We start from the raw sequence: 72,089 nt of genomic DNA, 5'->3' as shown, positions 1-72,089 counted from the left end.
TTACTTAGTTGCAGTGGAAATGCCTCTTTGTCTCTCCAGTTTTGGTTGGAAAGAAAGCAATGTGTCCCTGGGACTGTCAAAACCCTTTTTAACCAGTAAGAGGAAAACTATGTATGTGCTGGTAAATTTGCATTGAATATGGAAACTTGGCACATAGAGTGTCAAGCAGATGGAGTTTCAGACTGGGAAAAGAATGCCTTTCAGATTCCATCCAGCTCTGAGCTATCCTCTCTCTCCTGGGGGAATTAGGATGATCTAGAAGAGAAAGGAACTCATAGTTGGCCCCGGGAGGGCCCCTGGGAGCACGAATCAGGAGCAATTGGGAGTGGAGAAGGCGAGTGACTGAAGATGAGAGCTGAAGCATTGCCCCTTTCCAGGTATACAGTGGTGGCAGGTACCAGGTGCTAGGCACAGGTGCAAGGGCTGGCTTTTCATAGAAACAAAGACTGGTCTAGACACAAGCTTACAGGTATTTCCAGATGATGGCATCCAGTGATGTGAGAATAGGTAACCAAAGAAGGCCTGCTAAGAGTATTTTTGCCTTGAAATTCAAAGGAGCAGAGGACCTTATCTACTTGGGAAGGTGAATGAGAATGTGTTTTGGTGGCAGAGAGTGGATAAGGGAACTTGTGGAGATGTCTTCGGTCAGCTCAGATAAGAAAAGTGAGGGTGGGAATCACAGCACATTTTCCTGCTCCAGCCTTTGGTGTAGTCTCAGTTTCATTCATTTCTCTTCATCCTCTCTCCCTACCCACAACCCACACTCATATTTGCCATGTCCTTCTTCCAATGGAAAGGGACAGCTCAGACATCATCTCTTCCAGGAAGATTTCTACCCCAGTGCCTCATGCTGGGCCAGATGCCCTAGCTTTGTATCACAAACATTCACTAAGTCCAAGGGTATGTGATCCTTTAGTGTGTTGTCCATTGGCTCTCTCTCGACTGGGACCTCCTTGAGAGAAGAGAAGGTCCTATCCCTCTGTGTGTGCCCAGTACTTATCCCAATGCCTGGTACATAGTGGAAACTAATAAACAGAAGCTAGTGTTTACTGTAGTATTTTAGCTTAAACCATTATCACCAGTAGGGGCTGGGGAGCTGTGGAGAGTCTGAAGTTAGAGTAATCAGGCTTCACCCCAGGCTGGCCCTAGTGAAAGTCCCCTAATGCCTTCTCTTGCTAAATTTCATCATTCAAGCAACAAATATTTATTGAGCACCTATTATGTATCAGCACTTTTCTAGGTATTTGGACACATCAGGGATCAGAACCAACAAAAATTATGAAGTTGATATTCTAGTGGGAAAAGGGAGCAGAATGCAAACAATAAATTATATATCATGAGAAGCGAGTTAAACAGTATGTCAGGAAAATATGTATCTATTAAGGTATTATGTTGGAGAAAGAAAGGAGATGGGGAAAATAGGGCAGGAGCACTTAACATTTTAACTGATACCTTAAGGTGTCAGCCTAAAAAAAAAGACATCAGAGAAATATATCTCCTAATTTAATTAGTCTATTTGGGAGTAAGCAAAAGGATTATAATCCAGGATGCACAGCTATAGCAAGCAACAGATGCACCCGAAGAGGGGAGGGTGAGGGGAAGCTTTTATTGGCAAAAGGATAAGTTCACATAAGCTGCTTGGAAACAGAGTTCATTGGCTCTGGAGGCTTAAAGCCAGAGTTGGCGTCAGTTCATTGGTGGAGATGCTGTTACTAGGCAAGTGCTCTTTTGAGAGTATCTTTTCTGAATTGCTGTAGTCCTAACGAATGTCTAGTGACAAACCTGGTCCTAGAAATATGTGCCTATGTATAAAACATAGATCATGAAAAGTATGAGACGTGTGAAGGACGTGAAGGAATTTCTTAGGGGCTTATTTTAGAAAGTCCTTGAAACAGTCTTATCTCAAGCAAGCGTGGGTCCTTCTTCTTCCTGCTTTCCCACCTCCAATTTGGGTCTGACAAAAGTGATTTTGTCCTGGTATCTGCAACTTTCACAAAGGGTGAATAGAACTTAGGCAAGATAAAAGGGACAAGGGGAATCATGTAGAAGGGGTATTGATAAGGGATCTTTTGGTAATGGTGACAACTCAAAGGAGCTTAAGCAAGGAGGGAATTTACTATCTCACATAACTAAAAAGCCCAGTGACAGCCCAGGCATAGTGGGATCTGAGGGCCCCAGCAGTGATGTCAGGGCTCTCCTCAACTGCATCTCTTGGTCCTGCCTTCCTCTTGTGTGTACTCCATTCTCAGTGAAGAGCCTCTTGAGGATGGTAAATCATCACTGCAGCTCCAAATGCCCATCCTATCTTCTGAGCAGACTCAGTGAGAAAGTTCCTTTCTCCTTTACTCCAGCAAAACTCTGAGCTGACTTCTGATTGGCACTCTTCTGGTCACATGACCATCTCTGACCCAATCAGTGTAATGAGAGGGATGTGCAATGGTGTGACTGGCTGAGCCCTAATCCATGTGCACCCCTGGAAGCAGGGCTAGCTAGCATCCGGTCCACCTAAATCATGTGGTCTAAGCCCGGGGTGGGGTGGTTCCTCAAGAAAAATCGGGAGAGTGGGCAATGGGCAAGCAAATACCCATTGTCTTATCTACAAGGAAAGAAAAAGTCAAAGGCCCAGACCCAAAGAAGTAAGCTGATTGTCTGAGGTCACAGCCCTGGCAAGGCCAAAGCTGGCAGCCCCACTGTTAGTTCACACTGCTTCCGAGTGCCCTCAGAAAAAACCTGCTGGGGGCCATCTTTTCTAGCCCTCCACTTGTGATTTTCTCTTTTCAGTGACTTTGGTTACAGCAGCAAACAGCTCCACTATTTGGAATGTCCTCATTTCAAAAACAGCACTCCTACTTTAATTCCTGACCTGAATTTTGTATGATTTCACTAGTTTTAATGAATAAACAAACAAAAAGCACGTATTTCTTTGTTACTCTTTTAGTGATCCAGAGCCTCAGAGGTGTGGTTCAGCCAGAACTAGGGATCCCGAATGGATTGTGGTTTCGTGGAGAAGGGTGGCCACAGAGAACATCTAAGGGGAAGATAAGGCCAGGTCCATCTATCCCTAGTTGTCAGAGGTTGTTTACTGGTGCTCAGAGGGTTCACTCTGCCTCCTGATGGGGTAAATAGGGCAGACCGAATTTCTCCTGATGTACTTCCAACCTGCCCCTGGAGAGCAAGTGGCAGCTGGGTCTAGTGGAAAGAAAGATCGCACAGGAGTGAATTTGCTTTAATCAGCCCAGATCCCTTCATTTATAAATGACCGAGAGCAGATGGACAGAAGTCTGAACTTTGAACCTCTGAACATTGGAGTGATAACTCCTGTAATCCAAGGGTTAGGACTTGGAGATTCTTCCAGGCCAGCCAGACCCTTCCCTCAATTCTCAGTGGCTATTTCTGTGATACCTGCCATGGGGTGCATAGTTCAGGTTCCAAGGCCCTGACAGCACCAAGGGGAGTTTTTGTATGTGTCTGAGTTATTTTCACCTTGATAATGCCCTGCTAGAATAATAATAGATGTGGATGAGAAAATAGGACTCATTTTTCCCAATGTCATTTTGTACTATCTAGCACAATACTTGGCACATAGTAGGTACCTGACAAATATATATTGAATGAATGAATGAGTGAGGAGCTTTTCAGGAACATGCTGTCATTCAAGTAACCTCACGGAGGAGCTGCTTGACGTACAGGCAGATGCTGGGCTCCTAGCCCATCTGGGGGAGGACAGCAGATCTGGAAATTTGAATATCTCCAGTTTTGCAGAGAAAGCGTCGTGGCCTCCACACGCTCATGCCCACCCCACGCCTCCTCTAATGTGTTGTGCCTGATCAGATGGGAAGGTAATCCTTTGCAGTGGAGAGATTTAAGCTGTTATCTAACAGACTGCGGGTGGATTAATGAGGCTTTCTGATAAAACCTTAAAGGCGTTAGAGTTTCATTTTCCCCTTCGTGCTCAGGGTGCAGGTGAAAAGAACCAGCTGGTTGACTGTGTTGCAGTTTGGACCAGAAAATTAATGAAAGGAGAGACAGGGCCAGGTAGCGGGCAGTGAGGTTCAAGGTAAAGGCTGGATTTTGGCGTTGGCTCAGCCTTAGGAAATTCTGGACAAGATATTGGATCTCCGGGCCTGTCTTCCCTTAGCTTCAAATGGGAAATAATAATACCTACCTCACAGGGATGTTGTGCAGATGAAATGAAATCTGACATGAAAGGCCTTTGAAGAAGATAAAAGCACTTCCCCGTGTGAGGCTATTATTATCATGGACAAGAGACACACTGCAGGGCTGAGGCTTGGCCTAAAACACCAGGATTCTCTGAGACCTTTGAAGGATGGTCTTTGGGCCTACATTTGCCCATGTGGATAGGGAGAATTGTGGTGGCACCCACATACTTCCCTGAGGAATGGGAGAGCCAGTGGTGTCTGGCCATGAGTTTGGAGATAATGCCATGACAGAACGGGAAGCCACACTCACTACTGGTGACTCACCCACATACTCTTGAAGACAGAGCCAAGCCCAAATTCAAGGTCCTGTCCTCCAGAATGACACATGCTCAGAGTAGGGTGATCACACCCCTTCTGTCTATGCCTAATTCTTTTTTTCTTGTCCATAAGACTTCTCATAGGAGAAGAAATCTTCCAAATCCTTAATGAATTTAAATTCTAGTGGGAGAGAAAAAATAAAGACACCGAAAAGAATTTCATAACAATGAAGTCATTATGTTACGAATTTAAAAGGCAGCACAACACAAGCATTCAGGGAAAGGATGAATCGCATGGGTTGGGTACAGTTGCATGTGGAGTGGAGTGATTGAGTACCTGGTCTAGATCTTGGACCAGTTGCTTAACTGCTTTGCGCCTCAGTTTCCTCATCTGTAAAGGGAGAATAATGATAGTGCCCATTTCATTAGACAGATCTGGAACCAGTCAAGTATTTAACAGGCGATACCTATAATTTTTATTATGTTGGGGCTTTGTGGATGTGTAAGATTTAAAGAGAGGAAAGGAGAAGGTCTTTGAAACAGAGGAGAGAGGAGTGAGTGCAATGCCTGCAGACACCCATTGGGAAGCTGGCCTAAGAGGAGAGATGGTATGGTGGGAAGCTGCCCTTCAACAAACATTGCTCAGGCTTCCCTGAGATGCTGGAACACCACAGTGAGCAATGACATCCAGGGTTGATGCCCAACATTGGCTGGCCTAACTGGGAACAAGAACATGACCCTAAAAGCAAGCCTACTTTAAGGCTTGTTGAGATTACGTTGGATGGTTTATGTGCAAAGGCCGTGTAGAATTTTGTCACTATTATTTATAAAGAAAAATAATTTGAGGGATAATAAAAGATATGCTTACTTTAAATTATACCTACAACTTATGAATCATAGCTCTTACTCATATGCAGTGTACAGAATGCATCTATAGCCTACAAGAGTTAAAGTACAATAATGTGAGCGCTTTATCAGTAAAACTTCAGAGAATTTAAAAAGCTCTGTGGTCTTACTCCCCCTGCAGACACGCATGCACGTGTGCAGATACACCAAGCAAATGAGTTTGCCCTTTATCTTGTAGACAATTGTGAGAAGGTGCCTGGGAAGGGGTACAGCATAATGAAAGTGATGTTTCAGAGGATTCTCCCGGCTGCAGTGTGCACGATGGCTTAGAAGGCAGAGTGAGATGGGGAGATCAGCAAGGAGGCTATGGCAATAAGTCAAGTTAACCGAATCCAGCGTCTTTTTCTTATTTTCCCCTGATGTTGATACAGCACAGAATTCAGCAACGCCTAATACCACTGAACGTACATTTCAATCCTTCATGCTCTCCCTGTGCCTGCCGTGTGTTCCACCTAGATTCTCTCGGCCCTCCTTGCCAGCCCAGCCTGCCATTTGGAGGCCTACTGCTCTATCCCCCACCTTTAGGGTAGAGTCACATAGAAACCCTTCCAACCCTGATAAAAATCCTCACGTTTAAGAACTCCACAAAAGAGCATATAGGGATGGCTGGGCGGGGGCATCTGCGGAGGTATGCTCAACTAACACGACCACAACAGGAGTGCCCATCTCCTCAGGGCTTCCATGTGCCAAGCATGGTGATGAGAGCTTTATAGAAATCATCTCATTTAATCTCCACAACAAACCCAAGAAGTGGATATCATATCTCCCCTATTGCCTTTTACGGACAAGGCAATCTTAGTGAGGGGCTAAGCCACTCACTAAGGTTATGAAACTTAAAGCGAGGTTATGGAATTTAAAGTGAGGTGGAGGAGAGCTTTGAGCCTGCACTCCCACCACTGAGCTTCCTGCCTCCCTGGGTCTCACTGGAGTCCCTGCCTCACTCTGGACCGTTAGTTCAGAGGATTCTTGAACAAAGGTAAGGACACTGAAGATACTTCACCTGGCCTTTCTGAGTCTCAGATTCCTTATTTATAAAATAAGGGGACATGGACTAGCTATTTTGGAGCAATTAATTGTATTTGGACAATGAATCAGATGAACTCCAACAAAGTAGATACAGTCGGCCCTCTTTACCCTCAGGTTCCAAATTTGCAGATTCAACCAACTGCAGGGCGAAAATATTTGGGGAAAAAAACTAAAAATAACACTCCAACAATAAAACAAAAATACAAATTTTAAGAAATACAGTATATCCACTATTTACATAGCATTCACATTGTATTAGGTATTATAAGCAATCTAGAGATGATTTAAAGTGTATGAGAGGATGTACGTAGGTTATATGCAAATACGATGCATTTCATATAAGGGACCTGAGCATCCCAGGGTTTTGGTATCTGTGGTATCAATCCCTGGTGGATACAAAGGGATGACTGCAAAGGATTAGAGGATCCCTGAATAATTTTCAGCTTGGACATTCTAGGAGCCTTTTCTTCAGCCTCTTGTTCCAATAATTCTCACTATCTTGCTGTGCCTTTGATCTAGTCTAAATCACCTTGCACACTAACTCATCTATTTTAATGTGCAAATTCATCTCTCAGCAGCAGCGAGATGAACTCCTTGTGTGTGTGGGGCTGTGTATGTGTGTGCTTGTCGGCCGAGGGGAGTTGAGGGATCTAAATGAGCATCCAGAGCTACTGAAGAAGCCCAAATGTAAAGTTGGGGACAGCTGTGATAATGGAGTGATGCTCAGGCTGAGCTGAATTGGCACATCTGGCAGGCAGCCACCCTCATTTAAAGCAGCTCCTTCCAGCCTCCCTGGTGACAGGAGCCCTGCTCCAGAACTGGGGGGATCTGAGGCTGGGGTGGCTGGCAGAGGTGATTGGCAGCCCACTGTTCCCTGCTTTGCCAGCACCCTAAGGCTCCCTCCCACCTAAGCCAGGGCTGAGCCTCAGAGCAGCCAGGAAAGCCTGATCCAGCCCCTGGGCAAAATCAGATCACAGGGCGGAATGTCTCCAGGGAGAACTCATTCATCATTTTGCCTTTTTGAAATAGAGATCAAATTAGAAGTCTTGTTAAAAGGAAAGAAGTCATCCAGCAGCTTCAGGTCACATAAGCCCAGTGCTTGGCTGGCATGTGGCCACCCACAGGGCCGGGAGCTGCTGGAGGAGGTGGTGGGCAACTGGATGTCCCGCTGGGCTAGCACTCCTCTTTCTAGGGCATCAGGGAGGGTAGGGGCACGCAGCTCTGGGGCTTTAGGAGAAAAGAGCTAATGACATCCTGATGAATATAGGATTGGAGCTATAGTCGTTGCAATCAACAGGTTTTCCTGATTATAAACTGAGGACAAACTGCAAGTAACAGAGTAGTATCTGTTTGCAAAGAGGACTTCAGAGTATTGATCCTAGCACCTTCCACTTCACACTGGGTCCTGTTGATGCCCATGCAACCCCGGCCCCAGGCCCTGACAAGGAGCGCTGCTACCCTATCCCTGAGCCCTGAGTGTGCTCATAACCCCATCCCACCCAAGACCAGTGCTCTCAGGCCCTGCTGCCATGGGATCATGTAAGAAGGCAGGCTGCTGGCTGGCAGCTGACTCTTGGGGTAAACAGAGCCAAATACATGCTTGCCTTCAGTGAGACGGAGGACCAAGGAAGATGAGGAGATCCATGAGGGTGGGAGGGGGCAGATAATGGGTTCATGGTCATTTCCAGTCTCAAAAAGAGTCGCCATTAAGTAAACACTTTCTATCTGTCAGTCACCTATGCTAGGTACTTCATGTATATTATATCGAAACCACAGAAGAGGTAGGTGTTGATGTTCCATTTTATAGAGAGGAAACTGAGGCTCAGAGAAATGTGGTGACTTTTCTGCAGGTCACACTTAGTACGGAGAGGAACGCTTTACATGCAGGAAGAGTTAAGAACACAGCTTGGGGTCAAATTCTGACTCCCCTGCTTACTGGCTATGTGATCCTGGGTGGGAAAGTACTATTCTCTTTATATCTTAGTTTATTTACCTGTAGAGTGGAGATAATACCTGCCTCACAGTCGTTATGAGGCTTATGTTGGGGCAGGATCTTCAAGTTTTGATAGGGTGCCTAGTGCAGAGCAAAGGCACAATGCACGGGGGAGCTGGGCGTGGTGGCTCACTCCTATAAACCCAGCACTTTGGGAGGCTGAGGCAGGTGGATCGCTTGAGGTCAGGAGTTCGAGACCAGCCTGGCCAACATGGTGAAACCCCGTATCTACTAAAAATATGAAAATTTGGGATACAGGCACATGCCTGTAATCCCAGCTACAGGAAGCTGAGACAGAAGAATCGCTTGAACCTGGGAGGCAGAGGTTATAGTCAGCCGAGATCCCACCACTGCACTCCAGCCTGGCCCACAGAGTGAGACTGTTTCAAAACAAACAAACAAACAAACAAACAAACAAACAATGCACAGGCAGGATTTATTCTCTCTGCGTGTCTGCAGGATGCCAGTCTGTGAGGACCAAAAGCTCATTCCATGGGAAAAGGAGTCAGTTCTAAATGGGTTTTCTTCACCTCTGATTATTCTCTCCTTTAATGGAACCCTTGGAGAGCCTCTATTTTCAAGTTATTTAGAAAATGAGACCTCTTACTTAAAAAAAAAAAAAAGCCATGTGGGATTAAATGTCTTCTGTCCTCAGAATATTAGGTTAGCGCAAAAGAAACTGCGGTTTTTGTCATTGCTTTTAATGGCAAAAACTACAATTAGTTTTGCACCAACCTGATACTTCTTAGTTGTACTCTTTCCCTCAGTTCTCCAAGCCAAGAAACTCTTATTTGAACAAATCCTCAAGAAAGTGCTTACAATAGCAGCCCCTTCCTATTGTTTCCCCTCAACTCTGAACCTCAGTCCCACGTTGCGGTGCACTGGAACCGCCATCCTCACGTCATCTATGAAGACAGTGAGCAGCTCTGGACTGTCTGTTACCTGTCACCTCTGCTGTGGCTTCAGGATGGTGATGGAGTTCCATCCCAGCCACATCCTCTTTAGGATGGAAAATCCCAGCTCCTCTGCTTGTTGAACCAGAAGACTCTGATTATCCGGAACAAGCTGTGTCTCCAAGGGTGGTATCGGGGCTCCTGGCAAGTAGAGATGAGGCCTTCTTAAAGATGGCGCTGGTATTTTCCATGCTGCCTGGAAGGTGTGCATGGCAGCATGTGTTAGGGGTAACAAGGTTGGGGCAGTGGCGGGGGTGGATCCACACGGGGGAGGGAGAACACTAGCACGTGAAACATCTCTTCCCACCTGTGACGAGAGACAGCTTCAGGTGCAGTAGACTCTCCTCCAAATTGGAGACGGCTGCTCTTGGCAGGCACTCTGGAGCAATAATCATAATAACATAATTTGACATTCCCCACTCTTTGGGGAAGAGAACACACCTATAATAGCCATTTTCAAGAGCCAAGGAGTGCAGCCAGAGCAGGGGAAGGAGGGGCCTGAACTTCAAAGGAGACAGGCCTGGTGGTTATGAACACAAACAGCCTTTCAGTTTTCAAAGCTCCACGGAATTCTCTGTGAAAACAGCAACTTCTGCACCCTCTAATTTTCTTCTTTGTGCTCTGATTAGCATCAAGCTGTTCTCCCTTTGCAATTCAGTAGCCTCCTGAAGGGTGTTTGTTTGCATGATAGGACTGATGGGCAGGTCGTGGCTTCTCTACAGTGGCCTGTCACTTGCTTGCCACCCAGGGCGTCACCACAGAGTGCCCCAGTGAGCTCCCTCCAGCCATATGCAGTACATCAATCTGAGTGAGGGGCTCAGGTCATTGATTCTCTTCCACTGCCTGCCCCCCTGCCACCAAATGCCAATTATTTATATTGGTTTCAGAAACAAAGTTCTTAATTTAAGCCAACAGCTGTCTTACCTGTGAAGAACACTTTCTTTAGGTGTGTTGAATAAAATCTCCCTGGAGGAAGATTTCCTTTTCTACATGTTTCAGAGAATGGCCAACTTTGATTCCTTAAAGGACATGAGCTTCTCCCTTTCCCAGACCCTTCAAACTTAACCCAACTGACGTCATAGTTGATACCTTCAATCTCAAGATAGAGTTTGGTAATCTCTTATATTTGCGTAGCGCTTTATAATTCCCAAAGTGCCTTCACCTCCAAAACTTCATTTAACCTTTACAACAATGGAGGAGGTAGGTTGGGCAGGTATTAGTGTTTCCAGAAGCAGTAGCCACAGCTCAGAGAGGTTAAGCAACTTGCCCAAAGTCACACGGCTGGCAGGTAGCAGGGCAGGACCAAAAGTCTTTGGAACTTTGGTCTGGGACTCCTGACATTCACTGTACCTGCCTCCTATTCTAAAATGATTATGTGATTGTAAGGAAGAGCCAGAGAGTAGTGCCACTTATTGGACTTCTCACTTAGGGACTTGCAGTCCACAGGTGACCCTGGTTTACAGCGACCCGGAGGCAACCGGAAGGGAGCGTTGCCTCTGGGGTTGGGGTGAGAGTACAAGGTGGGTTAGGGAAATGGACACATTCGCATCAGTCAGGGCTCACTGCAGAAAGAGAAGCCTGTGCTTTGGCACCTTAAGCAGAGAACGATCTAACCCATGGAACAGGGTGCCTATAGCACCACCACATGGGCTGGAGGAGGGTGCCAGGAGGGACCCCCAGGAATGATTGCCAGAAGGATTCACGCAGAGCTTTCCTAACAGGGGAGACACCACCTACCACTCACCCCACTGAATTTAAGAGCACACGCAGTGGCTGCAGGCCAGGAGTCTGCTGCAGGCCACCAATGACGCCAATGCAACTCTCTCTCAGCACTCCACAGCTGGAAAATGGATGCTGAAATCCTGCTACCAACAAATCTGATGTTTCCAGCATATTGCCAGCAGAAAATAGCAAAAGGGGTAGCAAGTGGCATTAGATTGGCCACAAGTTCCCATCTAGAATTGTTGCTACACGGGAGTCTGGGCAATGCGGCTTTTTGTGAGATGGTTTCTATCTTCTACAGAACAGGAAGGAACATTCAAAGGAGGGTACAATGGAAGTTGAGTAAGCCAGTACACAGAGTCCACCATAGCAGCCAGCCTAAGGCCCACTCTCTTGTTATCCATGAAAACCCAACATGCAAACACTCTGACAATGAATATTTGATTCTGAAGTGGATATATCAAAGGTCTTTATTAGCATAGGAGCAACCCGTAGTGTGCATTCGTGTGTTCCCTAAATGCACACAGACACCGTATCTCTCAAGAATCACTGATGTATTTCATTGTAGAGTTGAGAATTTCTAGGCCATGAAGCTTTCTCAGTTGAGCAGCAAACCTGTCACAATCAAAACAAACAACCCAGGACATAAGTGCCACGGTTCAGGCTTCTGGAGCCCAGAGCCAACACCCTCTCAGATGGAAGCTGGCTGAGAACGTCAGTCCTATCGCTGGGTGGAAACAGGAAGTGGCTGTGGCACTGGGGTACCCTAAAGATCACAGGGGTAAGACAGACCCTCAGGGAGGCCCACAAAGCACTGAAAACACTTGCTGCAGGTCGCAGGTGTGTCAGGCTGATCAGACGGGACCTTGCTCTCGAGAACTCCCCCATAGGTTGCCACTTTGAAGTCATCCTAGCTAATGTGCTTGCTTTCTATAGAAGAAAGATTTTAACTATTCCTTCCATTTGAACAACCAGACAGAACTTGAAAGGACCTTAGATATTATCGAGGCCAACCCCCTCAATCTACAGAGGAGGAATTAAAGGCATGTGGATGTAAGGGAAGGAGCCTCTCTCACTCAGTTCCTGGGGTTACCCCTGCCCTGTGCCAGGGCTCCTTCGCTCAGCCACAGGTGGACACCCCCCAGAAGCACGTGCAACGAGGTGCATCTGCACATCAGAACAGGAGCAGAGCAGAGTGGAGGTCTGAGCTTAACAGAGAAGCCATGGGCACAGTTACAGCCCACATCTCTTGCCCTCGCTCACTGGGGGCCTCGACGTGCTGTTCTGCGTCTCTGCTTCTCCACTGTTTCCTCCTGCGTGAACATGTGACCCTCGCTGGCCATTCCTCCATTTGTTTAGGCTGAGACAAAGAACATGAAGTGGGGGTCTGTTTCTGGAAAAGTAGAGAAGAGAGAAAAGAGGGAAGAGAAGGGGAGGTGGAGTGGGGTGGGGGAGAAGGAGGATAAAGAGACAGGGAGAGGGATGCAGAACAGCAGAAAATGGAATGGAGAGAAGGCAACGGCAGCAAGTGTGAGCAGCAAGTCCCCATCAGACAAGCTGATTCCCTCTCTGGTCGGAGCCCAAGAGCTCCCGTTTCCTCTAGAAAGGCTTTCTTCAGAGAAGCAGCTATTGGGCTTAACCTAGGTCTGCACAGAAAGCATGAGGGCTTCCCACAGCATCCTGTGAGGCACACAGTCCCAGCCAAAAGTCAGCGCCTCAGCTCAGCTGCTTTCTGCAATGGGACCGACGCTGGGTCAGCCTGGCTCCGTGTCCACAGCATACCTGGGCTCAGCTGTGCACAGCTTCCCCAGAGCAATGCCTGCGTTCACCTGCACGGCCGTCTTCTGTGTGTCACTGCCTGCGAGCCTTAACAGGACCTGCAGGAGGTCTGTCTTTAGCAGGGAAGACGCAACGTTGGGCACCTCCATGCAGTTACCAAGGCAGAGGGCAGCGTTGCCCACCAGAACCTCATCCTCCGAGCTGAGCAGCTTCATCATCATGCTCAACTCTGCAGGGAAGGAAGAGAACAAGCAACAGCTCCTTTTAATCCCCAAATAGGAGGCTGGCAACAGGACATGAGGGGCACAGGGAGGTGTCCATGGACAACGAGCTTCCCCAATAACTCTGCAGCAGAACTTGTTCACTCACTCATCAGCAAACATTCACTGAATGCATATGAACCTCCTCAACTCCTTGCTGAATCTCTGAAGTATCTCGGCTTCCCAGGACAGTGTCCAGCACAACACAGTTGTTAGATGAATGAACGCTATGTGTCAAATAGGTCTGTCCTCCTGAAAGCCCCTGTTCTTAACCTCTCACTGCACCAGGGTGAGCGGTCCCATCTGACAGCCCCCAGGTGGGAGGCAACGTGCTGGCAACCAAACCTGCAGGGTATGAAACAGGATCCAGGAGAAAGGCTCCAGATTCCACGGTGGAGCCTCCTTTAGTTCACCTTCTGCGCACTCCAGGGAGTTGGTAAGAACAACATTAGCAGGCTGCCTCTCCTGGGAAGCCTGCTGTGAATAACTACAGCCGGTTTAAGTTACTGGACTAAAGCTGGGCTCAGACTCTGGTATTTCCCTTGTTCACTAAATGTTGAAGGTGTTTTCCCCCCTCCTTCTGTGAAGGCAGAGAACTGAACTTGCTGAGAGGAGGGAGTTTCCTAGCTTTGCCCCTGTTATCTTTGAGCTGTCTGTCAGCTGGGTCTCCAGTCTGGGTATCCTACCTGTGTGCAACCAAAAGGCTAATTAAATGCTTTCAGATCTGACGTGAAACATCTTCCATAAACATTGCTGAAGCCTGGGAGAGGTTAACAGCACTGCTGCTACGTTCCTCCTCGACCACAGTTCCCTTTGCAGCTTCAAGGGTGGATGAACCTCTGGGATGAGGGCTCCCTTAAGGAAATCATCACTTACTTTTATCCAGTCTTATTACTTCTTCCCGAGCTTCGTGGTAACTATTCGTGCAGATAGCTAGTATCTTTACAGCATAACGTGATGCAGTCTCGCCTCCTGTCTAGATTTCAGAATGAAATCAGAAAAATATAATCAGTGCTATGATTGCTCCTGGCCACAAACCACAGCGAGCAGTTATTATAGTGCCAGTGGCTTCCTAAACTCTGAAAAGAGAATTCTATGGAGAACGGCATATGCTTCCCGGTGAGCAGGCATGGTTCCTGCTGGAACAGAGTGTCACCCGCATCCTCTCTAACCCAGCCCACACCCCTGACAGGAATGTACGCCTGTCATGTACACCTGAGTAATTGCCTCCAGAAGGCTTTATGAGCAAGTGGCTGAGAAGAGAATGATGCTGATGAATGACAGACCTACCAAAAAGGGAGGAAAAGGCCCTCCCATATCATTTTCCCATTTGAGAATGAGGACTGACTTGCCAAGGCTGTTAGGCTGACAGTCCTGCATGAGGAACCTCAGGAACCTAGATCATTTTAAGAGGCGACAACTGTCAAACACCGCCCTTGCAATCTCCCACGTGGGGTCTTTAAAAGGCATGTGTGCATGTATGCATGCATGATGCATAGGTATGCATGCCATCAGGAGCTTTTGGTGGGTTTGCAAAAGTCATAATGAATGACGGTCATTGTTCAAGTGGCAGCCTAAACTTAAGACCCCCTGTGCTGCCCCCTCGGTGTTACCCCTGCCCCAGCAGTAGCCCACAGAGCATGCTTCCCTGCCCCACTCAGCCTGAGGCTTTATGAATAAAAGCCATGTGTCACCACACCAACATGGGGGTGTGGACCTCATGGGCACACACATCATAGGTGGGATTCTGAGATGGCAACCTAATATAATAATCTCCTTCACCCTTGCAGGTGAATCCAGATAGCTGCTCTACCGGCTTGCTTAGATTCACCGCACTCATTTCACAGGGAAATCCCAATATCCTTTGGTCACATGGTAATTCTGCAGGCTACATGTCTCATAGATGAGTAGCAAAACCTGAGCAAAACAATGTACCTGAAACCCACTCAGATCATGTTTATCAAGAACAGAGGCCATATATATATTTAAAGTCAGGCTTGAGGGGTAAGCAGTCTTTTTTTTTTTTTTTTTGAGATGGAGTCTTGCTCTGTCGCCCAGAGTGCAGTGGCACGATCCCAGCTCACTGCAAGCTCTGCCTCCCGGGTTCATGCCATTCTCCTGCCTCAGCCTCCCAAGTAGTTGGGACCACAGGTTCCTCCCACCACGCCTGGCTAATTTTTTTGTATTTTTAGTAGAGACGGGGTTTCACCATGTTAGCCAGGATGGTCTTGATCTCCTGACCTCATGATCCGCCTGCCTCAGCCTCCCAAAGTGTTACAGATGTATCTAATGAACAATTTTCTTATTTATTGAACGATCTGTTATTGATGTTCAGAGTATGGTCTGGATAGACAGGCAGAAGCAAACCCCTATCCAAGAAGTTTAAAATCTAGCAAGGAAGAAATGGCAGCACATTAACCAAACAAAACCCGCCTTAATTCTGTTCCCCGAATAAAATAGGAGACTTCTGTACATTTCAGGGTTGTAACCAATAAAGTGATCTTACCTTCAGGAATTTCATCATTTTCTTTACCACTCCTGCTTGCAAGGCCTCCTCAACAATTTTCAGAGAGGAAGAAAGGGTCCGGCTCAGAACACCAGCAGCTCTCTGAATACAGCAGAAAGAGGATAATTAAATGTCCTTTTCAGAAATGCTGACAACCTTTAAAAGTTAACAGGAAGTTTGGTGAGGCAAAATCAATCATTAACATTGGAAGCAAAATATAAAAAATAGGATGGCCAAATAATAGCAAGCACTGTTCTTTTTAATAAAACTGTCGCGGAGCTGCAGCCATAACCCCTTGCCACCCAGAGGCCCACATTATTTCAGCTTCACACAGGATCAACCAGTTCAACTCTGAGAAAGGAAGTTCTCCCTTGTGATTCCTCCCAGAGCTCTGATATCAACAGGCCCTTTATTAGGGGATGTTTGATTTCCTGGATTGGTCTTCTGTGTCATTTATCTTTATCTTTTCCTCTGTCTTTTGTTCTAGTTTCTGGGATAGTTCATTTACTTTATTTCCCAGCTCTTTCTCTCTTTTTTTTTTTTTAAATAAATGGCAAGCTGTTACTCTTTTATGGATATAACTATCTTTAATCTTTCTCAGGATACAAATGATAGTTACTATTTTTTTCCTCTGTTTCCTGTATGATCTCTATTTCTTTTGGATCAATTTTTATGTTTATCTTGGTTTTCCTATTTATGTGTGTGGCTTTCCTGCAATGTCTGGTTGACTCTTACCTGCCCAAGCACATGTACGAAAAAAGCAATAAAATATGTTTGGGTATGCTATGTTTATGGGAAGTATGGAAAGGTAGAGAGGTGGCACTCTCATATACCAGAAAGAAAAATGTTTTCTCCAGTTTCAGTTCTTTAAAGATGAAAGTGTTCTGATTTTATGCCTGGAGGATAGATGCCTGCCAGCAAACGCAGCTCCACTGCCTGTACCTCTGCTCTCTGTTGTATCAGGAGTTCTGAAATCTTGATCCTTTCATTATAAGGCAAATCTGCTACTGACCAGCTATGTGTTCCTCCGTCTGTACTCTATACGAAGGTGTCCTCAGCCCTGCCTCATTAATTACCACCCTAGCAGCTGCTCTCCATCTTCAGGAAACTTGTTAAAATTACTTACCTATTGATAACCATTGCCTGTTCACCGTCAATGTAGGTCTCTACTTTTTTTGTTCACCGCAATGGCTTTAATCTCATTTTAATGAGGACTCCAGAGGGAGAAAAGATAAACTTGTGTATTATCAATCTTGCTTCCCTAATCTGCTTCCTAAAGATCCTAGAATTTTGCTACAGTTGACACCACAGATCCCCTTTCAGGCCCAGGACAGTGGAGACTGTGCTAGACTAGGACCAGATGCCCATGGTGAAGCTGCTGCCCAGCAAGCTGGGAAGCACCCAATGTGGCACACACAGAATGCTGGAGAAATCTGGCCCAAGAGCTCCTAAATCCCTACACTCAGGGATTAGTGTAGGCCTATCTTTAGGTCTGGACTATCTGAGAACGGTGGTGCTTACCACTTTGGGGGTCAGGGACCTCTTTTGAGGATCTGATGAAAGCTATGATGCCCCATCCATGAAAATGCACACGCACAAAACCTTCACCCTATCCTGTCTGAATTGACTTTGGGGACGTTTAGAGAGTGCTACCCCCAAACAGGGTATGTTGGATCTACTCAGAACCTTTTTTAAACTGTGGAGCCAGTCCTCAGTCTGCAACCCTTGAAAGGCTGGTTTCCCAGATCCACCCTAGATGTGGCCCTGATTGCTTCTCTAGGCATTAGGGCCCTGCCCTGACAGGGAGAAAAACAGGGGTGATCACTTAACGTGAGTGAAGAACACTTTCTAGGGTGATGGCAAACAGCCTCTTGAATCATACTAAATTCTTTTCCTGATGCACTGTGCTGACATATAGGGCTTTCTCAGTTTTCTTATTCAAATGTCAGACACAGAATTGAGAAAGCCATTTCAGCATATATTTTAAAAAGAGGCTAAAACTATTATGCACAAACAACCTCTAGGATCACTGGCTTAAAATACGGGCCTGGCTTTTTATTTTTTCCTATGGAAAAAAGGGATTCTAAATAAGTTGGACACTTGATCTGTCCAATTTGCACAGGATATTTTGAAATAGGACAAATCAGATCGATTATATCCTCTAAGCTGGTCAAATTTCAGACCAAATGGAAGGGGGATTCTTAAGTTGGGTTCCTGGACTCTAGGGGATCCACAGATGACGGATATGGCAAGGAGGTCACCAAATTCCTGAAACTGCAGACAAAACTTGGTGTTTATGTGCTTGTGTGCATTATTCGAATAGTATATCCATACCGTATCTCAGAGACTCAGCAGATTCTCAAAGGTGGCAACTTGAAAAAGATTACACTGGTAACAAAACAAAACAAAACAAAACAAGAACAGTGAAAGTTGCTTCTGGATTTCCCTGGGAGAAACTTACTGTCAGGATTCCTCCATCCTGGCTGTTTAGTAAAGACAGGCACCTTCTGCTCACCTCCACAGCCCAAACCTACAACAATGGGGAGAGGCCAGCAGGAGATTTTAATTTTCTGACAATCTGAATTCTCAGCGGAGCTTCTTCTGAGCACCCTCTCCTTTTTAGCACCACGGCACTGTGCCCAGGTTCCCTCACAACACCATCTTTTACTGCTCTTATTCCTCCCCATGTCTGTCTCCCCTAACTCCAGGGTATTACCCTGATAGCAGGAACCACCTTTCACTTGACTTTGTAAACACAGCACCTCATACTCTGCTCAGCACACTTTGGATACCCAGTCTGTTTTCTGAGTGAATACATGACTGAGTGATGCATCCACCCCTCAGCAGAGCAAAGGGAGAGTGCATCCCTCCAGCCTTTTCCCATTCCACGGCCAGCGTGTGAGTGTACATGCTTCTGTCTCTTCGTGAACACGAGAATGGTTTTATGCCACAGAATGTGTACAGGTTGTCCCAGGCTTCCAGACAGGGAGACAAGAACGCCATACCTCAGAGACAAAGGGAGCCTGAAGACACAGGTTCATCATGAGTCCCAGGAGTGTGTAGATAACCTCTCTGAACAGGTCCACATTCTCTTCACATCTGGCCTTGGAAAACAAAACAAGGTAACCAATGACCTTTCTGCCTTACAGCTTTTTATGGTCATCTTTTCCCTTGGACTAGTGTCTCAGAGTTCCCATACTCCCTAATTGCCAACTCATAAATTGCCAATGTCATGAACCTAAACGGTTTTGGAGGATCAGAGACCAGTTCCATGAGTTAGTGTTGGTCCAGGAGACTTGGAAGGAGTCTCTGATGCCTCTGCCATGGGACTATGGATCAGGTTGGCCCTGGGTTGAAAGTGAAGAGTGAGCTGCTGAGACGGGTGATCATTCAACTCCATCAGAAAAATCCTTCAAATCAGGATCAGCCAAGATGGCCGACTAGATGCAGCCAGGTGGAACAGCTCCCACTGAGGAAGAGAGATGACTGACATGCTCCTAACAGATCTTCAAAGGGAAGACGCTGAGAGTAGATGGAGGAAAGATGCAGAAACGGGGCGGAGGGAAGTAACCGGGAACCCTGCATGGGGCTCCTATGTACCAAGGCTTGTTCTTGGCCCCCAAAGGCTCTTGAGGAATGGGTGAATTGAAGTGGCAAAGAGCAACCTAATCTCATCATAGTCCTCTGGAACCCCGGCAGGAGAAATCCCCTTGACCACCACAGACACTCAGTGAGTTGTCAGGGAGAGCTGCTTAGAGAAGTGGTAGGGGTGGCAAGCCAGTTGATGTGGAACCCAGAGGGTTGGGTGTGGAAGCATCTATAGTGGAGCATGGCCAGGGACAGCCATTTCCCTAGGCTCAAATAAGTCCCATAGGAGACTTTAGCCCTCGGGAAATCGTCAGACCTGAACTCTGCAGGGTGGTCTTGCCCATCAAACAGGGCCAGTCCAACTTGAGGACCCCTTGCTCTGCTGGACTCTCCTGGGGCCCCAGCCTGGTCACACCTGCTTGCTGAGCAGTCTCGGGGGCCCTGGGGGCCCACACCATAGCTTCTGCACTGGCAGACCATGCCTGACCAGTGGAGAGCACCAGCAGGGTACCCCTATCACCATGCACCAGCCCACATGCTCCCTCTCTACAGCACAGCTTCCCCTGGGCCCAAGGCAACTCCCCACATCACTTTGCTGGTGAGTGTCTGATCAGGCAGGTTTTGCTTTCCTTGCCCTGCCAGAGCATGGGAGTGCAGTCCTGCCCCTCCTCTTCCCACTGACCACCACTGTAGATGGAGTATTGATGGGCATAGAGCCAGCCAGCCCCACCCCTACCAGCAACTTGCCCTTGTGCTAGCATGGCATAGAGTACAGTGGATCTTTGTCCCTCTAGGAGCAACCTCCTCTGCTTGCGAGGCACAGAGAAGGCACAATCTTCAGCATGACCACACACACAGTCATCAGCAGGGACCCTCTCCCCCAGCTGTGTTGCCTCTGCCATTGTGGCAAACACCTGCAGGGAGGCAGGCACCCTGACACCTGCTAGCACCCTGCCACAGGTCTTCCGCTGCTGTTGGCATGCGTGAACAAGTTAAGGTCCCATTATCACCACATTATGAAATTCTTGGGCTAACACCATCCATTGGAGTGTAGTGACCAGAGGTTTGGGATCACCTTGGCTCCCCCATTGCAGTGTATTCTTAACCTAGAGGAGCCAGAAAACAAAGTTAAGGCCCAATACAAGTCCCTGAGACTTAGAGCATCCAGTCCAGAAATTGGGAGCTGAATACTGACCCCCTAAAATCTTCTAGAAATAAAGCCACTCAGCTGAATCCACCTTATACCACAATAAAACCCTCAAGGTCATCAAATAAGATAAAAGAAACAAATTTATCCAAAGGTCAGCAATCTCAACGATTGACAGTAGAGAAATCAACAAAGGTAAGAAAGAATCCACATGATAAACCTGATAATTCAAAAATCCAGATGCCTTCTTTCCTTCAAACAACCACAACACCCCTCCAGAAAGGGTCTAAACCAGGCTGACATGGCTGAAATGACACAAATAGAATTCAGAATATGAATAGGAATGAAGTTCACTGAGCTACAGGAGTGCATTGAAACCCACATCACGAAAGCCAAAAATCATAATAAAACAATGAAGGAGCTGACAGACAAAATGGTCAATACAGAAAAGAACATAACCAACCTGGTAGAGCTGAAAAACCATACTACTAGAATTCCATAATGCAATCACAAGTGTTAATAGCAGAATAGACCAATCAGAGGAAAGAATCTCAGAGCCTGAAGACAGGCTTTCTGAAATAAGACAGTCAGGCAAGAATAGATAAAAAAAATAATAAAAAGGAACACGCAAAACCTCTGAGAAATACAGAATTATGTAAAGAGCCCCAATCTACATTTAATTGGTGTCCCTGAAAGAGATGAGAAGAATGGAACCAATTTGGAAAACATATTTCAGGATATCATCCATGAGAACTTCCCCAACCTAGATAGAGAGGCCAACACTCAAATTTGGGAAATGCAGAGAACCCCAGTAAGATACGTCATTAAGAAGATCACCTCCAAGACACAGAATCATCAAATTATCCAAGGTCAAAATGAAAGAAAAAATATTAAAGGCAACTAGAGAGAAAGGTCAGGTCACTTACAAAGGAAAGCCCATCAGACTAACAGCAGACTTCTCAGCAGAAACTCTACAACCCAGAAGAGACTGGAGGCCAATATTCAACATTCTTATAGAAAATAAATTCCAACCCAGAATTTCATTTCTAGCCAAATTAAACTTCATAAGTAAAGGAAAAATAAGCAAATGGTGAGGAAATTCATTACCACCAGACCTGTAGTGCAAGACCTCCTGAAGAAAGCACTAAATATGGAAAGGAAAGACCATTACCAGCTTCTACAAACACACATTGAAGTACACAGACCAGTGTCACTATAAAGCAACCACATAAATAAGTCAGCAAAATAACCATCTAACATCATGATGACAGGATCAAATCTACACACAGAAATACTAACCTTGAATGTAAATAGGCCAAATGTCCCAAGACACAGTGTGGCAAGTTGGATAAAGAATCAAGATCCACTGGTATGCTGTCTTCAAGAGACCCATCTCACAAGCAATGACACACATAGGCAAAATAACAGGTTGGAGAAAAATCTACCAAGCAAATGGAAAACAAAAAAGCAGGGGTTGCAATCTTGTTAGTTTTAGATGAAACAGGCTTTAAACCAACAAAGACCAAAAAAGACAAAGAAGGGCATTACACATATTGGTAAAGGGTTCAATTGAACAAGAAGATCTAACTATCCTAAATATTTATGCACCAAACACAGAAACATCCAGATTCATAAAGCAAGTTCTCAGACACCTTCAAAGAGACTTAGTCTGACACTCAATAATAGCAGGAGACTTTACCACCCCACTGGCAATATTAGATCATTGACGTAGAAAATCAATGAAGATATTCAGGACCTGAACTTAGCACTGGATCAAATGGGCCTGATGTACATACACAGATTTCTCAAAATGAAAACAACAGAAAATACATTTTTCTCATTGCCACATAGTGCATACTCTAAAATCAATCATATTTGGAAGTAAAACAGTCCTTAGCAAATGCAAAATAACTGAAACCTTAACACTCAGATTGGAAATTAAGACTAAGAAATGAACTCAAAACTGTATAACAACATGGAAATTGAATAACTTGATCCAGAATGACTTTTGGGCAAATAAACCAATTAAGGCAGAAATCAACAAGTTCTTTGAAACTAATGTGAACAAAGATACAACATACCAGAATCTCTGGGACACAGGTAAGATAGTGTTAAGAGGGAAATTTATAACACTAAATGCCCTAACAGATATTCCTAATTAAAAGTTAGAAATATCTCATGTTAACAACCTACCATGACAACTAAAACAACTAGAGAACTAAGAGCAAACAAATCCCAAAGCTAGCAGAAGACAAGAAATAACCAAAATCAGAGTTGAACTGAAGGAGACTGAGACACAAAAACCCATTCCAAAGATCAATAAATTCTAAAGCTGGTTTCTTGAAAAAATTAATAAAATAGGTAGACCACTAGTTAGACTAAAAAAAATGGAAAGACAGAAAATGCAAATAGACACAATCAGAAACAACAAGGGGGATATCACCACTGACCCCACAGAAATACAAACAACCATCAGAGAATACTATGAACACCTCTCTGCCCATAAACCAGAAAATTGAGAAGAAATGAATAAATTTCTGGACACATACACCATCCAAAGGCTGAACCAGGAAAAAATTGAATCCCTGAACAAACCAATAATGAGCTCTGAAATTGAGTCAGTAATAAATAGCCTACCAACTAACAAAAGCCCAGGATCAGCTGGATTCACAGCTGAATTCTACCAGATGTGCAAAGAAGAAGTGGGACTATTCCTGCTAAAACTATTCTAAAATATCAAGGAAGAGGGACTCCTTCCTAACTCATTCTATGAGACCAGCATCGTCCTGATTCAAAAACCTGGCAGAGACACAACAAAAAAGAGAAAACTTCAGGCCAATATTCTTGATTAACACTGACGCAGAAATCCTCAACAAAATACTGGCAGACCAAATCCAGCAGCACATCAAAAAGCTTATCCCTCACAGTGAAGTAGGCTTTATCTCTGGGATGCAAGGTTGGTTCAACACATGCAAATAGGTAAATGTGATTCATCACATAAACAGAACTAAGAACAAAAACCATGTGATTATCTCAATAGATGCAGAAGAGGCTTTTGATAAAATTCAACACCTCTTCATGTTAAAAACTCTCAATAAACTAGGTACTAAAGGAACATACTTCAAAGTAATAAGAGCCATCTATGACAGACCCATGGCCAACATCATACGTACGGGCAAAAGCAGGAAGCACTCCCCATGAAAACCAGCACAAGACAAGGATGCCCTCTCCCACCACTCCTATTCAACATAGCATTAGAAGTCCTGGCCATGGCAATCAGGCAAGAGAGAAAATAAAGGGCATCTATATAGGAAGAAAAAAAGTCAAACTACCTCTGTTTATAGACGGCATGATCCTGTATCTAGAAAAAACCACAGTCTTGGCCCAAAAGCTCCTGAAGCTAATTAACAACTTCAGCAATGTCTCAGGATATAAAATCAACATACAAAAGTCACTAGCATTCTTATACACCAACAACAGTCAAACCAAGAGCCAAATCAGAAATACAATCCCATTTACAATTGCCACCAAAAGAAAATACCTAGGAATAAAGTTAACCAGGGAAGTGAAAGATCTCCACAAGAAGAACTACAAAACACAGCTCAAAGAAATCAGAGATGACACAAACAAATGGAAAAACGTTCTGTGCTCATGGACAGGAAGAATCAATATTGTTAAAATGGCCATACTGCCTAAAGTAATATATAGATTCAATGCAATTCCTATTAAACTACCATTGACATTCTTCACAGAACTAGAAAAAACTATTTTAAAATTCATATGGAACCAAAAAGAAGCCCGAATAGCCAAGGCAATCCTAAGCAAAAAGAACAAAGCTGGAGGCATCACGTTACCCGACTTCAAACTATACTTACAGGGCGACAGTAACCAAAACAGCATGGTACTGGTATAAAAAGAGATACATAGACCAATGGAACAGAATAAAGAACCCAGAAATAAGACCGCATACCTAAAACTATCTGATCTTCAATAAACCTGATAAAAACAAGCAATGGGGAAAGGATTCCCTATTTAATAAATGATGCTGGGATAACTGGCTAGTCATATGCAGAAGATTGAAACTGGACCCCTTCCTTATGCAATATACAAACATTAACTCAAGATGGAATAAAGACTTCAATATAAAATCCAAAACTATAAAAACCCTGGAAGATAACCTAGGTAATACCATTCTACACACAGGAACGAGCAAAGATTTCATGACAAAGACACCAAAAGCAATCTCAACCAAAGCAAAAACTGACAAATGGGATCTAATTAAAGAGCTTCTGCACCGCAAACGAAATTATCAACAGAGTGAACAGACAACCTATAGAATGGGAGAAAGTTTTTGCAAACCATGCATCTGACAAGGGTCTAATATCCAGCATCTATAAAGAATTTAAACAAATGTACAAGAGAAAAATAAACTACCCCACTAAAAAGTGGGCAAAGGACATGAAGAGATACTTTTCAAAAGAAGACATACAGATGGCCAACAAGCACATGAAAAAAAGTTCAGTGTCACTGATATCATTAGTGAAATGCAAATCAAAACCATAAGATACCATCTCACACCAGTCAGAATGGCAATTATTAAAAAGTCAAAAAATAACAGATGCTGGCAAGGCTGCAGAGAAAAAGGTACACTTATACACTGTTGGTGGGAGCATCAAGTAGTTCAACCATTGTGGAAGACAGTGTGGCTATTCCTCAAAGACCTAAAACAGAGATACCATTTGACCCAGCAATCCCATTAATGAGTATATACCCAAAGGAATAGAAGTATTTTTATTATAAAGACACATGCACATATATGTTCACTGCAGCACTATTTACAATAGCAAAGACATGGAATCAACCTCAATGCCCATCAATGATAGACTGGATAAAGAAAATGTGGTACATATACACCATGGAATACCATTAAGTCATAAAAAAGAATGAGATTATGTCCTTAGCAGGAACATGGGTGGAGCTAGAGGCTATTATCCCTTGCAAATTAATGCAGGAACAGAAAACTAAGTACTACATGTTCTTCCCTATAAGTGGGAGCTAAAAGATGAGAACACGTGGACACACATAGGGGAACAATACACACTGGGGCCTGCCAGAAGGTGGAGGGTGGGAGGAAGGGGGAGAGGATGAGGAAAAATAAATAACTGGTACTAGGCTTAATACCTGGGTAACGAAATAATCTGTACAACGAACTCCCATGACACAAGTTTACTTATATAAGAAACCTGCACGTGTACTCCTGAACTTAAAAGTTAAATAACAAATAAACAAATAAATAAATCATTTTTAAAAATTAACAAAGAAAATCCTTCAAATCTCCCCAGGGCGAATGAGACTTGATCTGGGGGGCTCTTTAAGGCCAGCAGCGCATAAAATCCGAGGTAACAGAAGGGAGAAGCCACTGGCGCCATCCAGCACTCACAGAAACAGAATTTCTGGAAAAGCCAGATAACTAAGCAGCAGCTAATGCCCCCGAAGAGGATAAAGACCAATTATGAATAGAAAAGCTAACATACCAGGAGGCTCAAGCAGCCATCCCCAAATTCCTCACAGGCCGCCATGTGTCTTCGGGTGGCAGGCTCAGCACTGAGGTTTCCCATGATGGCAATGCACTGGCACAGAGCTGAGGAGCTGCTTACCTTGGGATCTGTCTTCTAAATGAGAATCGAAAGAAGGCAGAGCCTCAGAGAGCAGGCAAAGGATGCCGCATGATCTCTTGGTGAATTCCCCACTCACCGAAAGGCCCACGAACCAACCAGATAGCTTCATGTCACACAGGGGCATCCCTGGGGTCACACTGGCAACAGGATGGAGGCACATAGAGGGGTAGACCCAAAAGGGTCTTGGCCTAGGGCTTAATCCCAGCTCCTCCATCAACCAGCTGGGAGGACCTGGGCAAATCCCTTCCCTTCTTAGAGGCTCATTTCCACAGCTGTGGCATGCTGGGGTGTGGTTATGCTCTCTAAGGGCCCCTGAAACTTCTAAGGTTCAATAGGGACAGGCTGCAGTTGCAACACACTCTCCAAGGAGAAGCCCTGCCCCCGACACTATTCACTGCCTTATCAGCTCAAATTGCTATACTAGTCTTCCTGACAGGATGACTTCCATTTGGGAACAGCGTTGCACATCGAACTTATTGTCAGCAGGGGACTGATGGAGACTGATGAACTCTATCCACCTTCACTTAAGATGCCACCCATATCCAGCTTTTCCTCCCCTGTAACCAGCGCCATCCATATGCCACCTCCACCTGTCCCTATTGTAGCTGTTTCAATAACTGACAATTGTGTAAATTCCAGCTGTGAATAAATGACTACTCAACCGAGAGACCATAGTTGTTCTGGATTGTAAACTGTGTTTAAACAGCCCCATTCACGCTGCTGAGAGTGTCTGTCACAGAGGGTGAAAATGAGGGTTTGCTCACCAGAACGCCTGTGAGTGCAGGGAGAACACCTGGAAGGTTGGCCTGGAACCAGACTTGGAATCTGTCGAGAAACCATCAGCCAGGATTTATTTTTACATTGCATAAACTGTAACATAAATACAGTGTCTCAGATAATTAATGTTGCAAACTCTAGGTCCATATGATTTAGACTGTGCATGGAGAATTCAGAAACAAAAACAGAAAACAACATGTCACTATGTATGTAATGTGGCTTTAATTTTTCTGAGTCTGGAGAATTGCCTTTGATGTTAAACAACAGATCTCAGATGGTGGCTCCCTTAAGCAGGGGTTGCTGCAATCTCTAGGCTTCTGCCAAGCTGACTCACCCCCAACCCCTGCTCTGAGTCTACAGCATGTGTGTGCTGTGCGGAAGGCAAATACCGTGCAAGCATGTTTACCCATCGGAGCCACTGGGAGGGCCTGGATGCATGTGCATCTCCACACGCTACAGCCACTGTTCCATACCCCAGCCCGTGCCAGCTGGCTGGCCTGCCTGTGAGCACAAGCAGCTCTCTCATCCCATTACCATCTTTAAGCAAGGTGTCCTAAAATTTGTAAGGAAATTTAAAACACAAGATGCACTTTAAAAAAAAGCTCTTGAAAAATTATGAAAACTAAGACCCTTACTATCATCCCCAGCAGCCAGGCAAAACAAGACAAAACAACACAAAGCCATGGGGCAGAAGGAGGTCGTTACTCATGATGTCACTGGCAACCCCAGAGGCGGCTGCATTTGACTGTTCATTCTTGCTTGCTGGCTCACGGGCTCACTCAGGTTCATTCAACGCGAATTTGCTGGGCAACTCCTACGTACCAGGCACTGATTAGAAGGAAGGAAGGTTCCCGATACACTGGAGGCTTGCCTACTGTGAGAGGCACTGCTTTAAGTATGCTGCTGCTTCCAAACCCATGGAGGCCCAGGTCAGCCTCTAGGCAGAGTGACTAGAATGGGAGTGGGTGGCCGCAGCCCCCTGGGAGGCATCAGCCCTCCTTCTCAGTGAATCTTGCAACACTCACTTGGAGACTTGGCCTAGCCTCTCTGAATACGGCACATTTTTAAAGATCAGACAGTTCAACAAAGACTGAAGAAGAAATGTCAATTTCTATAAATAAAAAAAATTACCTTTCTTCCAGAGCCAAGTCTGTGAACAGTCCCATAGCAGTGTTGGCCTCCTTATCCGAGAAATCAAGAAATGACACCAGGGCTTCCAATAATCTGCAAAAAACCATAGTAACCTCAGAGGTAGCTGTCCTCCAACTAACAACATCCCAACAGGGTAACCTTGCAAGGAAACCAAAAAGCAGTCAGCATCCGGGTGAAATAAGCAGAAAGGGTGCCTTGCCATGCCCTCCTAGGAAGCCTAGCTCCTTGCCCACCCGGAAACAGACACTCTTAAGTGGCTGGCTCCACCACTTAATGTGAATCCCCAGAATGCTGAATACTTTTAACCAAAGTTTATTGATTATCGGACGCCAGCTCAGAAGGAGTTTCTGGGACTCTGCCATGTGACTCTGGCTCAGTCAAGTTCATTAACTTAGATGACATCTAAATGGCATGCTTACTAATCTGCTGATGACTAAAGTGGGAGGGCCCCCTAATAAGGTGGGTGATGGAATAAAGATTTAACAAGATTGTGACAGGCTGCTGAATATATTAGATTAAATTTAATAGGGTTAAGCTCAAAGTCTTCCACTTAGAGCTGGAAATTCTGCATAAGTAACAGAATTGTGAGACCTGGTTTGTAACTGGTTCATATGAGAAATATTTAAGGATTTTTAGCCACTTACAAACACAAAATGAGCAAACAGTCTAACACAGATGCCAAAAACACCTGATACAATCTCAGGCTACCCAAATGGACTTACTGGCACCACGACAATGGAAGTAAGAGGAATTTGTTCATCCAGCAAACTTGCATTAAGCATCTACAAGGTGCTAAGTATACTGTGCTCAGTACTGAGCTCCTGGTCTCCTACAGTGATACATATGTAAATAAATAAGATAAACTGTCTTAGGTGATATGTTAGAAACAGACACATGTTGAGGGGACCAGAGTCTCGCTGGTGGGAGGTGTGGGGATGGAAGTGAAGAAGCCTTCAATAGATGACACTTCAGTGTCTCTTGAAGTATAGTGTTAGCTATTCATTCGTTTATCCATTTGACCAATCACAATGAACAAGCACTGACTGGGTGCCAGGCAATGTGGTCGGTTCTGGGGTCCTAACAATGAAACAAGAAAATGTCCTGGTTCCAGGCAGCTTGCAGGCCAGTGTCGGGCCCACGGGGACGGGTACAGTGGCATGTCAGGCAAAGCCACCTGCAGTCACAGACTACGTGGGCATAGAATTGCAGGAGCACATTTGGGGACTGCTGGCATGCAGTTAATACTTAGGATGTGAGGGGAAAACAGGGGACGGTAGAGAGCTGGACAGAGCCCAGATCCTGGCGGCCTTCTAGGGCCTGCTGGAAAGTCTGTACTTTGCCCTGTAGGCCACTGTTCTCCAATGTGTGGTTGGTGGTGGGGGTCTCCGGGACAGATTCCTCAGTCAGTCTGAGTGGGAGGAGGCTCCAGGAGGCTGCTTTGTAATGAAGTCCTCATGTGATTCCTAGCCATTATATTTCTCAGTAATTGGAGAACCAGCCTTACAAGGAAGTTATTTCAGTGAGTTAAGTAGGAAAAGAGCAGAACAAATGTGCATTTTAGAAAAATCCCTTCAGTGTACGGTGGAAGCTGGATTGGAGCAGGTAGTACAGGAGGCAGGAATTCAACCAGGGGAGAACTGTGATTATCCAGACAATAAAGGCTAAGGGACCAGGCTGAGGTAGCAGCAGAGTAAGAAGCACCGTAAAAACACAAAGAGACGCTCACGAAGACCTGGAAGAAATGACTGGAGAGAGTAGAGGAGAACTAGAAGAAAATGAATTCAGGAGATGCTAAGGAGAAAGAGCTGGCAGCATACTATCTTATGGATGTGGTGAGGGAGAGCCAGGTCACTTCCAGGACATTGGCTTAGGCGACTGGATAGGCGGAGATACCCTCTATGAAGACAGGAAATTCAGGTAGATGAACTGGTGTGAGACCACGTTTTGATTTATTAGGTCACTGATACTTGTGGATGTTGTGATAGAGATGTCCAGTAGCAGAAGGGTATTTTCATCTCACACTCAGCAGAGTGAGACTTACACCCTTTGCTTCTTGATGAAAGCCATGGATGGGAAGAGGGACAAGGGTAGGATCCCAGGGTCCCTGACTTGGAAGGGTGATAGCATAGGGGGGCTTGCAAAGGAAACCACAAAGGAATAGCCAGGAGGTAGGAGGGGGGCCAGGAAGGATGGTGTCCTGACAATCACTGTGGTGGAGTTTCAAGAAGAGTAGTGATCAATAGGACCAAATGCCACAGGACAGAGAAGGGTGAAGACTTTGACCTTGACATCTTTAAGAAAGACAGATGACAGGCTATCAGACTGGGCTTTTGGGAATATGAACTCCAGTCACCCATAACTATGGTGCTGGATCTATTTAGCCACTTATTCTAGGAGTGGTCTGGAGGCCAAATCATCAAAGGAATGATGGAGGTAACAAGGATGCTTAACCTGAAATATATCAGTATTTTCAGATACCTAAAGTACTGGAAAGCTGGAAGGAGTCTGGGCCTGGGCCTCAATGTATGGAGGCAGAATCAACCCCAGAATAGTATGGGGCAGGCAACTTACGCACAGTATAAGGAGATAATTTATATCAATCAGAACTGTCCTGAAATGGACAGTTGGCTACCTTGGGAGGTGAGACCCACGCCTCTCACTAACTGGGGACAGACTTCCTCCACCCAGTCTATTAGCTGCGTTAGTGCCCATCCCGAATCAAATGGAGATAAAAATAATGAAAACTGCTGGCATCTCCCCTGGAGGGCATGATGCACAGGCTGTATGGGGGTATGCAGAGGACATCTATGCTGAGTGGGGCTTGACTGGATGGTTTCTGAGGGTCCAGGTGACACCGAGCTTCTACAAATCCCTAACATCTTCAGAAATGGATTCCAGTGTTCCTGCTGTCAAAAACAATTTATTTGTTTTACAGTCAGTTCAGATTCTTCCTTCACCAATTTAAACCTATTTTCTTCGGTCTTGAAAATAAATGCTAATGAACCTGAATAGCACAGATGAGACAATAGCCTAAGACCATCTTGGCTTTGTCCTGAGAGACATAAACAGCTAGCCCCCCTCTCTATGTGACAATGCACACATCCTAACTGGACTCAGCACCTATAGAGGACGGTGTATCCCTTTCTATTTCCTCACATACCCTCTTTTATGGTGGCAGATTTTCTGCTCTGCTGATAAGCAACTGTCTCTGTGAGTGAACCACAGGTCAGAAAAAGCTTTCATGTAACCAGTAAATGCATGGTTACTTCAGTTTGGGACCCTGAACAATATTCCCTAAGAGAAAATGATTATAAAAATATTGAGCCCCTGTCATACCATGTGTCAGGCTTGCTTGATGTTAGTTGTTGTTGTTTTTTTTTTTTCTATAGCAGATGCTGTTTGCTGGCTAACCCCACAGATATTCTCCATTCCCTTCTATTCTTCCTAACTCTACTACAGAAGAAGCTGGGATCATTTTTTTTTTCCACTAGGGGTAGCATGTGACAAAATTCTGTCCAAAGAGAAATAGGCAGTAGCTTTTCTTGATAAAAGGGACAGATCCAGCTGGTGCTGACCTGTCTTAAAGAAGGATGTGAAGCTTGGAGTTGCAGCAAGAGCGAAGGTATGACCATGTGAGGAAGGTCAAGAGAAGGGCACAGACTTTGACCTCGACATCGTTAAGCCCCTGCACCAACAGCTGCTATCTTTAGTCTCATTTTATTAGGTGAAAAAACAAGCCAGGCTTTATTTTGCTTAAGCTCCTTTCGCTCAAGTATTCTGCATAATGCAGCAGAAAAAATTCAACTGCATCACCCCCTGTAAGTGTCATCGTAAGTGAGTGATGCAGATGAGATGCCAGGGCCCGTCAGTGCCTGGGTCACACAAGCAGAGACACGCAGGGAATTGAAGCTCAGTACTGCTTAAGACTAAAACCCAGCACTTCTGACAAAATGACACTGGTCCTTGGCCAGCACACATTCATGCCTTCAACCTCTTCTCTGAGGATAAGCATTGTGGGAGGAATGTGATAAGTGTGCTGCCGTGACGGTCATGGGGCTATGCGCAGCCCTGTCTTGCTTCAAACTGCCTCATTTCATCACAGAGAACCCATTCTTGTCTGGTTCAACTGGAGATGCACGTTAAGGAGGCTAGTGGGCATAAAAGTAAAAAGCTGAGGTTTCTCTGACTGTCTAAAGAGAGTAGGCAGGACCACACGAGGTGATCGTGAACGCCACTCTGCGAGACACTGGAAAAATGCACATTGAAACTCAAGCAATTCAGAGATAGCTTGAGGGGAAAAGCCCATGATAGCTATAGCTACATTTACTCAAAGAGACAAAAACAATATTAAAAAAAATGCGACGAAGGTATTGAGGAAATGACTGCAGTCATTTGAAATGCGAAATGTGCTTTTGGGGAATTTAAGTCCACTAACAATCTGCATCTGCCGCGCAGCCTCAGCTTCAGTGGCTTGCCAAAGCCTTTCCCGGGAGCCACTGCGGCTGCGACTGGGCCTGGAAGGGGAGCCGTAGGCAAGGCTTAATAACCACCCTGTCACGGCACACATGGACCTCCACACCAGATTGGACCGTGTGGGAGGGCTCGGCAGGGTCCTAAAAAGATCTGGAAGGAACAGGAGCCAGCTGCAGCAGGTCTGGCTCCTTTTCCTACTGAGAACACAGAGTGGAGCTGGGTCCTCAGAACAGTACCTGGGGGCTAGGCTAGTTGGGTGAGATTCCCGTGGTTCCTTGCTATAGTTCTTCCTGCCCCATGAGTGACATGATGTAATAAAGCTTACCTTGCCTACCTCGCAGCATGAGGGGAGATAAAACAAAATAGCAGTGAACAAAAAAACTCAGAAGGGTAATCTCCTGTTTTTAGATTGTGTGAGAAACATTTATAAAGCAAGTTACAATAATCGCCACTGTTTCTGTTAGATTGAACCACACGAAATGGCGGGCATGCAACCTTTTAGATCTAATAAGTGACAATTTCATATGTTCAAACTAATCATGTAAAGATAAACTGAAAACTTAATAAAAGTAAATAAATGAATAAGTAAAACAAGTAAGCAAAATAACAAATAAATAATTTAAAAATGAAGTAATAAATTATAAAGAACTGGGCGGAATCACTGTGGTTCAGTAATCTTTCTAGAAAGTCTACTCAGGGGACACACATTCTATGCTCATAGTCTTACACTTTGGAAAGACCTCCATTTAACAGTATTCGAAATGTTTTATTTATTCATAGTGCATCTTGTTCCAGAAAGGGTTTAAGGACACATAGAATAAGATAGGATTACCTCAAATAAGAATGAAAGAAGAAAAGGAAGGGTAGGAACAAGGTAGAGATAGGACCGAGGCCAAAGGCACAGAAGCAAGTAACCTATTTTAAGGTGGGGCTCCTGATCTGGCTATGGAAGGGCTGCCATTTGCACCATTTATGGGATGGGGACAAGCCAGTTGCTCAGGAGAAGTGAAACTGTCCATGGTAGCAAGTTCAGACAGGAGTCTGTCTCAGAGGTCCTCATGACAGAGCACTCTTGTCAAAGGCTCTTTCTGTTACTGATCCTTCAAGTCACACATCAGAGATATAAGGGGGAGACAGGCACACCTGAACTTGTCAAGTGATGACACGAAATGTCCCAGGAAGATCCTGCCAGCAGAGGCTTACCTGGTCAGGTCAAGGTGGCTGATGATCAGGCTCCGTCCGCTCTCAGTCTGGGCGAGCTGTAGCAGCAGGGCAAGGCTCTGCTGCCTGATGGCCAGGACCTTGGAGGACAAGAGGGTGGCCAACAGCCTGGCCCTGTCAGGGTGCATCACTAGCACACGCTGATTTTCCTCTGCAAAACACAGGCGTTGTGTGTCTTATGCGTGCCATCACGGCAATTAAACTAGCTCTGTCGCCCTCTCTCCTAACGGGAAACTCAACTGGTGCCCACTCATTTGAAGGCAGGATAATGAAGTGTAAGAGTGTGGATTCTAGAACCAGACTGCTGGGTCTGAATGCCCAGGGGAGTGACCTTACCAGTGCTCCTTGGTCTCCTCATCAGTAAAACGAGGATTACGTTCCTACCTACAGGGACGTCATGAGGATTAAATGAATCAGTACGTGACTGTGCCAGACAGGGACTGGCAACCAGAAATCAACTATGTCATTATTATTGTCAAGCCTCCTTGGTGTGTGGTATCTGGAAACACTACCAAAGGGAAATAAATCAGTTTAATTGTGGAATGTCTTTAGACCACCAATATTCACACAATGGCTAGAGTGGTCATTTGAGGAAATGTTATCCAGGAAACTAAAATATCACATGAGAGCATTAAAGAATAAAGTGTGCCCTCCTTCCTAGAACATAAGCTCTTCCACGGTGGTGGCAGTAGATTTATCCCCTTTCATCTGCTTTATTTTCTGACCAGGTACATGAATTTGTTTGAAACTGCAGGGTACAGACTGCAGTATGAGGCAAAGCTGTGAAACAGAGCAAACTGGCTCTCAAAGGGGTGGGTCCCATCACATGGACCTCATTACCCTAGGCTCTCTCCCATCCTGTGCTAATTGCCCATTTACACACAGCACACAGCATCCAGGAGAAGACACACACCAGGTTTCTGCTTGCCCTGAAAGAGCCGGAGTAACAGGACTGCAGGATCCTATGTGTAGCCCACATATCAAACCATGTTTTCGTTGCAAACATTACATTTCAGTCCCACACTTCACCTATAATTACTCTTGTCCATGTAAGATAGGATCTACTGATTTCTGAAATGAAAAGGTCCTTGTTGATTATATATTTTTTTCTTATACTAGAAAAGTAGCTTGATATAAATAATTCAAACAACACAGAGTTAGTTGATACCCCTCCAGGTAAGCCCATTCCCCAAAGGAGGTATTATTCACCTCTCATATAAATAATGTGTAAAATATACAACCTACCCTGTAATTGGCTTCTCTTCCCCACTCCACAATAGATCACTGACATATTTCCACTTCCTTACTTTTAAGCATTCCCTTGCCCTTTTGAAAAACTGCTTTGCATTTATTGAGTTAGATATATCAAGATTTTATTGACCTGAGACACAGCATTTACATCACAGGTATCTGAAAATATTTTTCAGATGATAAAAAAATGTAACTGTAAGGTTCACAGAAACAATAAATAGGTTCGCAGAAATAGAGTAAATAGATTGTTATGTCAGGTTCACGCTGAGTAGACATACCATCGCCAAGTCCTGCCTTCCTCACCCTCCTGTAGGGAGTTTGCAAAAACACTGCCCTAAGCTGGTGCAGGGTCTTACACAGGGTAGCAAGGCACCTTGATGATGATAGTAGTCTGGGCATAATTCCCCTTAATCCTTGTCAGGAAATAGGCCCCCCAATTGTCTAGATTTTCAAGAGTTTAATTTCTTAAGTTCTTGATTCCTCTACTCTACTAAAAAAGAAAAAAAAAGGCACTATCTCCTACTTAACATCTCAGAGTATACAAACTGCATTCACAAGCTCTATCGCTGGCTCCCCACAGTCGCCCTGTGAAAAGGAGACATAGCTACTATTATCCCCATTTTCAGTGTTTCTGTCCAGCGTCAAACTTTTTCCTATGAAACACACTTCTTAAAAATGACAGAAGTAACTAAAATTTGTATTTACATTGAAGTTACAAAAGAGATTAAGAAAGATTACACAAAAATGTAATGAACCCTGAAAGATGCATATATGCAAAAAGCCTAAGTGTTAGCCCAGTAAATAAAATGCCCGTGGCATTCTACTATGTCAATACTAGACGCTAATTAGTGTCTGAAGATACCGGCGGGGATGACTATAAATCTCAGGATGCTGGAAAGGTACTGTGGTTAGCAAAAAGGAACAATATTTTAGGCTGACAAGAAAAGAAGAACTCCATCTACCTCATTGCCAGTGCACGAACGGAAGTCATGAGTCTGCAAAGAGCAGGAGGAGAGGAGAGAGGAGGCCACTCATTATGCTGACAACCTCCTCCCTTCATTGACCTCACCCCTCATCTGTCTACCTTGCTTTTGATCCATAAGCTTTCCTGGAGGGAGCGAGTGTGTGGGGAAGTCTAGACATCAACTCTCCAGGGCCTGGCCTTTGGGGAAGACAGTCAGCCCAACAGCGGACTCCCTTGCACGCAGCGCATTAATGGTGATCAGTGGTGATTACCCAGGCTTACCGTTCCCGCAGCACACTGCTTGCCAGAGCTTGAGAACAGACACACAGACCGTCTCTTCAATTGCATCTTTTCCTGCTGTGGAAAAACACCTAGAATGGACAAAGGAGGGCTATCTTAAAAGTCTGAAAATCAGCCTTGATTTTCTCTTCCATTTGGTTTTATTTCATCCTGAGATTCGCCAAATGCAGGTTTCAGAAAGTATAGTTTTATAATCCAGAGCCATGGGTCACCAGGATCAATCATGGAACCATGAGTCCCAGGCCAAGGACGTGGACTGAGGAAGCCTGGGCTGTACAGAGGCTAGGCAGTGAGCCAGTGCCATGGGTGATGGCTGCACTGGGACCAATGAACTGTGGCTGAGAACACAAGACATGTACTGGTGACTCCAACCCACACCGGTATCCTAAGCCTCAGGAAGCACACCAGAACGACTGAAATTAAAATACAGTCACTTTAGCAAACTGCCTCCTACCATACAGGTCTTTCTTCAGATGAAATTATAAATGGGATTGGGCCATTTACATTTATATCACTCTTGATATGATCAGCAAATTCCAAAAGAAGAAATAAACAAATGACAACCTTGCAAAAACTGGTGAGAAAGCAGCAAGAATGATAATTTCTCTGACTTTGAAGAGCTTAGAGGAGCCCTGGGAAGTGCTGCTGTTCCTCTCTCTTAAATTGTTTTTTTTTTTTGAGACTGAATCTGGTTGTATCACCCAGGCTGGAGTGTAGTAGCGTGATCTCGGCTCACTACAACCTCCACCCCTCAGATACAAGTGATCTTGTGCCTCAGCCTCCCGAGCAGCTGGGATTACAGGTGCCCGCCACCATGCCCAGCTAATTTTTGTATTTTCAGTGGAGACGGGGTTTCACCATGTTGGCCAGGCTGGTCTCAAACTCCTGACCTCAAGTGATCCGCCCGCCTTGACCTCCCAAAGTGCTGGGATTACTGGCATGAGCCACCGTGCCCAGCCTCAATTGTTAACTGCAGTGTAACTCCAGTGACTTTAAGGCCAGCACTCAAAGATGTTCGTGTAGTAGCTTTGCACTCCTGGAGAGCCCCCCACTACTGATTGAAGGGTGGTAATGTTCAGAAATGTGACTGTCTATATGCCTCGTGTCTGATTTCATAAGAAGTGGTTATCTTCCCTTGCTTTGATGCTGGGCTGTCTTTATGAACATCCCTACCTTCTTATGACCTCGTTGTCACTGATGATACTAAATCCATCGTGCATTCTGAATAAAGTTTGTTCTGTGCCTGAAACAGATACAGAGAAAACCACTTTAGACTCCCAAACTGGCTGGCTGGTGTCTAGCTGCGACACAGCCACCTGCTAATGAGAAACCTAATATGGAATGTCACGGTGCCCACATGAATGGTTTGGCAGAAACAAATCAACTTTACATTTGGAAAAATACAATTGTCAGCAACCTCTCAGTGTCAGAGGCCTCAGTGCCTCTCAGGTAGAGGGACTGTTTACAGAAGGAGAACAGAGCTGGGGTAGCCACAAGGGCTATCTGCACAGCTCATCATTCTGTAATCTTTAGAGAGCTTCCCAGAGCTGCTTAACCTATGGGAAGTACCAGCATATCCATTTGTTCTTAAATATTTATTTCAAAGCTATTTCCAGGCTCTAGAGAGGAATTTATAATCTCCAAGAAACTGCTAAAGGGGGTATTTGTATGCCCTCCATTGTACACTAAAGAGAAGTCAGACACTCCATCTATTTGTACAAACAACATGCTGTCACTGAGTATAGAGATTATTTAAGCCTTGGTAACAATGTTTACAAGAGCTAGTAAAAGAAAACAGTATGACCCTCATTAGTAGGAGAGCTGATGTTTGCTCTGAAACCATTTTCACATCCTAAGCAGCCATCAGTGTAACTGGGTGAACCTTACAGTTTAACCTATAAAATTCTGTCTTCCATTCCTCCACAGTGGAGGGAAAGTGTGCGAGGTGGTATGGGATGCTTGAGGTGTCTGTGGGGGTATATGTGGAGTACATGCAGGATGTGCATGGGGTGTGTGGAGAAAATGTGAGGGTGGAGTGTGCGCAAGATATGTGGACTGACGTGAGTACTTATGGTGTGAGTGTGCTGTGTGCGGTATGTGGTGTGTGCGTAATATAAGGATATATTCAAGTGAGTGAAAGCTGAGCGCATGTGTGGCGTATGTAAGTATATATGGAGCGTGTGTCATGTGTATGTGTTGTGTTGTGTATGTTTCTTACACGTGTGCCGAGTGTACGCACGCTCTGTAAAGAGGACGGAGCAGAGGCGGGAGGACATTCTTGTGCACCCCTTTTAGCAGCTACATTACGAGTACATCCTCAATCAATATTTGCGGAAGAAAGGGAGGGATTCTTGAGGGCAGACCTCTGAACATGTCCCTTCACACTGACAGCACTCGTGAGATCACACACATCTCTGGCTTACACTCCTTTATCATTTCAGTCAGGATCTCAATCCCCCCTGCATAGAACAAGGGGATCCGGTCAGGCTTGGAAAGGGTCTCCAGGAGGTTCTTGGTGTTCACAGCTGTGTTCTTTCCTGAATCCAGCAGTTCATGGGCTTCCTTTTCTTGAAGGTCTGCTTTTTCCTGAAGATCTACTTGATTCAGGTAATCTAGAAAAACAAGAAAGGAAAAGCAAAACAAAACCCTAACAATCAACAATACCACACAAGAAGCAACCTTTTTTTTTTTTACTTTCTTTTGATGATGGGAGTTTGAGAAGCATAAAGCATTAAAATAATTAAAACTCTTCTTTAGCAAGGAAAATTTTAGAAACAGTCTAAATCTACAACCAGAATCTTAAACCTTGTTGGAGATTCAAGGGAGTCTAAAAGTGTCTAAGGGAGGATGGTGTAGAAAACGAAGAAGGCAAATATTAATATTTGCAAGGGATTACAGCAAGCAGAGGAGCAGAGTGGGCCAGTTAACACAGAAGACTGAACTGTGCAGGAAAGAGGATCCGCTGCTGCCTTGTGGCCAAGAGCAGTGAAAGCACGGAAGGCATTCTAAGGCAGGAGGCAGAGGGAGGTGGAGTTCAGACAAGGGGTCTCAGCAGGAACACACTCACCTTTCACCTGGATTTGCAGCTTGGGGTTTATTTCTAAGATCTTCTTATAACACTCTCTAGACTAGAAAAAAGAAACAAGACCTTGAAGAGTGGTTGGGGTAAACGTGATTATGAGAAAGACAATGGGTGTCATTGGGCTTGGCTGCTTCATTATTTTCTCCACGCCTCCTCCTGCTCCCAGTGCAGGAGGCAGGCACAGGAACACAGTGTGCATTTGACATTTTGTTCAGGCTTCTCCAGTTCTAGGGGGCAACAGGTATTATTTCAAAATTCGTTTTAAAGAAACAGTGTTGTTAGATGCTCATGATGAAAAATATCCAGTCTTAAATTCTTGTGGATCATGTCTGTCTGGGATAGAAATAATCATAAAGTAAATGCAAAACTTAGATATGATATTTGCACTGACAGAGCACAGAAGGCTGTCAGATATGTCCATAGGGAGTTAGGAAATAAATGAAACTAGAGGCAATGTTGACAGAGACTCGGGAATAGGAAAAGAGAACTGCCTAGTTAAATGTACAGGCTGTGAAGAGAACCAGTAAGGGATCCATTTATTGGCCACATAAGAGTCAGCTGGAAAACTCAAGAATGAGAGCTTCTCATTGAGGAAATTGCTAGATAGAAAGTTACTGGAAAAATGAAGATTCTAGTTCATGGGATTCCTGGGCTTAGTGCTGTATTTCTCACAGGAATATAAGAACTGCCCAGAGTATAATCTAACCAGTCACCTAGAGAAAAAGCTCAGAAAAAAAAACCCCCCAAAAGAAACAAACAAACAAACAAACAGTTCTGAGATAATCTTGAAGGTTCAAAGTTCGTCTAGAAGACTAGAGTTAAGAAACAAACTGAAGGAAAAAATAGTGCATTAAAGTAGAGAACGGTGTTGCAGGAACAGAAGTCTATACATCAGAGTGACCCTGTATCCAACTTCTCTTCAACCCTAGATCTAACCTAGCAACAATTTTTGTTGGCTTCACTGTCAGTAAATATCCAAAATCCCATCACTTCTTACCACCTCCGTCACTACCAACCTGGTCCCCATCATCACCTCTTGCTTGGATATTTATTGCAATAGCCTTATCACTCGTTCTCTGTTCTTATCTTACCATGCCGAAACACATGCTCGGTCTAGCAGTCAGAGTAATCCTTTAAAATATAAGTCAGATCATTTAATTCCTTTACTCAAAATCCTCCAATAAAGCTTGAAGATCACTCAAAGTAAAAGCCAAAGTCCTTTGAAAAGCCTGTAAGGCCCTACAGGATCAGCCCCTTCCCCACCATTATCACCTGTTTGACCTCATCTCCTGTTGCTCTCCTCTTGCTGGCTGCATTCTAGCTATCCCTCCACCAGGAATTTATTCCCTTATATATCCACATGGTTTGCTCACTTCACTCCCTCCACTCCTTTAGAAAGCCTTTTCTTACCACTCTATATAAAACCAGTCTCATCTTTACTGCTTCCTGATTTATTTTTCTCAGTACTACATACCACTATCTAACATAGTGCATGTAACGTACTACACATCTATTTGATTGTTTTTGTCTCCTGGTCACCCTTACCCCAAGAACATGAGTTCCATGAAGCCAAGGACTTTGTCTAGTTTCACTGATGTATTCTTTATTGCCTGTATTAACAGTGTCTGACACATAGAAAGCATGCAATAAATATCTGCTGAATGAATAAATTGAATGAGTAAATAAAAATTGGTGGACAGGGAAAGATTAACATTTCCTTTATTCATATTTCTTTTATTTAGCTTCATTACAATAAGCCTGCATTACATTTACAATTAAAATCCAACAAACTTTTAAAAAATGTGTAATATGAAGCAATTTATTTTAAAGACATATCTTATAAATGGAAAGACATCCTATGTTCATGGATAGGAAGACTTAATATTGTTTAGATAGCAGTACTTGCCAAATTGACTTATGAATTCATGTAATACCCATCAAAATTCCATCCGGTTTCTTTGCAAAAATCGACACAATAATCTTGAAGTTCATACAGAAATTCAAGAGCACCAGAATAGCTAAAACAATCTTGAAAAAGTAGAGGAACCAAGCTGAAGGATTCTCACTTCTCAACTTATTACAAAGCTACAAAAATGAAGACACTGTGGTACTGACACAAGGACAGACATGTAGATCTATGGAATAAAACTGGAAGACCAAAAATAAACCCATATATTTATGGTCAACTGATTTTTGACAAGGGTGCCAAAATCACTCAATGGGGGAAAGAATGGTCTCTTTAACAAATGGTTCTGGGACAAGTAGACATCTACATGAAAAAGAGTGAAGTTGAACCTCAACCTCACATCATACAAAAAATGAACTCAAAATGGATTAGAGATAGCTAAATTTAAGAGCTAAGCCATAAAACTTTTAGAAGAAAATATAGGTATACATCTTCCTGACCTTGGATTAGATGATCATTTCTTAGATATAACACCAAAATCACATGCAACCAAAGAAAAAATAGGTAATTGAGGCTTTATCAAACTTAAACATTTTTGTGCTGCAAAGAACATCATCAAGAAAATGAAAAGGTAATACAAGGAGTGGAAGAAAATATTTGGAAATCATGTATCTGATAAGAAACTTGTATTCAGAATATATAAACGACATTTACATCTCATTATAAAAAAAAGAAATTTCTCCAAAGAAAATATATAAATGGCCAATAAGCACATGAAAAGATCATCAACATCATTAGTCACCAAAAAAATGCAGATCAATACCACAATGACATATCACTTCACACCCACTAGAATAGCTATAACAAAAAAATAGATAACAGGTATTGAAGAGGATGTGGAAAAACTGGAGCCCCCATACACTCCTGGTAGGAATGTAAAATGCTGCAGCCATTTTCAAAAACAGTTCGGTAGTTCCTCAAAAGGTTAAACACAGAGTTACCATACGGCCTTGCTATTCCACTTCTAGATATATACCCAAGAGGACAGTAAACATAAAAAAGAAAACCCTGCACATGAATGTTCATGGCAGTGTTATTCATAGCAGGCAAAAAGTGGAAACAATCCAAATGTCCGTTAACTGATGAATAAATAAAACATGGTATCAAACAATGGAATATTATTCAACAATAAAAAGGAATGAAGAACTGATACACACTACAACATAAATGTACCAGGCAAACATTATACTAAGTGAATGACCTCAGTTACAAAAGACCACAGATCGTATGACTCTATATGGAATCTACAGAACAGGCAAATGTATAGAGACAGAAAGACTGGTGGTTGCCTAAGGTTGAGATGGGGCTGGGGGAAGGGGACTGACTGCTAATGGGTACAGGGTTTGTCCAGGAAGGGATGAAAATTTTTTAAAATTGATTGTGGTGATGGCTGCCTGACTCTGTGAATATACTAAAAGCTACTGAATCATATAGTTTTTATACATTCTACAGATGAATTGTGTGGTATGTGAATTATATCTCAATAAAGTTACTTTTAACGATATAAAATATCTTAGTATGGATAGATGGATAGATAGATAGATAGATAGACAGGTTGACTGATCTGCATGGTTACTTTTGGGTGATGAGGTTACAGCAAATTTTGTTTTCTCTTTTTGCTTATGTATTTTCTCTCCAGAGACTGAACAGACACTGGTAGAGGATGTTGCAGAAGAAAGTCCTACAACTGGTGGAACTGAACTGACAACCAAAATTCTTCCCAACTTTACGATCTTGAGCTTTACCTTGGAAAATACTGAAGGATGGATTGATACCTAATCAGCTTGGAGAATCATGGTTCTCCTCTAGCACAACTGGGAGCATCAGTCTGTGATCAAACATGTGAATTACATTCCTCTAAGAACTTACCACACTGTAGTTCTTCAGGGCCAGGTTGGCTTTTCCCATGTGAAAATATGCTTTTGTGCATTTTTCATCACACTGCATAAAAGAGAATGACTGATCAGAAGTTTTAGAAGATGTGAAGTCATTTGCCACTCCCCTCACTACACAGCTAAAAGAGTTAAGGCGAAGCTTTGATTCTCAGGGTAACTACCAGAATCGACAAAACTTTTTTGTGCATTTGTGACCAAACTAATTGAGGTCTGCAAGGAGCCTGGGTGCAGCAGCAAGCTCTTCACCAAATTAATTAATGATACCTGCCACTTTTCATTTCCATTTAATGAGACGCAATCAGGAAGCAAACCCTCAGTTTAGAAGAGCTCTTAACACTGGCAGAACATTAGAATCATCTAGGATGCTTGTAAAAATCCTGCCGGCCCTGCACCCCACATCAATTACATTATACTCTGGGATAAGACCAAGGCATCAATAAGTTTTTAAGCTCTCTAGTTGAGGTAAACATGCAGCTAAGTTTGAGAGTCACTGGTTTACTAGAAGAGAACTTACTCTAAGAAAACAGCTGAGGTTACCATTACATCTTAGTGGGCCTGGGAAGTCCCTCCTCCCAAATAAACCACAACATATGTGCTGGGACCTTCTGTTCATATTACTTAAGATTAGTAGGGATGCCCCCTTCAAAAGGCAGGATTGAAACTTATGGCTGAAACTAGACCATTTACACAGGGGGCCCTGCACCTGCCTGACCCTAGTCATTATAACTCCACAGGGAATGATTTGACAGAGACATACACTAAAATCTAAGACATCCAGTTAATGAACATTTATTGAACTTCTTTTATATGCAAGACATTGTGCCAAATCAGATGCCCTTCAAAGGTTTAGATATGAAGAGGTTAAGAGTTCAAGCTCAGGAGTCTAAAATGTCCTGGGTGGATCCTTGTTCTGCTACTCAGCAAAAGTGGCATGTTGTTGGCCAGGCCGCCTAACTTTTCTGACACTCATTTTCCTCACCTGGAAAATGAAGACAATAATAGTATTTCTCTCAAGTTGTTGCGAGAAAGAAATTATGTAAAACACTTGGTGTGGCTCTGGGTAACAGAGTATTAGCTGCTATTGCTGCAGTTATATCAGCAGCAATTCATTTCAGAGCAAAAGAGAAAATCTAAATTTAATAAAAGAGAGCAGTAATAATAAGAGAGAAGAATAACAACAATAATAAAAGAGAGAACAATAATTGATGGAGAAGCTTTTAGAGATACATTCTTGTGTATATCATTTCCCAATTCACTGCTAAGTGAATGGAAGTCATAATAAAAATAAATGTGCATGATTGTTCAGCCCAAACCATGTGCCAGGCACTAAGCTTTATGGTTCATATGGATGATCTCACAGAAGCTTTAAAACAACTCTACGAAGCAGATACAGTTATTATCCCTGTTTTACAGATGTGAAAACTAGGGGTTGGAGAGGCCCAAGGTCACACAGATAACAAGTGGAAGAGCTGTAATTTGAAATTTGGCCATTAAACTCTCAAGGGTTTAAAAATGACACCAAATCTCCTTCAGAAAGGTGCTACAGAAAAGAGCATATAAATGCTATAGAAAAAGCTACTGAAAAAAATCAGTGGAAGAAAATATGCTTCAAAATGCAGTCTTTAAAAGGGCATGCAAAGGTGGAGGGATATGGGCTGAGTCTTAGTGACACATAGAGGTGAAGAGAGGAGGATGGAGGGAGAGTGGGCTGGGCAAGAACTTGAGAGTACAAGGGGCTTTGGGGACAGTCCAGCTGGGATCGAGGGGCAGGTACTGGGTGGAGAGAAGATCCCACCTTGAGCCACACTGGAGGAGGGTGAGTCACCAATGGCAGTGTGGAGGTAAGCTGGTAGGAAGGTGGCATGCAGATGTGATCAGAGGAGGGAAAGGCTGAACAAGAGGTATGGTGGGCTGAACAATGAGAGATAAGTAAGGAGAGCAGAACTATCACTTAGAACAAGGGCTAATGTCTGAAGTCCTGGTGACAGTGGAAGGTAAAGGAAGTGCAGATGCCAGAGCTATGTCACAGAAAGATCTGACCAGCATCAACTAACTATCAGTGATAAGGGTGATGGAGGATGTGAAGTCAAAACCAGGGGCCTAGATACCTAAAAGACGTGGTGTGTCATTAACAGAAAGAGGTCAGCTAGGGCAGGGAGTGAGAAAGGCTGAGTGAGAAGATGAAGAGTTGGCTTCTAGACATACTGAGTTTCAGATGACATCAAGACTATCAAAAGGCACCTGCAGGAGGCAGCTGACATGCAGCCCTGGAGCTGGGGAAGGGGAGACTGGGGAAGTAGGTCTGAGAGCCATTTGCAGAGATAAGAGTTGAGCCCATGAGAGAAGAGAGCTGTAAAGGAGTAACTGTACAGAGACAAAAGACAGGGAGCAGAGGGGTGATCCCTCATGAATTCACAAAGGATAAAATTGAGGAAGCAGGAAAGGGATGGTCAAAGAGAAAAGAGGAAACTCTAGCACTTCAGCTCATGAAAGCCAAATATTCACAGTACATTCACTGGCAGAGCACCGGGGTTACGGCAGGTGGGGGAAACCGAGCCCCAAGCATTAAAGCCTTGTCCCCGACCTACCGTGTGTCACCGTGAAGTGCGGATAGTTGTCAATTTGCCTTCCTAAGACAATGACGCAAAAGGCTGCTAATGGATTTTTCTCACTAATAGGCCCATTCTCCTTTGACCATGTACCAACCCTCACGAGAATGTTCTTGGGTGAACCCCAGCTTCCCTTTAAAGGAATCCTGCCTTCAGAGGAAGACATATTTCATTGTGCAAGAAGTGTTCTGCTGAGAAAGAAATGATTCTGGTCCTAATTGAAACCAGCTTTGCTGCCTTATCTTCCTTGACAAGAAACATCAGTCTTGAAATATCATCACATAAGCTTGTCTCTACCAATTTAAAAGTGTCAAAAAAGATTAAGTTGGCATGAAAGTACTAATACTATTAGTAATGGAGTGCCAGTGACGTTCGCTATTGATACATTAATTTTAAAGAGAGCAAAAGTTTTAAATTCACAGCTGTAACATAAAACAAATCATTATTAGTTTTTAGAACTCTTTGTACATTTTTTTTTTCTCATTTCTCCAAGTGTTTACCCAAACCTCTTCAACTGGGAGCCTCGCTGGGCATTTAACAAGATTGGCTGCTGAGTGTCAGCGTTTTTTAATGTCAGCTCCATTGGGCCTGCTTGGCCTCGGTTTCACTGTTAATTACATTGTACTTCAATTAACATTTGGGAACAGGCCAGTGTGTTATCCTGAATCAGCATGATGGTATGTCTGCCCCTTTGGCCTTTTTTAGATCAGAAAAGATACTCTTGGTGAACCTGTGAGGAGATCATGTTTCTTCCACAGATGGGAAAGACATCCACACCCAGGGATTATGGGGTTCAAAGTTGCAGTGGAGAGGCCCTTTATAGAGGTTAAGAGCTTGGGCTTAGAGTTAGACAGACACTAGCTTCATGATCCTGCACAAAGTACTTAATCAATCACTGAGGCTTGATTTCCTCGTCAGAAAAATAGAGAAAATAGTGACACTGAACAGAACAGAATAGAATTTTGTGAGCATGCAGCAAATGATGTTGTTTGCTGTTATTACTGGAAAAACCAAGGAAAACATCCTTGCCTCTCTCTTCTCCTGCAGAATAATGGTAGAAAAAGAAATCATTATCAGGCAAGGCAACAAAGCAGGTTAGTGGACCTATGATGGAGCTGTGAAGAGCTTGACGTCATGAGCTTCGGCCCCAACCTTATAACTTAAAGACTATACTCATGCAATGGAACAAAATTTGCCACACATTGTATCTTCTAAGGGATAAAGAAATTGGACACTCCAGATGTCAGTGTTAAGAGGATCCCTAGTGTTTTATGAATGATTATAAGCAGAGGTGACTTTCTCATTCATCCCTGTTTCCTTTGCTTACCCTCTCAACAAGAAATAAAGCAGATACGGCCAGTATGCTGCTAGGAAAGTGTCCTCTTGTTTTCGGACATACTCATTAGGCTAGGGTAGCTGCACTGTACCCAAGAATTGAAGCCACAGGATAAACTTGGCACACTCTCCTGGCACCTCAATTTTACTTGATTCTAAGTTACTGAAAATAATGCTGTTATATCAAAACAAACAGATAACCTTCATGAAGTGCGGTGCAAAATTAACAAGGTTTTTAAGATAAAACACACATCTTAAAAGAAATTTCATGCTTTCTGTTTCTAGTCCCTCTCGAGGGGCTCATGTCCATTCTCCTCTGCTGTTAGCAGCAAGTGCAGAAGTCTGAGAAGCACTAGTTTTGGTTACTTAGTTAAAACTCCCGTGACAGAGTAATTCAGGGGAATGTGGATTAAGGGTTACTTAAATATTTGGTCATGTCCGTAAAAAGTGATTGTGTTATTTCTCTTTTAGTAATTCTTTTTTTTTTTTTTTTTTTTTTGAGACGGAGTCTCGCTCTGTCACCCAGGCTGGAGCGCAGTGGCCGGATCTCAGCTCACTGCAAGCTCCGCCTCCCGGGTTTACGCTATTCTCCTGCCTCAGCCTCCCGAGTAGCTGGGACTACAGGCGCCCGCCACCTCGCCCGGCTAGTTTTTTGTATTTTTTAGTAGAGACGGGGTTTCACCGTGTTAGCCAGGATGGTCTCGATCTCCTGACCTCGTGATCCGCCCGTCTCGGCCTCCCAAAGTGCTAGGATTACAGGCTTGAGCCACCACGCCCGGCCTCTTTTAGTAACTCTTAACATTTCCATCAACAGTCTTTACGTCTATGCATCTTTCACCATCTATTTTGGCAGATTTCAGAGGAAATGCCACGCGTAGAATTATTTTATCTGCCCAAGGCCTGACTAAAGTTGAAAAATAGGAATTCTTTCTTCTGATTATTCCTCTACAAATAGAGGATGCCATATTTTCAAATTATTAGGGCTGGAGGGAAAAAACACAAACTGACAAGGAAGAACAGCATTGCAGCATTGCAGAAATCAGCTCCAACGGCTGGCCCCGGAAGAGAGAAGGAGGCATTTCCACTAACACATAGAACAAAGTGTCTGATAACACAAGAGTAAAGAAGGAGCTGTAGTAATATAAGACACTGAAAATTCAATAGCAGCAGCTCCCTGGATTGCTTTCTAGGAACCAGGCGCTTTCTGTGCATTGTCATGACCCTCCTAACAATTCTATTCTATCCCATTCTACAGATGAGGAAACTGAAGCTCTGGCTACAGGGTTATACCCTTTCCTATCTTGATACACTGGCAGCTGCCTTCTATCTACTTCAGCCCAATACCATCATGGGGGAAAAGAAATACTCTCTTACCTTGAGAGCCCATTCGCAATCCACCAGCGCCTTCTCATAGTTCTTAAGTTTCATATAAGCCTGTAACGAAACCAACAGCTGATATTCACACACCTCTGCATCAGGCAGTTTTCAGTTCACGCAGAAAGAACATTCGAACAGTAGAATGTTAGCGAGAACTATCCCCTACCTAGATCAGTCATGGTCCTGCCAGGAAACACATGGCACACTTACACTGGGCAACTGAGAGTTGAATACAGAGACCTCTTCCACGGTGAAGGCAGGGCTTAGGGAACCTGACAAGGGATGCTACAGAATCTGAGAGCTAGCAACAGTGGACAGCCATTACTACCGCTGTAATAGAAGGGGCAGAAGGAGGGAGCAATGAACACAATGGGAGAGGATAGCTCTGCGAAAAGAACTGCCTGATATGAGCTGAGGCCTTCACTAGAGCCAAAGGCCAGGAGAATAATACCCAATCTCACTTTTCCTCCTTCCTTCTTATTTTATTGGCTGACTGCAAATGGAGGCTAGAAGGCTGGGAAGCCAAGGAGCCAGTCCACACAGGTCAGCCCTCCAGGGCACAGTGCAGGGAAAGATCTAGAGGGACACAGAAAATACCCAGCTCACTAGCTACATCCAAGAAGGAAGAGCTGAATTCTGGAGTCTACCCTGCTGTGAATGTTTCAGAAAACCACCAAATGATAAAGGGAATAAAAAAGACAGATAATTAGAGCCCTCATACACTGCTGGTGGGAATTAAAATGGCACAGCCCCTCTGGAAGATAGTCCGGAAGTTCTTCAGAAGGTTATGTTACCATATGACCCAGTAATTTTACTCCTAGGTATATCCCAAGAAGAATATAAACATACATCCATACAAATGCTTATACATGAATGTTCATAGCAGAATTATTCAAGATAGTCAAAAGGCAACAATCCAAATGTCCATCAGTGATGAAGGGATACATAAAATATGGTATATCCATACAACGGAAAATTTTCAGCAATAAAAAGAAATGAAGAGTTGATACATACCATAACATGGATGAATCTTAAAAACATTATGATAAATGAAAGAAGCCAGTCACAGAAGGACAAATGTATGATTTCATTTATATAAAATGTCCAGAACGGACAAAGGTATAGAGACAAAAAGTAGACTGGTGATTATCTCGGGCTGAGAGTAGCAATGGGAGGATTGGGGAGTTGACAGGTAAAGATGAAGTTTTTTGGGGGATGATGATGAAATGTTCAAAAATTGTGATGGTCGCACAACTCTGTGATTATACTAAAATCCCATTAAATTGTGTACTATAAAAGGGTGAACTGTATGGTATGTGAATTATATCTCAATAACGCTGTTATCAAAAGATAATAAAAAAGCTCTGCTTCTGTCCTTCCGAGCACAGCAGAAAAAAAATGAAAGAAGTAGAGAGACATATGAGAGTCAAGAGCATCACCATGAACCCTTAGTATCAAATGCCTGGGGCACTCTTTTAGAATCCCTTAGAATTGGGGAAAATCTTGAAAATCAAGAATTGACTCAGAATTCCGTGATCCATTCAAACTGAACTGATTGAGAACTTAGATCGAGAACTAGAGGAATATAAACAAATGAACGACTATTTATAAACAAGCACAATGGCTACTATAACCTCTCTATTAATTACTGGACACAGTAAGTGGTCAATAAAGTCTTATCAAATTGCACTAAGTAGCCTTGAAGCACTCTTCTTCTGGAAAGCTCCCTAAGAAGCAGCACCGATCATCCCATTTGTACAAAAGGATAGCCAAGCACCAGGAGCAGTGGCTTTTCCAGGGTTCCATCAGTCACCAGTAATAAAGCCAGTACTACACGTAGGATTGTTCATGATCAAAACTGTACCAGGGTACTGCAACACTCTTAACAACACACCTGATGAGATATTTGCATGGACAAGCCAATTGTGGGGTTAATGTTGCAACTCACAGGTAATCCAAGTATCCAACCCAAGTGAGAAGAGAGCAGGCAACAGCCAGCAAATGCATTGAAATCATGCCGCTCCTGGCTCCCATAGCAAGGAAGCTGCAAGTGGTGCTTTCATTAACTCACGTTCTGTAGTAATTAGAGAAGATGACTCTTTGAGCTATCTGTTCTGTAAAGCATCATCCTTTTCTCCAGGGTCTCAGGTTTCATTTGAAAATTAGGGGATGTGAGAAGGAAGCTGGCATCATTCTAGACAGCTGTGGCCATGATTTCATGGCACTATTATTCAGGAATCGTGCAGACTCTGAAGAAGTCTTTATGGGTTGCAACAATTTCTCTACACGGCCTTTTACTTTTTTTTTTTCTTTCTCTCTTAAGGCTTGGATTAAACACCCTATAACTTCCTCAATCTCTTTCGCTTTTGCACATTTTAAAAAAGAACTACTTTTTCCAAATAGCAATTAAACTCCAGATTTATCTAAATTATACCGGCAATCTATTGATCATAACATTCACTCCAGGGGAAAAACAAGGCAATGAAAGGTTAGGTTTTCTCTCTAGCAAGAGACAATTTACAGGGTCCTTATTAAGTGTTTTCTAACACTGCATGCATACAGGGGAAGCATTTTAAAAACAGTTCAGTGGTTCAAACGGTTTGTAACACCAGGGAGTACATTTTCCATTTTTTTGTCTCTGTGTAAGTTTTCTCCTTGGGAAAGCTGGGAGGAATCACTCCCTCAAACCTTTTCATTACATTTCCTTATATTTATCCACATTCATTCTTAATGTGATTCTTCAGAACTAATCAAAGTGCTGCTTAAAAATGAGTGCAGTGAAAATACAACTAATTCAGATGAATCAGAGCATAGACAGTCTGAATTAGATATGTCTGAATTACATAACTTTTTTAAAGCAATTCAATTTTATTGCTTTCAAATAACTTCAGAGTAACACAACTGAACAAGCATCAGTAGGCAGATGTTTTTAGAGACCAAATTTGGTAATAAATAAGAAGGAACTATAATTATTCTATTAATTGCTTGCATTTAAGCGACGCTTCTGAATTGTCAACAGAAACTTAACTCCCTTAATTGGACTTATTGTGCTTCCAATGTTATGTAACTAAAAAAGGATTTATTGAACATCTGCTATAAATAAAGCATTAAGGGAAAAAGTATATGGTAGTTTTTGCCCTCAAAAAGTTTATAATCTTGTTCGGGTAATGCAATGTACTGTTAAATCAACCTCTGGCCATCTTTTTTACCGATTCACTTCCTTATAACTAGTTTTCTCCAAAATTGGGATAGTTTAAGTGACACTTCAACTCTAGTTTAACTTATCCAAATTGCTAAACTAGTGAGATGATACTGCTTGGATTTATTTATCATTAAGTCACTATCACTCCCAGACATTCTGGCCTCTGAATGTCCTGTTTCTTGCTTCCAATCCTCTTTCTCAACATCCCAGAGCCAGACATTCTTAATCTCGAGTTAGGGAAATTGGAGCTGATGAGGACTCTGCTGCAGCCTCTCCCTCTTGCAAATGACAAGGCATCGCCAAGTCCACCTCACACAGGTCCTGCTGACATATTCTGACCATGGGGTAATCATGTCCACGAATCTGCCAAATTTTCAGGCCTGTCCGGCAGAGAACTCTACCACACAGAAACTAAACTACTTTTCAAACACAAGGTCACAGGTGATGGTTTTGTTTCAGTTGAGAGCTATCAGCCCATCCCTTCATTAAGTGGTAAATAAACATCTGGGTGGTTTTTACCTGGTGTTCCAAGAAACTGAGCTCATTTGTGACACATACTAAGGCATAAAAACTTTAAGAAACCCAAAATTTCCAAGAAATTGGTTCTAGGACCACTGGCTATCCACTTTACCCCCGTCGCAGAATCTTAAAGAGAGACTGATACAACGAATGAGAAACTAATAGGAGGGCATCCCCTAGGAGTTAAGACTAGTACCAAAAAAGGAGGCTGAAGAAATCTGTTGGTAGCAGAATTCTAAGGTCCTATAGGTCATTTCATTCCACTAGTTTTCTCCTTTATCCACAAGGACAAGTGCATGGTCACCATCAGTGATATGATAGAACTGACTTATACTATGGAGACAGCTGATAATGGGCAGTTCTTCCCAAGTCCTCCTGCAGTGATTTCAAATTAGATCATGGTGAGAATATTTGCATCATGGAAACTGGTAAATGCTACGTATAAGTCAGCTCCTCCCACACCCAAAACAAGAGCCAGTTCTTATAAACATTTCCCAGTCCACCATCTAGTCTCATCTTTGTTTTCCCAGGTTTAGTGGTAACTATTCCCTGAGAAAGTCCCATGGACACACGCTTGCCTCACTGACCTGGGCTCGGTTGGTGTACAGCACTTTCACGTCCTTCAGCTTCTCCAAACCCTCACTATAGTGCAGGATAGCTGTTTCATAATTGCCTTCAGCAAATGCTTCATTCCCTTTTTCTTTTAGGGCTATGGGAATATAAGTCACACAGGTGAGCTCTCACCACACATCAGAAAATCTCTCAGACTTTATTCCCCCGATTTTTCAATTCTACTTTGAAGGTCTTCACTTCTATTGATCCTAAAGGGACTCAACATTTGTTTTTCTCTGCAGATATTTCAGGACCAGCTTCTTCAAGTATATTTTTTTCCTCCAAATCCACCCATGTCTTCTAATCTCGAGTTAGGGAAATTGGAGCTGATGTCTTCTATGTAGATTCTCAGAAAAAGTAAACGTTTCTGCACCAAGGCTCAGAACTATACTAAGTTTGCCACAGAGACCAAATCTGTGCATTCGGTGTCTCATAAAGAGGGTCAAATAATTAATTTTCCCAACAAAGATGGAATCATTCAGACCTGCAGCACACACAGCCCTGGGTGGTATAAAATAAATTGAAAACATTCTTCTATCATATATATCTCCCCACAACATACACAATCCCATCCCTTCCTTTTCCTTGATTTCTCCTCTCTTTTCTCACAGCTGTTTTATTCTTCTTTTCCACTTCTTCATCTATGCCTTAGTCTAACCAGTGGCAGCTCACTCTCACCCCCTACTACTTCCTGAGCACTGTTTAGTACGATTCACTTTGCTCTGCTAAGAGCACAGGGATGCTTTAGAAAGAGGTTTCACTGGAGGTAGGTATATCCTACCCCCTGCTTGTTGCAGCAGGAATAAAGAAGAGACCACCAATGATTTCCTTCTGGCCAAGTCCCATTGCCTCGAGCCCATCACAAACCTCACCACTGGGAATCTAGATGTCCTCAAATGTCAGCATTCAGGCTTTCGTGTGCTCTTTCTAGCACAAATCATCCCACCATTGAAACGTAAGGACTGACAATTACCATCTGCTAAGACTTTGTTTTCCCTTCTTCTCTTGGCTCGTTCCTTTGCATCCTTCTCCACAGATGCCAAGAAGGCCTCTGACAGCAGGGTAATTTCAGATATTAAAAAGAAAAATCCAAATACTATAATCAGTTATTTAGCTCAAATTCAGAAGAGTTACTTTAGAGTCACACGTATGCATATGCACACAGGCGCACACACACGCACACACACAATTCTGAGGCAACTAAAATGACATTTTCTTAATTTGACATTAAATGGTAATCTGTGTGCTTTATTATTATACATGATGGCTATGACTGTGCTTCAAATTTGAATTATGTCTTTTAAAAGAGTTTTTCTTTGAAGACAGATTTTTTTGTTCTGTTTAGCATAATGAGCTTCTGAGCTGAGCAACAGAGAAACTATCTGGATCCCTTGAACAGGGTAAATTGGATGATACAGAATAAAGGAATTGAGTTTACAAAAGGTTGACCAACAGAAAATAGAGAAAAACCTCTCAGGGACGTTCCTGCTGACCACTAGTAACAGAATGGGATGATCAGTAGGTTTTTGTTCACAGGTTGTTTGTAAGCCCAGAGGCAATAATTTAAAGGTCTGGGAGCTACACTCAATCAAAACTGGTCCTATATAAAGAATAAAAATTGGGAAGAGAGATGCTATCCTTACCTGAGTTTACTTCTTCGGCACTCTGTAGATGTAGGTTATCATAAAAACAAAGAAACAAATTTCAAAAGCCACTCTCTAATTTATATGCATATAAACCAAGAAGGCAAATCAATTACAAACAAGAGGTCATTTCCTTTAACCATCAAAACTAAAGAGATCAGAATTCGGGGGGCTTGCTTTAAATCAGGAGATCTGGTTATGGGCACAATTGCTATGGGACCGAGTCTGCAAAACAAGGCTGCCCAGGTCAAGAGACCTCAGCTGTGGCTTATGAGTTGGAAATGAGTTAGAATACATTACCTTAAAAGTACAGCTTAAATATATCACACAAGCTCAGGGGGTGGAGAGGCGAAGTTTTCATTAAAATAGATTCAAAGGGTTGTTCAAAGATAACCCAGAAAGATCAAAGGAAAAAAAATTGAATTTTATACTTTCTTATAAAAAATAAATCTAATGAATCTAAGAAACAAAAGACCATTTCAGCCTCGCCGGACAGTTTGAGATGAAACTACTGCCTTGGTGTAGGTCTTCTCACTGTCTGTACTTATATAACTTCTCAATAGAAAAAGAAACCTTCACAGCAGTTTGTGGAGGACTGATCACAGTCTTATTCAAGGTGGTCCTGCATTCATCCTCCTCCTGGTCTTCCTCCATAAGCAGCAGTCTCTTTTCTGTCTCCAGGACAGCATTCTGTTGCACAACTGGGTCATCAGAATTCATCTCCTGAATTAAATTGGCTAGAGAAGAAATCAGATGTGACTTAATCAAACAAGATATTCAAAAGACTCTATTCACTAGAAAGGATGGTGCATAAAATGTATGGGAAAGATCTTAAAGAAAAAAAATAGCGCAATCAAAAGCAAAATAGAGCAAGCAGAACCAATGAGAAAAAATTAACATATATATATGTATTTTTTTTTTTTTGCCTAGAAAAAAGTTGCAGGTGAGTGTAGCTATTAGCTTTAAGGAACAGAGTTTTAAGCCATTATTCAATTCAACAATAATTTATGGAGAACTCATTATTAGATATTATGTTGATGTTATAGATAACAATGATGAATAAAAAAAGATCCATTTTTGAAGAGTTTATGAACTTGTGTGGGAGACAAACATGTAAGTATAGGCAGCTCCAAAATCACAAAACAACAGCCCTTAACCCTATCCTCACCTGTCTTCACTGTACTGCCTATCCAGCTTAGATTCCATGGTCAATCACTTGGCAGTCATCCTGCCCACATACTCAACTCCCTTGCCCCACTATCCCACCTAACAGATAAAATTCCAGCTCTACATGATTCCAATTACCCAATTCTCTCAGTCTGTATTAGGAATGCTAAGTACTGAAGGAGACAGATAGATGCCTGGGGGACTGGTCCAAACTCAACTGGACCTTCAGTGATGCCTAGCAATCCTTGTTATCCTAGGCAAGATATCCTATCATTCCCCCAATGACTTTTAACAGTTTGTAATCTGAACCTGACCATCTCAAAAAGATGACCTTACTTATCAATTCAGAGAGGAGAGAGATGCCATCAACTTCCTGCCACTAAAACTACGAAACTGCCTATACCTACATCCATCCTTCCTTCCTACCAGGAAAAAGTGCCCATTCTTCAGTGAGGTTAGTCCCTCATCCTGGGCCCAGGAGTCCATCGTCATGTTTTGCATAATCAGGAACCCTGCATCACCAATTAATAATCCTATTGCACAATATTTTCAACCCACTCCATTCGACCAGCTTCTTCCTAAATGTATTTATGTACTTTAAATCTCTCCTAATGCTCTGTCTCCTCCCCTTCACAATGAAACTTCTTAAAGACATTTTCTTGTTCCAATTTCTTCATTTCCCACTGACTCTTCAAGGAAGTTTGAAATTTTTTAATTGTACAATATTTCAAGCATACAGAAAGTAATATAACATTTTTGTTTCTATGCCATTTATAAGTTAATGGTATCTTTTCTCCAGCATGTTTTAATGCTTAGTATTTATATCATTTAGATTTTGCTGCATCACACACCACGTCAAAACTTAGTGGTTTGAAACACACCACCATTTTTGTGGCTTAGTTTACAATTCTCTAAGTCAACAATCTGAGCTGGATTCAGCTGGCCAGTTCTTCCAGTTTCAGCTGGACTCACACATATATCCATGGTCAACTGTCAGTCATCTAAGTGGCTCTGCTTTAGAAAGTCCGCTGGCTGTTGGCTTGAGAAATGCGAGCAATGAGGGGAAGTGTGTCTTACCTTCTCATGAGCGGCATGAGTGCAAGCCCCAATTCACATGCACTTTTCAAGCCTGTGTGTGTCATGTTTGCAAACATCCTTTTGGCCAAAGTGAGGCACATGGCCAACCAACCCAGATTCAAGGGGTAGAGAAATAGGCTCCACCCTTGATAGGAAGAAAGGAATTTGTAACCATTCTTGCAATCTATCAGAATATTTGTGTATGCAATATTTAAACAATTTTTAAAAATAGTTGTATAAAATGTGCATTCGTTTGCAACTTACTTTTTTCTCTTAAGATGCTTTAGACATTTGTTCTTGATACATATGGTTCAGTTGATTCATTTAAACCATTATATATACCATAGTTAATCCATTCTCTTATTGACCGCCAGGTGGTTTTTAATTTTAGTTTTTTCTAAAGTAAATAAATGCTGAATTGAATATCTTTATTTACATATTTCCCTGTGCACATATGTTACAAATCCTTCAGGATGTGGCTGTACCAATTTTTACTCCTACAAAAGTGTACAAGAGGGAGTTCCCATTCTTCTACATTCTTGTCATCACTTGCTAGGTTAAACTTTTTAATTGCTGTCAATGTAATGAATGGGAATGGTATTTCATTAATGTTTTAATATGTATTTTGCTGAATGTGATTGGAATTGAGCATCCTCTTACTGATTTGCACCCATTTGGATTTCTATGAAGAGCCTACTCCTATTCTTGGCCAATTTTCTATTGGGTCATTGTCTCTTTCTTATTAGTTAACATAATTTCTTTTCAAAAAAAAATTTTTTTTTTAAGAGACAGTCTGGCTACGTTGTCCAGGCCGGATTTGAACTCCTGGGCTCAAGTGATACTCCTGCTTCAGCTTCCTGAGTAGCTAAGACTACAGGTACACACCACCATGCCTGGTTGATTTGATTGTGAAACAGGGGAGTTCTCTGATTCCCCTCGCAGGACATGCGACAGAGGTGTGGCTTGCCTGTTCAGTCACCACCACTACTCAAACCCCTGAGGGGAGGGGGAGACAAGTGCAGGAGCCCAACTGGAAGCGTGTTACAGTGTGTCCTTTTAGCCCTGCCATCTGCAGACGACTTGAGTGTTAACCAGCTCGATGGATCCTCTGCCTTTTCACAAGGCTTTTTGTATCCTGAGCTCTTGCCCAGCATCCCTGGAAGAACCGGGTCACACACAGGCTTGAAGGATGAATGTGGGGTTTTATTGAGTGGTGGAGGTGGCTTTCAGTGGGATGGATGGGGAACTGGAAGGGGGGATGGAATGGAAAGATGATCTTCCCCTGGAGCTTGGCCATCCAGGGGCCAAACTGCCCTCTGACTGCTCCCAGCCAAACTCCTCTCAGCGTTCAGACATTCCTCCTCTTTGCTCTGCTGTGTCATTCTGCCATTTGTCTGCTTCTGTCCTCATCTCCTCACCTGCTTGCCTGCTTCTGGAGCCTGCAGTTCAGGGTTTATATGGGCACAGGATAGGGGAGCATGGCGGGCCAAAAGGCAACTTTTTGGGCACAAAAACAGAAATGCCTGTTCCCACTTAGGGCTGCAGAACTCCAGGCTTGAAGGTGGGGTCTTTGCCAGGGAACCACCCTCTCCTACCCACTATTCCCGTCTCCTATCCTTATCAGTTGTATATTCTGGACTGGTTACATGTATTTCCAAGCATCTTCCCCTTGGGCATGCTTTGTCTTTTCATTTGTTTTTATGGAATATTTTGTTGAAGAGATTTTCTTTTTAATCTTAATGTGTTAAATATACCAATCGTTTCCTTTACAATTTAGGCCTTTTGTGTCAGTAAGGTTATAAATACACTAGTTTATGGTATTTTATAAAAGTTTTAAAGTTTTTTTCTCATTAAGGTATGTAATTCACCTGGAGTTGACTTTCATGTAGGGCAGGAGCATTATTTGTTGAGAAGTCCCTGCCAGCAATGTGTCTCATCAGCCCTGTAATATGTGCGAGTCTGCTCCAGGCTCTGCATTCCTTTCCCCTGATTGTCTTTTCCAGCATCAAAACCTCCATGCATCGATTACTATGGCTTTATAATAAATCTTCAATGTCAGGTAGGGAGAGTTGTCCTGCTTTTTTTTTTTTTTTTTTTCCCTGCAGTTTTCTTGGCTCTTGCTGGTCCTTTGCTCTTCCATGTAAACTTTGGAATCAGCTTGCTGAATTTTAGTACATACTACTTTGGGGGTTTTGATTTAAGTTGCATTTACTGTATAGAACATTTTAAAAATCGACATCTTTAACAAATAAGTCTTCCTATGATTAAATATGTCTCCATTTATTTAGCTCTTCTTTCATGTCTTTTAATTAACTTTTTTTATTGACTCAACTCCACACGTTATTCTAATTTCATTGTTTTTCTCCCTAATGTCCTTTTTCTATTCTAGGATCCCCTCCAGAACACTATATGACATTTAGTCATGTCTCCTTAGGCTTCTCTAGGCTGTGACCATTTATCACCCTTTCCTTATTTTGATGACCATGATAGTTTTTAGTAGTACTGATCAGGTATTTCATAGAATACGTTGCAATTTGGGTTTATCTGGTATTTTTCTCATGGTTAGACTGGGTTACAGGATTTGGGGAAAAAGACCATGGCACATTATGGCATATCAAGGATGCATGCAATCAGCGTGATTTATCAGGAGGTTAACCTTGATCATCTGTCTGAAATTGTGTTTGTCAACCTTTTCCACTGTAAAGTTACTTTCTTCCCTCTCTTTCCATACTGTACTCTTCGGAAGCAAGTCACTAAATGTATCTCACATTTAAGGGGTAGAGATGCTCCATCTCCTTAAGGGAAGAGTCACTACATAAATTTTTAGTTGGAATGGATTTACTGCTTTCAGGGTAAACACAAATTCCTTACCATGGTTTCCAAGGTCTTTCCTAATATGGCCCCTCCATATTCAGATCGGACTCTTCTCTCCTTGATCTCTTCTTTCCAGCTATATGGGGCTTTTTATTCTTTCACTTCCTCAAAAGCACCACACTCTTTCTTCACTCTTAGCTTTCCTGCCTCCTTACTTCCCACCCAGAATGCTCCCCTGTCATCTCCCCAGTGACCAACTCCTACTCATTCTTCACATTTTGCCTAAATCTCACTTCTTCAGGAAAACTTAATTTGATTTCTGTTATAGACTAAATTGCATCCCCCCTGCCAAATTCACATGTTGAAGCTATAACTCCTGGTATGACTGTATTTGTAGACAGGGCCTTTAAAGAAGTAATTAATTATTGCCCTAATCCAATATGACTAGTGTCCTTATAAGAAGAGAAACACCAGATACATCCACGCACAGAGAGATGACTATGTGAGGGCGCAGCGGGAAGGTGCCCATCTGCAAGCCAAGGAGAGAGGCCTCAGAAGAAACCAAACCTGCTCACACCCTGGTCTTAGATTTCTAAACTCCAGAACTCTAAGAAAATAAAGTTTTGTCATTTAAGCCAGCCAGCCTATTTTGTTACAGCAGCCCTAGCAGACTAATACAACCTCCCAAAGCTGGGTTAGATCCCTACACTTTATAATTCTCTCTGTGTCTCATATTGCACACTTGAAATTACTGTTTAATATCTGTTTTCTTCACTGGACTATTGAAACCATGAAAAGAGGTAATTCTTTGACTGTATTCTCTAGGGCCTACCAACACTCAACACATAGCAAGAGCCCAAGAAGTAAATGTACAGAATCTATATACATGTGGCTACATAAATTTAAATTAATTGAAACAAGCCACATTTCAAACCTGGGCTGCAGCCATAAACACACAGAATCCTAACCACACAGAGTGGAGCTATAAGCCACATTTCAAATACTCAATAATCATGTGGCTAGTGGCTACCATAGTGGACGGTGAGGATTATGGCAAATTTTCATCATCACAGAAAGCTCTATTGGACAGCACTGGTATAAATGATACCTGAATGAACTGTGAGTATCCATAAAAGTTAGCCAGGTTAAAAAAAAAAAGATGAAGAGGCAGTGGGAATGGCAAAGACCCAGTGCAGAGTGTGAAACACAGAGTATGTGTGGGGGAAACTATCAGCAGTTTGTTGTTGCTCAAGCGTGAGGAAGGGAGATATGAGAGAGGTAAGGACAAGGTCATGGGAGGACTTAAGTCCTGATGAGAGCTTGGGATTTATTGTGACTGCAAAAGGAATCCAAGCAGAGAAGTGTCTGGGTCAGATTTGCATTTTAGATACATTACTCTGTGGGGAGTATAAACCTGGAGATAGGAAAAACAATCAGGGGGTTGTTGAAATAGTCTGGGTGAGAGGAACCAGAACAAAGGGAGGGTTGGAGAGGATGGCTCTCCAACCAAACTAGATGGCTAATTGGATGCAGGGTTATGAGGTGGGAGGAGTCCCAGATACTTGTAAATTTCTAGATGGTGGTGTCACCAACTGAGACCAGGATGAAGGGGAGGGTACGAGAAGCAGGTTTTATTTGGGAGGGGGAGGGCAAAGGGGAGGGAAAGAGATGATGCCTCCATTTTGGACACATTTAAGTTTAAGTTATTTGTGGGATACAGTAGGTACGACAGTGATCATAGAGGCAGAGGCTCGGAAAAGAAGGCTAAGTATCCACGTAGATGTGGGGGTCATGGCCACCACATACTGATGGCAGGTAAAGCTACATGTTTAGACCAGCTGAAGAGAAAGGCAGCAGTGGGCCAAGGCCAGAGCTCCATGGAACAGCACTCAGGGATGAGCAGGCCCATGAGGCACACAAGGCATTATACATGTATCATTTATGATGCCACCCAAACTAGCTTTAAAACCAGTTGATTCTATAAACCCAGGCAATCTGCTAGAAGCAGCAATTTCAACATATTTCTTGTATTTACTATGGAAGGTCTGTTTGCCTGTTGGTTGGTTTGTTTCTATACTCAAACGAGCTCCCTGAACAGGGACTGACAGGTTTGGAAATTACTGAAAGTGATCTGTGGGATCACAGTACATATTCTTTGAGATCCAACCTGTCTGAGCTTGGGAAAGGATTTTCTCATCTAGAGGAAGAGAAGGGAATGACGATCATAAGCCATCCATGTAATGTGATGGATTCTAAAGGAAAGCCATTTGATTTTGCCTCTGCAGCTCTAGAACAGAAATGGCTCTACTCTAAAACGGGAGGAATCTCACACTGATCAATGAGGCTCTAGACCCTTGAAGGGAACAGCTAGGTTCATTGTCAGTGAGGAAACAGCAGCTCGTTTTGACTGGATTCCACAAAGAAGGATACAAAATATGGAGGAAAACCATCAGCCTGAATTCCTATCAGAATGTTAACAGTTTCTCTGATACCAATTAACAGCCAGAAAATACGGCCCCGAGGCTATAACTTGCCTCTCAATACCCTTCTGTTTAATTTCAATTACATTCTTTCCCTGAGAGTTACAAACCTGTCAAGTCACCCAGGAACTTAGAGTAATCATTTCCCTTTATCTACTCCACCTCTCTAAAGCAAAAATTAATTTATGATTTACTAGTACTTACTGATTTCATCCACATTTTTAAGAAATTTCCGCAGATCTTTCTCTTGATCAGCATCCATTGTGAACCGGAATCCCTAAGGGATGCAGCATAAATGATGAAATTAATAATAATAAAGCACTAAACAGAATGGTCAGGCTTATTAGCATTCTAAAACTAAGAGCCAAGTGATTATTTTTATGGCAGTTTTGTTTATAAATGTCAATGAAGAACAGTAGGGTGATCCGTTTCATTCCAACTGCTATTTAAGGCCAAGAGGCACTCATTTATGTGCGGCAATGCTCCCACAAAGCTTCCAGCCTTCCTTTCAGGGCAGAAAACGCTCTGCAAATAGTTCTTCCAAAGCTAACATCAATCCCGGCGATTTAGGGACCTGGCATGGAGATGAGGAGAGAGCAGATGACAGGTTGCCAAGGATAGAGAAATACACTAACTCCTCACTTTGATCATGACAGGCCGGTCTAGTCAGAAACTTAAATGTGGATGTGTGACAGGTAACAAACTTGGGGCAATTTGCATCCAAATGTCCATACTTGTTTAAAATACACCTTTGGCTTGTTTCTGAAGAGTGAAGAAAGGGTACAAATTGGCTGAAGGGATTAGAACATGATGTTACCATGCTCACCAGCGTCTCTTCTGCTCTAGGTACCTTAGACATTATTTTATAGTTGTTTTTGTGTGAGAAGGCTCCGTGGTCTACCCAGCGGTACTTAGTGCTTCATCCACAGATCATAAAAATTATCAGAAAGCTTGTTAAATATACAGTTTCCTCAGCCGTAGCCCGAGATTTCGAGTCAGTAAACCCGGGACAGTGCCCAGCCACGAATGTAGATTTTAAACCCGTTCCAGGTGATTCTGATTTACGGCCAGGTTTCATAATAGTGTAACATGATTCTAACACGTAATCTGCCACGAACAAACTGCGAGTGATTTAATCTGAGTCTGGGTGTCCTTATCTCCACCAGTTACAAGCTGTGTGATTCTGGCTAAAGTCACAACCTCTCCGAGCCTCAGAGTCCTCACCCATACTATGGGAAGGTTAGAGAGAAACCACGAGGACACTTTGGGGACTGATGTAAAGCACCAGGCACGCGACGAGCGCTCACTGTGAAGCACCCTTACCTATATAAAACGGGGTGGGGTTGCGGCTTAACTGAATGATCGGTAGGGTTTCTTCCAGGTCAAATCTTTTCAACTCCCACGGAACAGAGGCCCAGTCCAGTGAATTAACCTGCCCAACGGTATGAGGGTTAGAAGGCAGGCACGCGGGTGCAGGGACAGGAGACAACCCCTGTCTCCCAGGGCATGGATCTCAGGGTCCTCACTGCCTGGCCAGTGTCACCCCCACGCTAGAGTGAGAGGGTCAGAGCTAGGTGACGGCGAAGCGACGCCGCCCTCGGTGTTTCACTGGGTAGGGCTGCGGCAGCGGGGGGCCTGTGCCCGAGCCCCGCGCCGAGCCCGCCCCAGACGCGCGCTGCCCGCCGGGCGCAAAGAGGCCAGGCCGCCCGCACTGTTGCCCGGCAACCGCTCCCCAGCGTCCGCAGGCCCGGGGCCCTCCAAGCAGGTCCCAGACCGCAGCCGAGACCTTCCCATGCTCTGGGGCCCAAAGCAGCGTCCTCTGCTCGGCTCTGAAGGCCAGTCCAGGACCAGCTCTCACGGAGTATTCCGGGATACCCCGCAACACCAACCTGACTCGCTCAGCTTAGGACAGGTAATGGCGCAGCTACTGGCCTAGGCCGGGGCGGGGCCAGGAGCCAGGGACCCCGGGGCGGGACCAGGGGCGGGGTCAAAGGCCGGGGGGCGGGACCGGGGGCGGAACCGGGGGCGGGCGTGGACCCGCGATCACCACCCTAGAGCTCTAGCTCCGGAGCGCGCCAAGTTCAACGCCAAAGTCGAGGTTGGGATGTCCGATGCCTGGCGCGGGGAGACGGAGGAAGCAAAGTGCTGGTCTCTAAAGCAGCGCCTGCTGCTCGCCTTTTTTCTCCTGAAGAGGGGGTGTCTCACTCCCATTAGCTTAATATCCTTGCCCAAAATGTAAAGTCTCCAGTGTTGTTGTGAATCCGGTTTTGTTTATTGATAAATGTGTGAGTTAGAAGATTTACACGTTTATCCTTAGGAGAATTATTTGAGTAACCTTTTTTATCCTCAGTTTTCTCATCTATGAAATGGAGAAATGGCACTTTCTCATACGGATCATGGTTAAAGTTCTGTAATGGCCCAACAGATTCACCTTGCTCACTGCCTAAACAGAGTTGATTTATCAAGACAGGGGAATTGCAATAAAGAAAGAGTAATTCACACACAGCTGGCCGTGAGGGATACTGGAGTCTTATTACTCAAATCAGTCTCTCTAGCTTTCAGGGATCAGAGTTTTAAAGGATAATTTGGTGGGTAGGGGTCAGTGAGTCAGGAGTGCTGACTGGTAGGATAGGAGATGAAATCACAGGGAGTCAAAGCTGTCCTCTTGTGCTGAATCAGTTCCTAGGTGGGGGCCATAAGACCAGATGAGCCATTTTATCCATCTGGGTGGTGCCAGCTGATCCATCGAGTGCGGTGTCTGTCAAATATCTTAAGCAATGATCTTAGGTTTTACAATAGTTTATGTTATCCCCAGGAGCAATTTGAGGAGGTTTAGAATCTAGCAGCCTCTAGCTGCTTAACCCCTAAACCATAATTTATAATTTTGTGGCTCATTTGTTAGTTCCGAAAAGGCAGTCTAATCCCCAGGCAAGAAGCGGGTTTGCTTGGGAAAGAGCTGGTATTGTCTTTGTTTCAAAGCTAAACTGTAAACTAAGTTTCTCCCAAAGTTAGTTTGGCCTATGCCTGGGAATGAACAAAGACAGCTTGGAGATGAGAAGCAAGATGGAGTCAGTTAGGTCAGATCCCTTTCACTATCTCAGTTATAATTTTGCAATGGCGGTTTCAGTGCCTGGTACCTAGTCAGTAGGAATGGGTGGCAGACAACATCCAGAGAATCGTAGTAGGGTTTAGAGCAGAATGAGCTAATGGGCACATTCATTCACGCCCCAAATACGTGCACACAGCCCTAAAGAAATTTCAGTCTGTTTTTCTAAACAAAATCTCAGAGTATTATGTGCAGGGTTACCAATGGAAAAAAAGCAGGTTTTGGGGAAACTTGAGCTTAAATTCATGGTCAGAAACACCTGGAACTTCTTGGCAAATGAGTGCTTTATGGAAACCTGTTTGGTAGGGAACAAGGGGCCCCTAGACATGGAATTCGTCAGAGGGGAGAGGGATCCAGGCATGGCCAGCTAGCTCTAATGTTGATTCCAAGTACAGCATGTTGACTCTCTTGTGGCCTAGGCCCCATAGGATGCATGCTTGTGTCCTATAGAGAACAGAAGAGCTGTTTGACTGAAGTCTCTATGATGTATTGGTCCACATGCCATCCTGCTTGGGTACCCCCCAATGCAGCATAACACAAAGGGGCCAGGGATGTTCTGCTCCTCTTGGCAGCTGAACAGGTACAGCATCAGCAGAGTGAGGCTTTTCGCTCATCAACTGCAACAGGAGACCTGGGGGTCCCAGCAAGACATGATCACAGTGGCTGTCCCAAGGGACTGAGGTGCCTCAGGAGAAGTAGCAGAGAATGTAGGTGCCTGGCAGGAGCAAGGACGTTGACGAGCACAGGCCAGGCACACCATAGGGATCCTCAGAAAGATATGGGGTATTTTACAGTGACCTTCCAGCCTATGGAAATTGATGGAGACAAGAACCAGTGATGTTTTGGTTATCACCATTAATATCGTCCCATTTTCCTCTTAGGCCTGTGAGGCCTTGAACACATGAAGGCTATATGCCTATGGTCCCCAAACTCAGGATGTTTCTTATCACTTTGAGGCCAATTGTTCCAAATCACTTACTTCCTATCCTACTACTCTTTTCACTAAACTCCTTTCCTATGTTCCAGAGGTATCTGCCCACAACTGACTGTACCACATAACCATTCACTCACATATTCGTTCAGCAAATGTGAGTGGTCTATAGTGTGCTAGATGCAGTGGAAGGCCCCTGGGGTGCACTTGACATATATTCATCACACGCTAAGTGGTTAAGAGCTGGGGCTCTGGAGCCATTTTGCTGGGTTCAAATCTCACATCTCCACCTATTAGCATTCATTAAAATGTCTTTAAGCACCTACCATGCACCTTCTATTGTGCTAGGTACTGGGGATCATATTCCTCCTCTTTTATTGCTAACACTACGGAAACCATCCTTACAAACTTTATAAAATTAATCAGTGAAGCAGGGAAGGGGAGAAATAAAATAAGCCCAGCTTGCAGCACATTCAGCATGAACCACGAGGTCAGCCTGTTCTCTGGCCTGCTTCTTCACAATTGTTTGGTGTCTGTTATCTCAGCATCACATAGACCTGTTACAAGATTGTAGTTCCCCTTAACTGCTCTATAGATAACAACTTGAACATAAAACATTACGTTTTCCACTTGGAATATTCTTTCAGGTCCCACAAACCAGTGAAATTACTAATGTCAGCTGTTCTGAAGGACCCATTGACACCAGCTGGTCTGAGGGCCCCACTGTGACCCTGTTCTGCTGGCCCCCGTCCAGGTCTCCTACTGTAGCTGATCAGAAGCTGACTCACCAAAGAATGCAGTTTCCAAATTCTGATACTTTCATCCCCCGTATCCCACCAATGGACAACCCCAGTTTTCTAGCCCCTTGACCTCCATGATCTCCTTAAAAACCCCAGCCCATCACTCCACCGGGAGATAGATCTGAGGGGCTTCTCCTCACTCCAGCTCTCCGCCCCCTCACTTGGTGCCCTGTGATCTGATTCTTTCTGTGCTGCACATCCTGTTGTCTCAATGTAACTGGTCTGTTATACACAGTGGCCGTACAATATGCATCTGCTACTGCTACTGTTAGATGTGTGACCTTAAGCAAGTTACTTAATCCCTGTGGGCCTTAGTTTCCTCATCTGTAAAACAGAATTGTTAAATGATGCTCTATCCCATAGGGTTTCTGTGAGAGGTACATAAGTTAATACAGGCAATGTGCTTAGAACAATGCCTGGAGCATTATCAATAACTAGTAAGTATTATTAACTATTACTACAACTATGATTAGTATATGTTAGACCGGCTCCTCCGAACCTTGATTGTATGTAGAAATTGCCTGCGGATCTTGTTTAAACAGGCATAGGGGCTGAGGTCTGCAGTGACACCCCTCTGTGAACTGTGGCCACACTGAGTAGCAAAGTGCAGATACTTCATTAAATGCTGGGATGCAGCAGAGCACCAGTGGTACCTGGTCACCAGACTCAAGGAGCTTGCTTATCACCCAGGGGGAATAAGGGTCAATAAACAAAATCATCATGTAAATTCTCATTGTGATAAATGCTATAAAAAGTAAAGGGTGAAAAGCAAAGGTAGCACAGGGTGCCGTGAAAGTCTAGTCTCAAACACTGGAAGTCTTCCCTGATGATGTGGTGTTCAAGAAGAGACTTGGGGGAGTCAGTGGGCATTGGACAGTTAAAGAGGGAGGTGGAGAAACAGCAAATGGCATGGGCAGTCAGGAAGGAGCCTGGTATGGAGGAGGAACCAGCAGAATGCCAAGTTTGTCTGCTGCATGGAGAGCAAAAGGTAAGCAGTACAAGATGAAGCAAGGGCCAGATCACATTAGGCCTTTGAAAGCCATGTAAAGGTTTTTGGTCTTTATCCTAAGCACCATAGGCAGCCTTCCAGGGGTTTTAGCAGAAGAGTGACATGCTCAGATATTTATATTTTCTTAGACAGTTATTCTGGCTGCAATGCAGAGAATGATCTGAAAAGAGGTGAGAGGGACACTGGGAGCCAAGTTAGGAGGTTGATGGTGGGTATTGGTAGTAGGAATAGAGATGAATTTGAGATGTATTTTGGAGGAAGGATTGACAGCAGGAAAGTATCAATAATGACGTTAGGTTTCCAGTTTGAACCAGATTAAGGTTCTCCATTGGCTGAGCCAGAGAATATTAGAGAATCACATTTGGAGAAAAGATGAGTTCAAATTTGTGATATCTAGTCCAAAATGCCCATGAGTTATCCAAGTGTAGATGTGGAGTAAATTGATGATTGTCCCTTAATATTTATTCTCCTGTTCTTCAGATGTACCAATTTTTAGCAAGGCCCAAGATACATAAAATAGACTGTGTTTCCCAGCTTTCCTTGTGTTATACACGACCAAGTTATAACTAATTACATATAAGCAGAGGTGGTGGTGCTGCTTCTGGGAAGTGTCCCCAAAAGGATGTTCTTTTCCTTGCCTTTCCTTTTCCTTGCTGATTGGAATGGGGACCCAATGGCTGGAGCTGGGTCAGCCATTTTGGACCATGATATAGAAGCATTGTGTTGAGGATCTAGAAGGAGACTGGGTCCTGAGATCATGGAGCTACCTCACGGGCTTTGGGCTGCCCAACTTCTTATTTCTATGTGAGCGAGACATTGAACACCAACAAGAGATACTTCAGTTGCTGGAAATATAAAGACTTTTATTGAAGATTCTGCTATCTTGGGTTTTCTGTCACTCCCAGTCAAACCTAATGTTAACTGATATGGAAAGCACTCTTCATTCATTCATTCATTCATTCATTCATTCATTCAACTAACACTCTCTTAATGTTTATATCTACTTTTTTCATCATAAGTCCAAATAATATTGTTATACTAGCATAATAGAAATGTTGCTATTTTAAAATGAAACACATGTTAATTTTTAAATGCATCTCATCCAATAAACTTTAAACATTGGAGCAATTTGTTACTGAGATCATGAAATTAAGAAGGCTATGTTATTATTTTTTCTCCTTGAAGTCATTTTTCCATTTTATATCTGCCCATACACACTTGGAATACTATCCTACTATGGAATTTTTTTTTTTTTTGAGATGGCGTCTAGTTCTGTCACCCAGGCTGAAGTGCAGTGGCATGGTCTTGGCTTGCTGCCACCTCCACCTCCTGGGTTCAAGCAATTCTCCTGCCTCAGCCTCCAAAGTAGCTGGGATTACAGACATCTGCCACTGCGTCCAGCTAATTTTTGCATTTTTAGTAGAGACTGGGTTTCATCATGTTGGTCATGGTTGGCCAGGCTGGTCTTGGACTCCTGACCTCAGGTGATCCACCTGCCTCAGCCTCCCAGAGTGCTGGGATTACAGATGTGAGCCACTGTGCCCAAACTTATGGGATATATTTTCATGCTTGCATCTCTTTTACTGTTAATCTCATCATACTTCTCTGCCACAGAAATATCAACAAAAGTTGTTGGAGTGTTTGCTGTGACCAAATATCATACTATGAGCCAGGGGCACAGCCTCTGTCCTCAGGAATCCCATAGTCCAATGAGGAAGACAGACGCATCAACAGATTATTATATTAATAGAACAGTATGATAAGGGCAGTGAAGGTCTAGTGCCTAAGGAAGAGTGAGGGAGGAGGAAATGCTGTCAGGCAAGTCCCGACAAAAACAGGGATTTCCCTGGTTAATGTGCAGGCTGGGAGTGTGTTGACTCCAGGCAGAGGGGACAGGACTGGTAAAAGTTTAGAGGCAAGGAACATTGTGAAAGGCAAGAGTGGTGCAAGATGAGCCCAGAGATGTGGGTAGGGGCAGCTATATCCAGGAGGAAAGCCATAGGAAGGGTGTGGAACAGGGACACAGCAAGGCAAGAGACCAGGGATGGAATGATGAGAGCTCCTTGGGCAGGAGGGATACAAAAAATGGGGGCAGCGTGTTTGCTCCTGGTTGAGCTGGAAGCCACAGACATTTGTGGCTTCTTCAGAAATCACTTCCATCTTGATGACTCTCACATACATCTCTGTGAACCCAAACTTTACTCCAAGTCTCAACACTCTAAATCCAACAGGGTAACTAGACAATGCCTTTCCTGGGAGTAGGGATTTTGCTTTATTGTATCTTTGTATCCTCAGTCCCTGGTGCTTAGTTGGAGCTAAATAAAGATTTGCTGAATAAGTGAGTTAATCTCTTGCTCTGCTTAGAGGAAGGTTCAAATATGTTATTCTAGATGGAAAAGGAATAAAGGTGTTTATAGTTTCTCTGCCTCAGCCTTCCCAGAGAGGTCCATCCTGGAGGACAAGCACTGTTACAGTCACAAAATACTTTTCAGGATACATCTAGCACTTGACAGACTGATCACTTTAACATATCAGAAGTCCTAGTAAACTCCGCATAGCCACTGGGCTGCCCACGAAGATTCCAATTTCCCCCCTTCCAGGTGCACCATAGGATCTCACTTCTCTATGGCCTGGTGATTTGCTTTGGTCAGTGCAGTGCTGGGAGAAGTCAAATGGGCAGAAGGCTTTAACAGCCAGTTTGACTCCCCATACATGTCCTTTTCCCCGACCCAGCAACCAGATAGTGTCCCTGAGTGAGGACATGGAGGACAGATATCTGTCCACCTTTGACGGGTATGTAGAATGAGTGAGCAATAAATCTTTCTTGTTATAATCCATAAAACTTTGGGGCTTGTTTGTTAATGCAGCATAACATAGCCCATCATGTTTAATACAGCCACTCAGACCACTTGTTCTTCACTTGTTACAATGACAAAGTCTAGGGACCCCGCATATGAGTACGTGTAAATAACAATGGTTGTGATTTACATTTTAAGTGTCAATGTCTATGCATTTTCATATATATTCAAACACACAGAGAGAAACAGACTTTTAAATTGTTGCTGACTTGCATTTCAAATATATTTCTCCTAGAGAACCTTTATGAATCCTATTTCACAATGACTACTTCCACCTGATCTAAATCCCTTGTGTGGTACTTCAGTTTTACTTTTGCTTTATGTCCTCAGTAAAAATGGGAGAACATTTGCTCACAGTGAGTCTGAGACTTGGAGGTTGTACAGTAAATCTGAGACTTGGAGATTGTATAAGCTGTCTCCCCTCTCTTTTACTCTGCTCTCTCTTTAGTGTAAACAATTGTCTTTGTCTCTCTTTGTCTTTTCTCATCAACCATACTTTAAAAACTTAGGTGTGGCTGGGTGCTGTGGCTCACGCCTGTAATCCCAGAGCTTTGGGAGACCAAGGCGGGTGCACTGCCTGAGCTCAGGAGTTCGAGACCAGCCTGGGCAACACAGTGAAACCCTGTCTCTACTAAAATACAGAAAATTGGCCAGGCGTGGCAGCGTCCACCTGTAGTCCCAGCTACTTGGGAGGCTGAGACAGGAGAATTGCTTGAACCCAGGAGGTGGAGGTTGCAGTGAGCCGAGATTGCACCACTGCATTCCAGCCTGGGCAACAGAGCAAGACTCCATCTCCAAAAAAAAAAAAAAAAAAGTTTAGGAAAGATAATATTTTTTTCTTCTGAGGACATGAGGAATAAAGAGATCTCACCTTTGCCTGCTGAGAGTGGTTGGTGTAGACAAAGTCCCTGAATCCAGGATCCAAACTACAAACGTGGCCCATTAGACAAAGACCCCTCACCATGGATGCTGGAGCTGCAATTGATTTGATAACTTTGGCTTCAAGATTTAGAGAAGGAGGAAGCTGAAGGAATTTGGCACTGTCTCTTTCCTCCCTAAAGAGAATTCAAAAGTCACATTTGATTTTTTTTCCAAACCTATGTCCTTTTGAAAAACAAAAACAAAAACGAACAAACAAAAAACCAGCATTCTACCATAGACGTAGAAATAATTTCAGGATCCAGCTAGACTTAGTCCGTGTGACCACAGGGGCCAAGAGTCTTCCTTGAGATTTCTATACTTAATGAATGACACTACAATTATAAACAACAACAACAGTAATGATAGTAACTAGCCCTCAATGAGATGCTATGTTCCAGGCATTGTGCTCAGTCCTTCATATGCATTATTTATTTTAAAGCTCTTGATAGCTGTGCAAGGTCTTATTCCTATTTCAAAGACCAGAAAATGCAGTGAGAGAGGTGAAGTGACTTG

General features: G+C 43.5%; 1 protein-coding gene across 1 annotated transcript; it reads right to left on the bottom strand.

Annotated features, from left to right (window-relative positions):
* Window positions 1-11,524: 11,524 nt before the first annotated feature.
* TTC12 (tetratricopeptide repeat domain 12) lies at window positions 11,525-63,929 on the bottom strand. The gene is made up of 22 exons (XM_011977020.1): window positions 63,841-63,929; window positions 62,156-62,228; window positions 54,987-55,150; window positions 54,414-54,435; window positions 53,744-53,821; window positions 52,746-52,867; window positions 48,435-48,494; window positions 43,091-43,162; window positions 39,241-39,301; window positions 38,597-38,785; window positions 37,347-37,416; window positions 36,156-36,244; window positions 33,641-33,809; window positions 27,944-28,036; window positions 26,800-26,860; window positions 25,892-26,029; window positions 18,628-18,726; window positions 18,084-18,152; window positions 15,623-15,724; window positions 13,993-14,092; window positions 12,860-13,085; window positions 11,525-11,692 (listed from the first exon to the last, which is right to left on the bottom strand). The coding sequence occupies exons 2-22, from the start codon at window positions 62,211-62,213 to the stop codon at window positions 11,617-11,619; spliced, it is 2,118 nt and encodes a 705-aa protein (XP_011832410.1). The 5' UTR covers window positions 62,214-62,228; window positions 63,841-63,929; the 3' UTR covers window positions 11,525-11,616.
* Window positions 63,930-72,089: the final 8,160 nt, after the last annotated feature.

Source organism: Mandrillus leucophaeus, unplaced genomic scaffold, assembly GCF_000951045.1.
Source record: "Mandrillus leucophaeus isolate KB7577 unplaced genomic scaffold, Mleu.le_1.0 Scaffold172, whole genome shotgun sequence".
Taxonomy (NCBI): Eukaryota; Metazoa; Chordata; class Mammalia; order Primates; family Cercopithecidae; genus Mandrillus; species Mandrillus leucophaeus.
The sequence above is the reverse complement of the archived record's forward strand: the minus strand, read 5'-3'. Positions and strand labels throughout refer to the sequence as shown.

What these genes read in the sequence shown, in the direction of transcription:
- TTC12 (XM_011977020.1), bottom strand. Translation starts at nt 62,213, where the DNA reads ATGGATGCTGATCAAGAGAAAGATCTGCGGAAATTTCTTAAAAATGTG. An exon ending in TGTACACCAACCGAGCCCAG is followed by an intron (nt 48,495 to 52,745) that starts GTCAGTGAGGCA and finishes GTTTCGTTACAG; the next exon opens with GCTTATATGAAACTTAAGAA. An exon ending in AGCCACCTTGACCTGACCAG is followed by an intron (nt 28,037 to 33,640) that starts GTAAGCCTCTGC and finishes GGTTTTTTGCAG; the next exon opens with ATTATTGGAAGCCCTGGTGT.